The sequence below is a fragment of the Amblyomma maculatum genome, chromosome 4 (assembly GCF_055883805.1).
Source record: "Amblyomma maculatum isolate TAMU_Amacu chromosome 4, ASM5588380v1, whole genome shotgun sequence".
In the NCBI taxonomy this organism is placed as follows: Eukaryota; Metazoa; Arthropoda; class Arachnida; order Ixodida; family Ixodidae; genus Amblyomma; species Amblyomma maculatum.
Window position 1 is genome coordinate 70,757,130 of NC_139347.1, and position 72,089 is coordinate 70,829,218.

The 72,089-nt window shown below is 45.5% G+C and overlaps 2 protein-coding genes and 1 long non-coding RNA gene across 6 annotated transcripts in view; 1 reads left to right on the forward strand and 2 right to left on the reverse strand.

The window, feature by feature from the left end:
- The first annotated feature begins 10,180 nt into the window (after positions 1 to 10,180).
- LOC146191363 (uncharacterized) lies at positions 10,181 to 31,431 on the forward strand. The gene is made up of 2 exons (XR_014706643.1): positions 10,181 to 10,283; positions 30,935 to 31,431. It is a non-coding gene; the product is annotated as an uncharacterized LOC146191363 (long non-coding RNA).
- Positions 27,504 to 54,296, reverse strand: asrij (OCIA domain-containing protein asrij). Of its 4 annotated transcripts, XM_084601920.1 has the most exons (9): positions 54,172 to 54,296; positions 53,558 to 53,627; positions 52,689 to 52,742; positions 51,177 to 51,224; positions 47,198 to 47,330; positions 45,304 to 45,455; positions 33,198 to 33,452; positions 31,618 to 31,655; positions 27,504 to 31,034 (listed from the first exon to the last, which is right to left on the reverse strand). In XM_084601920.1, exons 1-8 carry the CDS (start codon positions 54,250 to 54,252, stop codon positions 31,618 to 31,620), a joined length of 831 nt encoding a protein of 276 aa, XP_084458046.1. In that variant the 5' UTR covers positions 54,253 to 54,296; the 3' UTR covers positions 27,504 to 31,034. The 4 variants fall into 4 exon arrangements, with proteins under 4 accessions (XP_084458046.1, XP_084458045.1, XP_084458048.1 ...); XM_084601919.1 differs by lacking the exon at positions 27,504 to 31,034 and having other exon boundaries at positions 31,497 to 31,655; XM_084601922.1 differs by lacking the exons at positions 27,504 to 31,034; positions 54,172 to 54,296 and adding an exon at positions 54,011 to 54,156 and having other exon boundaries at positions 31,497 to 31,655.
- Positions 54,297 to 72,006: 17,710 nt separating this feature from the next.
- The window catches only part of LOC146191365 (glutamate receptor 1-like), a 244,493-nt gene continuing 244,410 nt past the window's right edge, over positions 72,007 to 72,089 (reverse strand). Inside the window, exon 17 of the mRNA XM_084599920.1 lies at positions 72,007 to 72,087. Within this exon, the coding sequence (XP_084456046.1) occupies positions 72,007 to 72,087 (81 nt within the window). The remainder of the gene's footprint in view (positions 72,088 to 72,089) is intronic.

The window sequence follows — 72,089 nt, forward strand, 5'->3', positions numbered from 1 at the left end:
CCGCAGCAGTTGAGCCGACCCGTTTGGCTGTTACCTGCCCATAGCAACGACTGCCTCGTGGTGTTAACTTAGTCGCCGTCGAGGAGCGGAAAAGGGATCCTCTTGCACTGCCACGGCTGGGATACCTGCACCAACAAAATTGCCAGCTCGAAGTCCGTATCCATGTTCAATTAGAACTACAAGTACCTCTTCTGCGCACAGCTCCAAGAAGTCTGATCGGTCTTTCACGTGTTCTGAAGTTAATGCCGACACTTCGCTGCAGTGCATGGTCCTGACGGCCCCCTACAGCTTACAACTCTCATATGGAACCCGCCAGGGGCGTTGAAGGGGGAGGCCCCGAAGACGAGCCTAGTCGTGATTTCACATAGGCTCCGCTCGTCCGCTTCTGCTAATGGCCGCATTCCAAGGGCGCTGCAACACGAAAGAGCCGCAGCAGTTGAGCCGACCCGTTTGGCTGTTACCTGCCCATAGCAAAGACTGACCTGTGGCGCTAATATGAGCGCCGTCGGGAAAGCCCAAAGGGGGCTCTCTCGTCATAGCTGCACTGGTTCCTGCCATAAACATTTGTCCCTGCCGTGGCCTCCGGACAAGCTGACAAAATAAATTGTTATGTTTTCAGTTTAGTGTTTTTACTGCAACCGCTAGCCGAGGCGGCCGCAACGGCTCGGCGGTCTAAGCTGCTCTCAGATCCAATGCTTCTGTGCTGAGGCGCAAATGTTGCATCATGTTCGCAGGCTGAGGTATGTACGCTAGTCATTTTGCTACGGGCTTACACTAAACATCAGCGTGCTAAGACTTCGCGGCAAACTAATCTCTATATTCGAGAGGGTGAAGCTGAATATCACGCTTTCACATAATCACAACTTTCGTGCCTCAGCTCAGAAGTGTTGTATCTGAGAGCAGCTTAGGATCTGAGAGCAGCCTGCCTCTGTTGTTGTTGCGACCGTCGGCAGAAGGAAAAAAATGCACGTGCCTCTTCCTGGCTCTGTAGCTTAGCCACATTCGCTGCCTCGTGCGGACGGAGAAAACAAGAAAAAAGCGAGAAAGACGCGCGTCGGATAAAGCCGTCGTCCACCACCGAAGGTGACGGTTGCAATGACTGCCTATAAAAGGTACAGCTTCTATAAACTGGCAATCACCCGAAGAATCTCGGACAATTTCCTGTTTGGAAGTGCACGTTATGCTGAAAATTCAGAGAGGAGATTAAGTCAGTACTGGTGCCAAAGATATGTGGCCATCAAAATGGCGGACAACTAACAGCCCTGTCCAGTGTTAAGCAAAATATTATTCACTGGCGTTCGTTATATGACATTAAGGAAACACCTTATCTGCGTCATGAAGAATGCGAAATGCACTTCAAAGAAAGAAGTGTGACTTCTTTGTGAGTGGCTTTATTCCGAGAAAAAGCTGGCAGTTCTTTTCGCACATAAACACGGACGTGGTCGTTCACTCTTACGGCGAACACCCGAGTATGTGGCCACTATCTTCAGAGCTTCAGTGCGTGCGGCCCGACAATGAAACGAAGCAAAATGACAGCCCATGCGAACCACCAACTCCAGGTCCTTCCATGCGGGCTCCACATTGCTTCGATATGCGCCTGTATTGGACGTAACGGCACCTCCAAGAGCCTCCTCATCGGGTGTTCACGATAAGAGGGGACGACCCTGTACATAAAGTGTCAAAGGATTAAGGCAGATACCAAAGGCTGGTCCATTGTGTGTGCCTCTGCGGCAAATCGTTCACAATTCTTGCAAATCTGGCTCATCTTTAAAAAAAGGATGTGTTCGTACTCGCGTACACATTGTATAAATATACGTTGGCAGTATGTGTTGCGTGTAGTGAGAAATGGCTGATTAAACAAAGCCACTAATCCTTAATATCGTCACCCGGGTTTCTCTTTTGCTTCCAGTTTGCTGCCCTAGCAGGGACTGCGGAACTTACAGAGGTCGCGTTCAAGTGGAAAGCCGACGATTCTACAAAAGGCAAGATGTTTGCTGCCAAGTGAGTGCAAGAAGCGTTGCGTGTTCTCTATTACGCCGCGAGGTAACGGCCGAGGTCAGGTTACAGTCCGTGTCGTACACCGTGACCGTTAGCTACAAACAGAGCTTTAGCGCGGGGCCATTGGCTGGAACGGTGTGGTCACAGCGTCGATGTAGGTACTACAAACAAAATAGCAGGACTCGCAAGTACAGCTGTTCAAACCACCTCTAACCATCACTGGGCCCCATGAGTCATACAATTGATACTCTAGTTCGGTACATGCTTAGCTAGTAAGGCATCCGAATAATAACCACTTTAATGACGGCAGGCTCAAGGCATCGGTCCTTTAACTACGGACGGAGAGTTGCCTCCCTTTATTTTGCTCTGATTTTACTCACATACTCTCCTTCCAAACTTGATCACCGGACTCAGCTCTCCATCGCGCTGAAACCTATTTCTGTCGAGGTTCTGCCCATGCGATATTGCTCAACCTTCCCTGACGGTGTAATTGGTGCAAATAAATGGTTTCTCTGCTCTTCATGCTTATTTTCTTTCATTTTTTCCTGTTCCGGTCTTGGCTACTTCGTGTTGCTAACCAAAATATCCTAATTCCCGCAGCATAAATCTTAAGCAGTGAATGAATTTACATCCTCGGAATCCCCCACAGTGCATTCATGCTTTCGACCATTCTCCTTATTTCACCGATAACCCGAATTCCTGAACTGTAGAGTTCACATGTTTTGCTGATATGGCAAGGAATTTTTTGAGCTTACTAATCCCATCGCTCAGACACTGATAAGAGCCCCGTGTTCAGCTCTAGCTCTACATTTCGCACTGCAGCTCGCAAGGTCAACTTTGGCGCGACTTTGACCTTCAACCTCGGGAGCTGAGGACTGTCTGTATGATGTCACTTCATGTGATCCGCTCTGAAGAGGCGCCGCAGCCTCGCCGCTGTGTACTGTGAGACGCCCGACCACTGTGCCGGAGTACCCGGGTTCGATCTCGACCGCCGGCGACTGCGTTTCGATAGAGGCGAAACGGAGAGGCGTTGTGTTTGTGCGATGTCGGCGCACGTTAAAGATCCTCAGGTGGTCGAAAGAACTTGCTCGCAATGTCGGAGACCACACATGGCGTGCGTCAGCTAACTGGACCGGTCCCACGTTTTTCAACATCTGCTCAAAAGGCGACCATTCTGATTTCTGTGTGTTCGCAATCGCTTGAGGCACCATACTCCGGATGCGGTGCAGCGGTGGCTCTGACCTCATCTGCCCATTACCTCTGACGCAATTGCCAGCAGATGATAAGTGTTCACACTGTTAACTGCTTCGAAGGAGGCAATCCGCCTTTTTCACTAACATAAACTGACGTGATGGGCAGTAGAAACTAGCGGTTTGTTCTAATTATCAGCGGAGATCGAAAAAAAGAGGCACACATGTGCAGAGGGGTCGTGTGGAAAAGAAGGACCTTATCGGTAAGTAGGAAAATATGGTTCCTGCAGAGCACGGCCACAGAAAAAGCGTCCCCAAACAAAAGGACACCCGAGGAAGCTTCCACAATAAAAAAAAAATGTCCCCAGCGAAAATGACTAAAATAATGAATTCTTCGGGAGTCCACTAGAGAAAGAATTAAAATCCCTCCATCAAATTTCTTAAATTTCAGAAATGACAAAAACATGAAATATTTTATAGTGCGAGACCACCCTACGCTCATGCTGTGCACATTATGCCGCGGAAAACCACACTGCAAAGCCGTTCCGTGGGAGACTTCGTTCACTTAGAGCGGGGACTCAGGAATACTTGCTCTCGGCCACTACCTTTACGCGTAATATTTTTGGATGCACCGCATTTACTGGGTATTTAACCACACCCATGAAAACATACAGAATTGCTTAGAATACAATGTTGCAGCTCGCCACGTGACAAACGTGCTCTGCGAATTGATAGCGCAATGTAGGACCACAGCTTCCGAGCGAAAGGCGCCTATATAGACTTCCTTGGAAAAGCCGCGAAAAAGACAGCCGTGAGCTGTAGTTGTGCGCGTGCCAGCATTGTGCAGCTGCGCCTATAGTTTCGAGCCAGCATCTGCAACTAAAAGTGAAGTCGCTACCTATTTTGTATGTACAGACGCCCAAAGACTTAACACGAATGACGGAATGCGTGGTTTGGACTGCCGTCAGCGCCGCTAAGCGATAGTCATCGGGTGCGAGATAATGCTCTCGGTGCGTTTACTACGGCTGACGATAGCTGGTGCTCAGATCGCTTTGACTGCTTTTTCGCTTGTGCCTGATCACTGCGTGGGCAACTTGTGCTCGTCACGAGACGTTTATGCACTTTTTGCTCGCAGATACATCCTCCCACGCCGCGCAACGCCCTTTGAAGTTCTCTTATCGCGGGAACCAGAAATTGCGCGCTGATTTGCCACGGCTATCGCCCCTTGAGAGTTTTGTCCGAGTGCTATGAATGTATACCATTTATGTCATGAGAAGTGCGATGCACTTCCAAATTGTTTCCATATAAGGTCACAAGTATTCTGTCCTACTAAGGACGTCAAAAACAAGCAGTAGAGCAAAAACTATAGTTAGTGCAGCCAGTAAGGTTTGGCAAGAAGTAAATCCCGCCGCATGAAATTGTCAATTCTTCCTTATTTCCCCACTCTTCCGCTTTGCGCGTCGGTTTACTTTTGCGTATTGTTTGCATTTTCTATTCCGCTCTGGAGATCATACATTACGAAGAGGCGGGGCAAGCAAATTGCACGTTTCCTGAGCAGGAAAGCATATGAATGAAATTAATTTCAAATGGTAATGCGATATCGTAATAGAGAAAAGCGCTGACTTGTGGTCGAAGAAGATATAAGCATACTGTTTAAGCTAACTAGGAATACATTTGATATCAGTGTAAAGTGTTCAGTGGTAAATTCTAAAGAAGTCTACTGCCCTATGCTAGCGGCTTAGATTATTGGAATATTCTGTTTAGGTTTTTACTGCCGCCGCACCTTCATTCGCGGGCAGACTTTTGGCTGGGAAAAACAGCGCACTCTTGAGACATGGACGATGACACATCGCTCTGTTGTCGTTTCTTTCATTGTAGATGTCTCAAGAGTGCGTTGTTTTTTCCCAACATGAACTACCAAATAGCCCGTTCTTCCACCCTTCCAATCTTCTGATCATGTGATGCAGGCTATTAGTGGCGCCGTCTTGATTGATCTTGTAGCAACGCTGCATGCGTGTAGAATTCGACGCGGGAGAAAAGGAATGGTTAAGATACGGAGCATCCTATATTAAACAACCTTGACCCTGACGGCTAGGCGGCGTGAAGTGATGATAAAGCATGAAATCTTTTCCACTCTTTCAAAAAACTAACAAATGAACCAGTGTGGTAGTGTGAGCGATAATACTGTTATAGGCACGATGACAGGCAATGAAAAAAATTGGCAGTAGTGTAGTCGAAGAGTGCCCACAGACCAGTGTGCTGCCATAGTGAATATGGCTCCGATGATGATGAGCCAAAGTGAAATAGCCGCAAAAATGGGGTAGTCCGCTTATATGGCGACAGCACTTAATGGCTCATGCTCGCGGCCACCATTGTGTCCGTCCATCCGTAACGCTTTTGTTACGTGGGAGGTGGTAGCTGGTAGCTGACATGGCCGAGCACTAACGGGACGTAGGGCCTCCTGGCATTACGTTTGGCAGGAGCTGCCAACTTGGGCCTCTCCTTTCATATGGGAGGGTGACATCAGAATCAGCCTGCCAAGACAGTTGCATTCACGTTATCCATTATACCTAGGCCACTCAGGCGCGTTCACACGGCTCGGTTAAAGCTGGGCTTTATATGTTGGCTGGTAGTTTACGGTATCCCGTCATACCGATCCAGGCGTCCGTGCAGCGAGCATACAGAAGCAGACGCAGTACAGCAGGCATCAGATGCGTTTCAAATTGGTCTACAGAAAAGAAAAGGCGCAATATTCTTCGCTGATAAATTAGCCATGCCATGAGAAAAAATTAGCTGTAGCTTCGCTAAGGTCAAGCCTGGATATCTCGAAGCGAAAAGCGGCTAAAAGCCGCTTTTGAGCCTTTTGTCGTCGTTTAGCGAGACGCTCCTCTCGTTGCTCAGGTGTTTCAGCTGCCCATTTAGCTTTGGCCTTTTCATTCTTTCTACGCAACTGCTCAGCAACTCCCGAAGTACAACTTGTTTCACCGTCTTCGATCACCTGGCCACTCTCAGTTGACATAGCCGAAAGGCGCTGTTCAGCTTCCTTTTGACGCCGTTTAGCAAGGCGTTCCTCTCGTACTACTGGCGTTTCAGCTGCTCGTAGCCTTGAGCTTTTAATATTTTCGCTGCTTTTTAGCCAACTCCCAAGCGGGAGGCAGCGGAGTTGGTGAAGGGTGGCTGTTCCTGGCCCTACGGCACTGGCACGGTAGGTCAACGCCGCTTGCGGCGGGGGCTAGCCAGCCACTGAATTTTTATCTGTTGTAGGCCATCATTGCACCCGCCACCGCTTAGGTGGTGGACGACGGCTGTTGCGGCGCGCATCTTTCTCACTCCCTTCTTTTCTATCTTCTCTACTTTCTTCTGTCTGCACGAGGCAGCGGAGGTGGCTCAGCTACAGAGCCAGTAGCAGGCCCGTGCATTTTCTTTTCCTTCTTCCTACAGCCACCACAACAACAACCGTTGACCTTCAGCTTTTGCCCAGCAACTGCCGCAGCCGAGTTATTGTTGTTGTGGCTGTAGGAAGAAGGAAAAGACAATGCACGGGCCTGCTACTGGCTCTGTAGCTGAGCCACCTCGGCTGCCTCGTGCAGACAGAAGAGAAAATAGAGAAGAAAGAAAACAAGAGGGAAAGGCGTGCGCTGCAACAACAGCCATCGTCCACCACCGAAACGGTGGCGGGTTCAGTGACGGCCTACAGCAAATAAAAATTCGGTGGCAGGCTAGGCCCCGCCGCAAGCGGCGGTGACCTACCTGTCCCAGCCCATCAGGGGATTTGCCGCAGCCGAGTGACGCCACAGCGCTGATGACAAACTGCCGATCGTAATAGAAGGAGTTTAGTCAACGGGAACCAACAGAAGGGGACCTGACTATCATTGATAAATATACATGACCACAACAAGCTCAGCCAAGGAAACGTAGCAAAAATTCTCTAAACTGGGCACAAACAACGCAGTGCAAGAGCACATCGATGCCCACCTTCTTGTGCAGAAAATAAGCCTCATGCAGACGCAAACGGGAAGGAACACGCTGAATATATTAGGCATGAGGGATGCTTGCACAGAAATAAGTAGCACGGGGAACATACCGCAGGAGATAAGAGAGATCATTAAGGTCAACCCGATTCCGAAAAAAAAAAAAAAAAAACATGCATCCGAAAATACACAAGGCCAGAAGAGAGGCAAGATCGGAGGCACACAAAAGAAGCTTTGCAGGAAAAAAAAGTCATCTTGTACGTCGACACGACCACATACAAAGAACAATATGGAGCGGTAGCCAGCGTGTTTTATCACCAGCTTAGGGAAATCAACTGCGCCTCGATCAAGAGTAACTACATTCTCGAAGCTGAGGAAGCGGCAATCGCTCTCGCTATCACCCACCAGGGTGAGAAGGCTACTACACAAATAATTACGGACTGGCAAGAAGCATGCAGAAGGTATAGCAGCGGACGCTTATCCACTGTGGCCATCCGTATACTCAAGGCATGAAAAATCACCTTTTCGAGATGCTTCATAACGTGGATGCCAGGCCATGACTGTCAAAGGTAACCAACGTGCCGCCGCCAATGCCCAAGAATACGCTAACCGGGAGGCGCACGACTGGGAACTGGACGCAGTAACTAGACGCTATGGAGCCATCCTTGAACATCAAAGAGCCTTAAGGAGGATCTATCTACCTTCCCACGAAAACCTTAATAGAGAGCAGTCAGTTGCCTGGAGACAGCTACAAACTAATACAAACCCAAACCTGAGTCTACTCATTGAAATCCTTCCCACAACATATGAGAATACATTCCCACTATGCGGGGAACCCCCTACACTCTAACATTTTACATGGGAGTGTCAAAAAACACAGGTAGCGCCAATAAACACCACACAAACAGCGGAGCAGTGGGAAGCTGCGCTGTCCTGTTCGACGCCTGATGATCAGCTCAAACTGATCGACAGAACGCGCAAGACGGCAAAGGCCACTGGGGCCCTGGACTGAGGGCCCCACCTAGGACAGGAGAATTCCCTTTGGAAATAAAGTTTTTCATTCATTCATTCATTCTCGCTACGTATATCGTGGCAGAGCTGAGCTAAGCTACTGTATTTTTTTACGGTGAGGCGCCGTTTAGGGACGAAGGGAGATTGGAAGACGCTCTCGCGTGGCGCTCCGGAGTGCGAAACAACGCCCGAAGAAGATCTGATTGTTGCATCTTCGCGAGTAATGCGCGAGAAATCCGCGACGAGTTCGACCTACATATCAGTGAGGAAATCATACGCAGAAGATGCTGGAGTTTAAGGCAGGGCACGCAACGAGCTTGTTGCTTGTGAAGAGCTTGTTGCTTTCTTCTTCTTTTTTTTTGTTTTCGCCTTCACCAAGTCAGTGACAAAAGTTCGTATCCTTTTCCTTCCCATGCTGAGAAGCCGGACCATTTTCTTTTTGAGAGAGAGAGAGAGAAAGAGCGTGCTTGCGTACGTATAAACATAATAGAGAAAGGCTCAAAAAGACGATGTCAACAAACCTATTTTCCAAAATAAAATATTAATCCGAGTTTTAAAGCGTAACTCACGTTTTGTGTAGAACATCTCTCATTTTTTCTATTTTCCCAAGTTTCGGCATATAAAGGCTTCAGTTGAAGGCGCACCACAGAGCCGAAAACATTTTGTTACGTCGGCAGCATTTGAAGGGTGATAGAACATTTATTGTGGGAACCAGGGTACATTACAAGGATTGAGGTGGTTCCTAATCCCGGCTGGTGTCTGTCAGGCCGTGCCTGGCAGCGACCGCTTCAGCCCAGTCAACCAGCATCTTTCGCGCATTTGAATCAAACTCGCAAGGGGCGCGAGTGCGGCAGCTGAGTGCGCAATTTTCGTTTCCCGCGGAAAGAAAACTGCAAAGAGCGTTCCAGGGCCCATCGGCGAGCAAAACGCGTAGAAACGTCCCCGTGACGAGCGCGCTGTCCAAGCGGCGGTAAGGCACAAGGAAAAAGAGAATCAAAGCGAGCTGCACACCAGCTATCGTCAGCCACTGTAAACTTTAAATATTGTTATATTAACTTCAATCTGTTGCTCTCAAGGAGTTGTCCTTTGTATATGTGTCGAATACACGTTGTCCTTCACATCAACGTGCACCTAGAAAAACCGATGTGCAGGAAAGGAAAACGAGTAACTATCGAACATTCGCTGGTAGAACTTTAACAGAAGCTTCCGTCACTCACCAGTGAGACCTAGGAATAAGCAAGCTGGACAGGGGCTTTCCTGAGAGCTAGATCAGTGCCAAGAGATGACGTTCGTGGGGTCACTTCAGAGAGTTCAAGTAAACTGAAATGCGCACAAAAAGCTAATTTTATACGTTTTCACGTTGTCGAATGCGAAATTGCGGTGCTTAAATGATCCAAGTGACGTCACCGGCAGTCCCTCTTAATGTTGAAGTACTTTACCCCGACTGCCTAGATAAGTCGGGTCGACCGGCTTTGTCTGCTGTACCGTGACGAATTCTTTTTCACTTATGGTATGCTGCTTGTGCACCCTGTGTGCAATTCCTCGTAGCCCGCCAACTTGAGCGCTTCGTCTTGGCATGCATGCGTCTCTGACGTCGAGCTATCCTCAGCAAGCGCATTGGATGCGACACCTTTTTAATTGAATATGAAAAGTATATCTGAAGCCGATGCGGCTGGGGATGCGATGCGCTGCATCATATTCATGGAAACCAAGCTTAGCTGCGTGCTTGGCGTGACCGCTTACAGGGGAATCGTATGCATAGAAGCAGCGCCGAAGAAGGCTTGTTCGAAGACGATAACACAAGCTCCGCCCATCAAGATCGAAGAGACTGATACTGCAGGCGACCCCCCGAAACCAGGCGACAATCCTCCAGGACCTCCCGCTGACGCAGCCACAGGAATTCCCGCACCTGCCGAACCCCCAGGATCTCCCCCCGCTGAACTCCCAGGACCTCCCCCCGCCGTACCCCCTGGGCCCCCTGGGCCCCCTGGGCCTCCTGGGCCCCCTCAGCCCCCTGAGCCGCCCGCCATGCCTCCGCCCCCGCCCCCGAACTCTGAAGAACAGCCGAAACCGCCTGCAGAACCACAAGGCTCCTCGAGAGCAACGATACATTGTGAGTACAATCTGCCAAAAGGGTTGATAAGCGCGAATGGTCCGCCTTGCGCATTACTAATTGACGAAAAAGCAACGCGGAAGACCGCGGACCAAGGAGCATGCAACACAGGACGAGTGCTGACTCTCTGCTACCAACTCTTTATTTTTCGTAAAACAAGCACGATGATCGAGTACCACACACACTGGACCACGTGGTGTGTTGTAGGTCCCACGACAATGCGAAAGGCGCCCTGGAAATATTCTAACAAGACCGCTATCTTTGTATTATCATGTGGCCAACCACAGCATGTGGTTCAGGTGTGTTCGTTATTTATCGTGCTTGTTTTACGAAAAATAGAGCTGTTAGTGGACAGCGCTCGTCTTGTCGTGTGTTCCTTTTTCCACGTTATTTCGCGCTGTTTTTGCGTAAATTAACTATGAATAAAACTAGCCCTGGCAAAAGCCCTGACTGCGCCTTTTTCATGACTGCAAGAGTGCAGCACACCCGGTACGGTGCTCTGCTGTCGCATTCACGTTAGACTTTAGTCGTTCAAAACTGACTACCGGGTCGAGTAATGTGTCAATGATGTTTGTTTCGCGGAAGTTATCTTTTCCAGAAAATGTTAGGAACAAATTTGCGCGTAAATGGAATTATGTCATGAAATTAAACTATATTTATCGATATTCTTTTTCAAATGCTTCGATTTTCTAACTGCGCTGGAAAAGTGCTAGAAGTAAGGATTCTATTTAAGGAATTCCAAGTTGCGGTAAACATCGCTGCGCCGTAGATCTGAGTGAGAATAAGTGGCCGTGATGTGAGTGGACATGCGTGCGAAGGTGGAGTCCGGTATACGTGTACACTACGTCAGCGCTGTACTCAAGCTCTCTACGCGGTATTGTCATTGCATGTACAGAGCGGAGACGTTCCATAAGGACTTATAACGGATTACCGGATGCCAGGTGGATGTGCGCATGGTCTCCGCCTCACTTTCCCCTGCCACTTCGCGTGGACAGGTGGTTCCTGTTAATCCGGTATGCGTCTGCACTAATCCGGTATGCGTCTGCACAGATTTACCTCTGCCGAGGTAAATCTGCGATAACGAGCTGCTAAAACGAGTGCTGAAGCCTGTAAACAAAAATAGCATTAACCGGGTGTCCTATCATAATAATCATCAGCATAAGTGCATGAAAGTCCAGCTTCCGTTCGCATAAATTTTAATTTCAGTGCGAGTCCGGAACACTATGAGTTAGTACTAAAGGGACCATGAGAAAAAATGTTAAACAGACTGGAATACCCGCACAAACTATTGGTATTCCATCATTCGCCTCCGCAGCATAGGTAGGCGCAGTCACTGATTAGTTTAATCATATCAACTCATACACAATCGCAATTTTGTGAGCGAGCGTGAGTGGACATGAGAAAGAGCGTGAGTAAGTGGTAGTGAGTGCGAGTGAGTGGACAGAATGCGAGTTTGAGTGAGTGGTTGTGAGTGCGTGTGAGTAGACACGAGTACGAGTTTAACTGAATGGTCGTGGATGTGAGTGGACATGAGTATAGGTAGGCGCTGTCACTGATTAGCTTAATCATATCAACTCATACACAATCGCAATTTTGTGAGCGAGCGTGAGTGGACATGAGAAAGAGCGTGAGTAAGTGGTAGTGAGTGCGAGTGAGTGGACAGAATGCGAGTTTGAGTGAGTGGTTGTGAGTGCGTGTGAGTAGACACGAGTACGAGTTTAACTGAATGGTCGTGGATGTGAGTAGACATGAGTATGAATGCGAGTGAGTGGTTGTGAGTGTCACTGGATATGAATGAATACGAGTGAATGGTTGTGTGAAGGAGTGGCTGCGAGGGGTTCTGAGTGGACGTTAGTGAATGTGAGTGCACGTACTGATAGATAACAACAGTGAGATGACAGAATTGGCATCATTACATGCATTATGTTTGGTTTGGTTTATGACGTGTAACGACTCAAAGCTCTTCAGACTATGACGGACACCATAGTGGAAAGCCCCAGATAATTTCGACCACCTGTGCTTCTTTAAAGTGGGCTGAAATCACCACATAGGCGCCTTGTGATCCGCCCCTACTGAAATGTGACCGCCGTGGCCGGAATGGAACCGACAGCGGCCTGTAGCCCAGGAACGTTAAGGTGACCGAGCTTATTTTACTAGAGTGGTTTCCGGGTTTTATGGCATCTTGAGTAAGGTCAATGGCACAATATAACGACTTGTATCGCACAACTTCCTGTCTGCCACAGAGACGCTCTCCGGTGCTACTCGAGCAAAGGCAATGCCGCCGTTTGGGGCGGCCACCAGTGCCGTCGCACCTATAACTACATAGCTTAGAGCCCTGCCGCTGACGCTTCGCTGCTGCGTACGATTATTCTGCAGCAAATAGACACACAAACATTCGCTTCGTTTGCGATTTGGTTCGGATATTTTCGCTTTGTGTTTCGGGTCAGTAAAAATGCTCTTCACGCACCCTTAGGGATTCGTGCTGCGTTTTTCTTCACGACTTACAGTGCCACCTCTATCACTTCACATTTTCGCTTGCATATTCGATTTACATGAATATTCGCACAAGTAGCGAATAAGCACACCGTCTAGATTAGTATTCTATTCGATTTAAAAAGGCAGCTGTATTCGCAATCGCAACGCCACATGGGAAAGAAGCTGACAGGAGCAACGTAAAGAAACTAAAAGAGATAAGAATGGGTTATAGAAACAAGCGTTGCTTAATGATATCCCACAATAAATGAGAAAGAGAAAATAAACGTGGTATAGAGCACGTAGAGCAGACAACGGATGCTCCCTAACAGGAACGCAGAGAATCTCATTAGAAGTCAACCCTAGGTAGTATTTGCTGGTAGAATGTTATGTGAACCGTTGAGCTCAATTTCTGGAGTAATATGATTCCCCTTTCTTGTGTAAGCTAATTCGCGTAGGTTCAGCCACAAAGTGCTGTTCTGGACAGTATAAAAACACCAAACGCATTACGAAATGCTAAATCATTTTGACTAGGTTAATTGGAAGCCCAGATTTTGTCAGTCTGCTCTTGTCACCTATTTCAGCCTAATGTTACTGTGATTCTTTGTACATGGTCGAGCATCAGAGTCACCAATGAGGTGAATACCATATAACCAGGTTCCGAATCATTTGCTTTCTACATTTATTCATTACCACTCTTTCTACGCCCTGACCTGGCCCTTCCTCCCCCACTCCTCCCCATACGAGCATAGTGGGCAATGCTAGACGGGCCAAATAACGAAGCAAAATGGTTCGCTGGGGGCACCGACTCGAGCAAACTAGTGGGCAAGCTGCGTAAGCCTTCCAAGGAGATATGAGCTAAATAGCGAAAAAATACTGCGGAAAAAATAAAGCAGCGAGGGGGGGGGGGGGGGGGGGGGTCGCTTATGGGGGTTTCAGCGTCTCCCTACAGATTTTAAGAACACTCCCACCACACACACAGAAAAAAAAAAAAAAACTGACCAGACACTAGCAAGTAATATGGAGACAGCTACAGCCTCTCCTACCTAAACTGCATATAAAAATTCACAAATAAGGATATGAATCCCCGCTGCCACTTTCGTGGCGAGAAAGGTAACTTCGACCATGCGATGCGGGCGTGCGAATTCCATAAGCCTTCCTCGATAAAAACTTTTGCCTGAACCTTCTAAAGAAGCTCGGGGATACGCTAAACTCCAGCGATGACCCGAACTTCAGCCGACAGCTCCGTGCGAAAATACGGGCGTTGCGCGAAAACGACACCGAAACATGAGTACCTTTGACAAACATCAGCGGGAAAAAAACGTAAATGCGAGCCCTGCCCCGCCGGGGTGGTGCAGTGGTAAGACGCCCGACTACTGTGCCGGAGTTCCCGGGATCGAATCCCGGCCTCGGCGGCTGCGTTTCGATGGAGGCGAAACGAAGTGGCGTCCGTGTGCTGTGCGATGTCAGCGCACGTTAAAGATCCCCAGGTGGTCGAAATTACTCCGTAGCCCTCCACTACGGCCCCCCTTTCTCTCTATCCACTTTCACTCCCACTTTAACGTGCGCTGACATCGCACAGCACACGGACGCCACTTCGTTTCGCCTCCATCGAAACGATCCCGGCCTCGGCGGCTGCGTTTCGATGGAGGCGAAACGAAGTGGCGTCCGTGTGCTGTGCGATGTCAGCGCACGTTAAAGATCCCCAGGTGGTCGAAATTACTCCGTAGCCCTCCACTACGGCCCCCCTTTCTCTCTATCCACTTTCACTCCCACCTTTATCCCTTCCCTTACGGCGCGGTTCAGGTGTCCACAGAGCAAGTGTGACAGATACTGCGCCTTTCCCTTCCCATGAACCAACCAACCAACCTTCATCCCTTCCCTTACGGCGCGGTTCAGGTGTCCACAGAGCAAGTGTGACAGATACTGCGCCTTTCCCTTCCTATGAACCAACCAACCAACCAAGCCCTGCGTGAAACGAAACTGAAACCATCAGTAGTCTCGTCACAAGGTGCTAGGGAGAAACAGCGTCGCTGCTATGTTGTTGTTGTTATGAACTTTATTTTTCCACCGATGTAGGAGGCCCCCTACTCCCCGCCCCCGGCACGCAGGCCTATGGGACGGAGGCCGGGGCCTCCGCGACTAAAGACAGGCGAAGTTAATTAGTTTCGCCATGAGTTCCCTGTCCGTGCCCTCGAACGCGTGTCTGGCTTTCGTCAGTCTTATAAATTTAAATTGGTTCACAGGAAGGGAAAGGCGCAGTAACTGTCACACTTGCTCTGTGGACACCCGAACCACGCCGTAAGGGAAGGGAGGGAGGTGGGAATGAAAGTGGAAAGATAGAAAGAGGAGCCGTAGTGGAGGGCTACGGAGTAATTTCGACCACCTGGGGATTTTTAACGTGCGCTGACATCGCACAGCACACGGACGCCACTTCGTTTCGCCTCCATCGAAACGCAGCCGCCGCGGTCGGGTTCGAACCCGGGAACTCCGGCACAGTAGTCGGGCGTCTTACCACTGCACCACCCCGGCGGGGCGATCAGTCTTATGCCCGCCCGATTGAGTTTTCGAATTGGCAGGATCAAGTAGGTGTCTGAGTAGGCTCCACGTATTAGCAAGGCTCATGTTCCCTTCCATCTCGTCACACCTGGTACACCAGTTTTGTTCGCAAAGTTTTACTGCGTAATCTTCAATCTCTTTGTTATATCTTGCTATCCTTCGCCTAAGGTTCCTGTTCCATCTTTGCGACCGGAGACGCCTCTCCATGCCGCATTTTGCTTCCCACATATGAAGGAGTTTGCTGTCAACCGTCACCGGCGCATCGTCCTCCCGTAAGGTCGTGGTTGCTTTCTCTACTTGTTTCTTAAGCGTCTCTGCCCATTGCTCTATGTTTTGGATTTCATCTCCCGATTCGCAGTTTTCTCTGATTTGCCTAAACCTGTCCCAATCGGTGATTTTGGGTTTTTTGAGGCGACGCGTTTTGACGCCCTTGCTGAGGGTGAGAGCCAGAACAATGTGGTCGCTGCCAAAATTTTGAGCTGTGTTTTTCCAGACTGCGTCTCCCGTGTTTTTTCCTAGGGTAAGGTCCGGGGTGGTGTCTGCACAGACGCTGTTTCCCATCCTGGACGGACAGCTAGGGTCCGTCAGGAGGGTGAGGCCGAGCTCATGTATGTCCTCCCACAGTTGCCTACCCTTGGGGTCGTGTCTATTGTAGCCCCATTCTTGGTGGGCGGCATTGAAGTCTCCTAGAATTATGAGTATTGCTTCCTGCTGTTTTGATCGCTTTGCGAAAGAGGGCGCGGAAACGTACCTTTCTCTGCTGGGGGGGTGCTGTACACGTTTAAGATGAAGAGACTAGCCTCTTCCTTGCGACAAGTGATAATTTCTATTAATACAGCTTCGATGTCTCGCGAGTTGACCTCATGCTCGACTACCGCTATGTGTCTTTTAACTAGCGTGGAGACGCGGGATTTTTCTCCCCGGTCGCTGCTACTCGCGAAAGGGACGTTGTGTCACGTGCTTGCGCGTCAGAGCATCGTCTGCTCGAGTGCTCCTACGGGATATGGTTTGTCAATACGCATCCGGGACGTGGCGCAGTTGGTAAAGCGCTCGCCTGGGGATCCGAGGGATACTGGTTCGATTCCTGGTGGAGACCAGGTTTATTAACGCGAAAGCGTTACTTCGCTATGTTCACAGATTTCTGTCCGCAGACCATGTCTGCAGCAGTTGCGGGTAATTGAGAAGTAGATTGGTTGTTGGTTGTACAACTTTTAATTCCATCGGAAACGGGGAGTCGTGCGCCCGCGGATTAGAGGCTGGCAGGTAGCCCTTCGCTTGCTGCGGCTTCTTCCGCCAGATGGACGGTGCGGTGCTGGATTGCAGGGTCCGCGCTTCGCAGCAGGGTATCCCAGGCTTCTCTACTTGTAATATTTTGTCCTATCCCTGGAGATTGTGGGCACTCCCAAATTATGTGGTCGAGGGTCCCTCTCGCCCCACAGTGTTCGCAGAGATCATTGTCCCTAAGGTCTGGTAGCGCGTGAAACGCTCAGACCGGGTTCATGAACGTATTAGTTTGTAGCCGCCTCCACGCGACAGCTTCTCTATTATTTAGTGTAACATCTGGCGGGGGTACCAGTCTACGTCCCAATTTATAATGGTCGATGATTTCCCCGTAATTTAGCAGACACTCGTCGTATGCCCAGTGTTCGGGGGGCTCGACGGCTACCCGGAAGTAGAGAGCTCGGGCTAGCTCGTGAGCCGCCTCGTTACCAGGGACGGCAGCGTGAGCGGGTGTCCAAATTAACTGAATTTTCCTATTTATTGTTCTTTGGGTGAGGATTTTGGCCGCCTCCGGCGATATCCTCCCCTTCCCAAAATTTTGAATGGCAGTTTTGCTGTCGCTAATTATGAACTTGGCTTTTGTTCCTACGCAAGCTAGCGCTATCGCAACTTCCTCCGCAGTCTCTATGTTGCGGCCTGTGATGGCTGCCGCGGATACCGGTGCCCCTCGGCCATCGACTACCGAAGCTACCGCCGCAAATGTTCTGCCACTTGCCGCATCAACGTAGACTACTTCATTTGCTCCCATGCTCTTGAACCGTCGCTCTAGAGCTTCGGCTCGTTTGGCCCTTCTTTCAACATTAAATTCCGGATGCATATTCCTAGGGAAGGTGGGGACTACCAAGGCATTCCTGATTTCAGTATTAATCGTGACTTTTTTTTTTGAACTCCTCTGTCTGGGTTGAGGCCTACTTTTGCTAGGATTACCCTGCCCGTCTCGGTCGTGCTTAGTCTCTCTAATTGGGAGACTCGCACTGCCTCCGCCAATTCTGCCCACGTGTTATGCACCCCGAGTTCGAGCAGTCGTTCGCTCGAGGTACCCATGGGCAGTCCTAGCGCCTTCTTAACGCATCTTCGAATCAGGCAGTCTAACTTCTCTTTTTCGCCGGCTTTGATGTCCAGGTAGGGCGTGGCGTAACTGATTCTGCTTATTACGTATGCCTGGATTAGTTTTAGTAAATTCCTCTCCTTGAGGCCTCTTCCTTTAGTGGCGACCCTCCTCAAGAGCCCGAGGGTTTGCATCGCGTAACTTTCTAATTTTTTCAGGACCTCTCCGTTATGGCCGTGGGATTGAATGACCATCCCCAAAACCTTGATCTGATCTACTTTGGCACCGGTTTGCCCTCCACCTGAATATGAAACTCCCCGCTATTCTTGCAGCGGAGGTACTTTGGGTTTTAAACGAACAACTCAGATTTATGCGGGGAGCACGAAAGTCCCCTTTTAGCCGCGTAATCGACAATGATGTTGGTCGCTGCCTGCAGGCGTTCCTCCGTACTCGCATCGCTCCCATGGTTAATCCAGAGCTTAATATCGTCCGCATACATGCTAAAATTTAGCCCCTTGATTTGGTTAAGTTTACCCGGGAGGCCTCTCATTGCCACGTTGAATAGGAAAGGCGATAGCACTGAGTCCTGCGGTGTGCCTTTGCTTCCTAACTCTATCGTAGGAGATTCTAAATTTGAAATATCATGCAGGCTTTTCTGCCCGATAAGAAGTCTTTTATGTAGTTGTACGTTCTCTCCCCTACTCCGAGCACTTCGAGCCCTTCGAGGATAGCCTCGTGCCTGACATTGTCGAAGGCCTTGGTGAGGTCTAGGCCCAGGATCACTTTGGCGTCTCTCGATCGCGAGTCTATGATATCATGCTTTAGTCGGAGCATTACGTCCTGCGTGCACAAGTGTGGTCGGAAACCGACCATTTCATGCGGCCACAGGTTGTTTTGCTCCATGAAGCACGTTAATCTCGTCTGTATCACGTGCTCCAGCAACTTCCCTACGCATGAGGTTAGGGAAATCGGTCTCAAATTTTCCATTTGCGGGGGTTTCCCCGGTTTGGGTATCAGTATTATGTTTGCAGTTTTCCACTGATCTGGCAACTGGCTCGTTTCCCAAACTTTTCCAATTAATTCCGTTAGAAGACTAATAGAGTCATCGTCCAGATTACTGGCTGAGCAGGTGGCAGCTGCTTCGCGGGAGTGAGAGGCCCTTGCTTTTCCGTATGCTGTTTCGAATTTTGATTTTGCGTGAGCTTTTTAATCACCCCCTTAAGCTCCTCAATTTCTTTTTTAAGAATTTCGACTTCCTCGTCTTTCTTATCTTTCCTAGGTTTAGCCTGGGAGGCCCCGCTGTTGAAGCTTACATTTTTCCGGTCTCCGCTGGCGTTCCGTTTGGTCCATGGGTTGGCCGTGTCCCTCGAACTCGAGCGTCTCCTGGACCCAGACCTGGAGCGTCCCATGGAGCGAGAACTGGAACGTCCTCGCTGTTGCGGTGGCGTCTCGTTGGCGGTAGATTCCAACCTTGGGAAGGAGTCTTCTCTAAAGCGGAAGTCTCCTCCTTCTTGCTTGACTTTCGGTCGCCCTCTGTTGTCGTCGTGCACTGGCTTATCCTTGACTTTTCGCCCCCATTGCTTCTTCTTCACCTCGTACGGAGTCCTGTATATTTTCTTACATTTTCGGTCACCAAGCAGGTGGCCCTTGCCGCATAGCTGGCACTTTGCCTCGCACTGGTGACCTTGCGGTGGCCTCTCCATTCCGCAGCTTCTGCACTTGAGGTTGCTCGGGTCCGGACAGACGTCCTTCCTGTGACCGAGTCTTCCGCAGGCATTGCATACTTCATATTTTTTTGCGGTAAAGTTGACGCCGCTGCGCCATCGGAGTCAGGCGAACCCATCGTGGTACTTCTCTCTCTTCAAAGAGAATTAGTACAGTTCTGGAATTTTTGCCGAGTCTCCGCATACCCAAAACTGGCGGGTTACCGTGGATTCTCAACCTCTCCATGATGATCTCGTCGGTATAGTAAGTGGCACGTCATGTACCACGCCCTTGCCGCAATCTTCCGGCGTCGCCACGTAGGCAGTCAATTCGATCTTCTCCCCCTGCACGGTTGCCGGTGGGTTAGGCTCGCGTAGCGTCTCTTCCTTTCGGCGTTTGTAGTTGCCACGAGGATCGAGTGCTGCTTAATATTCGTCGAGATGACGTCCTCCCCGGCCTCGCCCGGGTGTATACCAGCTTCCACGATTATTGCGTCAGCCAAGATTGCGTTGTTAAACTTGAGCAGACGCACGAGACCGCCACGTGGCCTCAAAATGATCTTCTTGGCGCCATCGGGTAGGCGAGCCTGCTGCTTTTCCACCGACTTCGCAGCCATTTTTCTTCCAGCATGCTTCTCAGCAGCTCGCTGCTTCTCAACTTGTTGCACGGTCTTCTCGAGTGGCACATATCTTTTCTTCTTGGTGGTATACCATTGGCAAGGCACTTGAAATTCCTCCGGATCTACCGGCGTTCCTTCGACAATTTCAATTTTTTTTAGCTTTAGTCAGCTTCACGCGAGGCTAGGGGTGGGTCCCCGACGGGGCCGCCGCGATCCCAGGGTGCCGCGAGACGCTAGGCCACGTTAGGCCTAGCATCAGCACGTAGTCCACCGAACAAAGCCCGAAAATATCGGAAACAAAGTCCCACCTCAGAAAAACTGGTATTCCTGTGGTCCTCTTGATGCGTTCCGTCGATTCGACACAAAATTCAAAAACGCCGAGCCGATGAATTGCCCAATGTAACCGAAATTGGCGGAGCCCATGAAAAGCACTTCCGCTCGATTCAGAGGATTGGGCTTTATGGTCTTGAGAAGTAGAGGCAAATGAGTGATGTCAATCGATAGAGGCTGATGTAATGTTGCTGCAGAAAAAATAATTAGGCCAATGAGCTAATTAGGTAATTTGAATAACTAGTTCACAGGAAAGGAAAGGCGCAGTATCTGACACATTAACTGATTTATTTATAGGAAGGGAAAGGCATGGTAACTGTCTCGCTTGTTTTCTGTGGACACCGCAACCGCGCCGTAAGGGAAGGGAGGAAGGTGGGAGTGAAAGTGGAAAGAGAGAAAGAGGAGCCATAGTGGAGGGCTACGGAGATATTTCGACCACATGGGGATCTTAACGTGCACTGACATCGCACAGCACACGGACGCCTCCTCGCTTCGCCTCCATCGAAACGCAGCCGCTGAAGTCGGGTTCGAACCCGGGTACTCCGGCACAGTAGTCGGGCGTCTTACCACTGCACCACCCCGGCGGGGCACTTATTCTGTGGACCCCTGAACCACGCGTAAGGGAAGAGAGGAAGGTGGGAGTGAAAGCGGAAAGGGAGAACCAGGTGCCATAGTGGACGCGCAGTGGTAAGACGCCCGACTACTGTGCCGGAGTTCCCGGGATCGAATCCCGGCCTCGGCGGCTGCGTTTCGATGGAGGCGAAACGAAGAGGCGTCGTGTGCTGTGCGATGTCAGCGCACGTTAAAGATCCCCAGGTGGTCGAAATTACTCCGTAGCCCTCCACTATGGCTCCTCTTTCTCTCTGTCCACTTTCATTCCCACCTTCCTCCCTTCCCTTACGGCGCGGTTCGGGTGTCCACAGAGCAAGTGTGACAGTTACTGCGCCTTTCCCTTCCTGTGAACCAATTTAATTTTTAACACCGCCTAGACTGTGTTGCATAAGAAGGGATTGGCTCCCAATTTGAAATCACCAAAGACGGAAAGGGTAAATAAAAAGTGAATTAATGTGAGGTAGAGGATGTGACGTCACACGAACCGGAAGTAAAGCCGAAAAAGCTCGCGCAATTTGAAAATACTAAACACTAAAATGGGCAAACATGAAGTGAATTAAGCTACTAGAAGCAACCAACAGCAGCATCGTACTTTCGCATTAATAATAATGATAATAATTGGTTCAGAGGAAAGGAAAGGCGCCTGAACCGCGCCGTAAGTTAAAGGAGGAAGGTGGGAGTGAAAGTGGAAAGAGGAGCTGTAGTGGAGGGCTACGGAGTAATTTCGACCACCTGGGGATCTTTAGCAACACAGGTGGGTCCCCACCGCTTGCGGTGGGGGCTAGCTTGGCACTGAATTTTTATCTGTTGTAGGTCGTCATTGCACACGCCACCGCTGGTGGTGGACGACGGCTGTTGTTGCGGCGCGCGTTTGTTTCTCCCTCTTCCTTTTCTTTCTTCTCTATTTTCTCTTCTGTCTGCACGAGGCACCCACCTTCCTCCCTTCCCTTACGGCGCGGTTGCGTTGTCCACAGAAAACAAGTGAGACAGTTACCGCGCCTTTCCCTTCCTATAAATAAATAAATCAGGCAGCGGAGGCGGCTCAGCTACAGAGCCAGTAGCAGGCCCGTGCATTTTCGTTTCCTTCTTCCTACAGCCACAACAACAACAGCGCTGACATCGCACAGCACACGGACGCCTCTTCGTTTTCGCCTCCATCGAAACGTAGCCGCCGAAGTCGGCTTCGAATCCGGGTACTCCGGCACCGTAGTCGGGCGTCTTACCAGGGCAACTTTCGCATTATACAATGTAGATTCTGCAGTGCTATTTAATTATTTCCAACTATCTCCCTCGAAAGCGTGACATCCTCTGCCGACAACTCTTGCTGACAATGATGACGCAGGGATAAGGCAATAATGGGTTTCGCCGTAGTATGCTTTCTCAGTAGAATCAGCATACTATGATCCGTCACACTTGATCTGTGGACACCCGGCCCGCGCAGTAAGGGAAGGGAGGAAGGTGGGAGTGAAAGCGGAAATAGAGGAAAGGATGCCGTAATGGAGGGCTCCTGAGTAATTTCGACCGCCTGGTGATCTTTACCCTTAGGTATATAAATGTGAAATGGGACAAGTGGCATCCGACTAACAGTTCACACCTATGCAGTGTGTGTAAAATATCGCTTGTTTCGATCCTTTGCTTTTCCCCCTTGTTACGTGTACAGCTGAAAATAGTGCACTAACATCGCACAGCCCGCGGACGCCACATCGTTTCACCTCCGTCGAAAAGCAGCCGCCGGGGCTCGGGATCGAAATCGGGTACTCCGGCACAGTAGTCGGGCGTCTTACCACTGCACCACCGCGGCGGACGGGGCAGTGCAGTAGAGCTCTACATTAGAATTAGGATTCATCACATAATAGGTTAGAATGTAAGTACAAATTAAAACTGCGGTTCTTTCACGGCTTACCTTATTTAAGAACCAATGAAAGTTCAGTATGCTGCATCATGTTCATGGCATTAACATTGACTAGTGTCACTGCTTGTAGTTAGAAAAAGAATGTAACGATCATGTCGCATCGCGTTTTTATCTAAACCATGGGAATATTGGCGAATAATTTATTCCGAAGAGGAAACTATGCCTTAATGCTTACACTTCAGCAGAGTAGCACTTCCAGAATTTTTAAACTAATTTCTTTATTTGTAAGTGTTGCATCAACTTGCTATTTCAATCCCAAGTATCTTTCAGCCAGCCTATTCATGTTTGCCAAAATATACAGAGTTTGACGTTCGTGTTCACGTTGTCAGCAATTTTCTGCAACTGTGTAATTCACCGGAATCAATGTTCTTCCTTGATGTTTTGCTGTTTATCTGTTAGCTGGTCACAAATGCTACAAACTTATAGCATCTGCTGCTTAATATGGCTTAATGAATTTGCATATAGCAGTGTGATGGTCAGATTTATTTCCAACAGTATGTGTTTCATTTTGTGAAGCATTGGAACCATATTTCCTTTCTTGCTTTAAAAAAAAATATGAAATTCAGTAATTACTCAGGTTTGTTGCATGCATTATTTCTCATGCTTTGAATTAATTTGACAACTTACGTGACTGTTCGCATCTACATCCCAAGTATTGCCACCTGGTGTTCTCAGGTGGCGCCTGAAAGAAAATGACGTTGAAGTGGGTTCGCGCGCTGTCGGCGGAACGCTGCTTGTTGATAAAGCCCCGCATGCCTTTTTCGTATAGTGTAGACCTGCTTTCCGAGACATATTTTGGTGGAGGTGCTGGCTATCGATCCCAGTATATGTCCCGCACACCTCCGCACGCCCAGGACCCAACTCCTGTGCCAGTCGACACTCCTGTGTAGTGTGCTAGCCGGAGGAATCAAGGCCTTCCCCCTGATAACGGGCCGATAGAGTTCAGCATCGCAGCCGCCCCTCGACCTGCCATGTAAGCTCCAGGTTACTACACCTTGCAGAACCCGCGACTGCCTCAGCTCTTCCACGGCAGTCAGACCGAAGACGTCTAAGACTGGCTCGTCCAGTTTGAACGGGTCGGCTCATTTAATAAGTGGAACGACGCCGCCAAGCTTAGAAACTTCTTCAGCCTGTAAAATGGCGCTTGTACTTGTACGAGAACCGAGACTTCCTAACAAGATGGCACGGGTTCTGCCTACGCATCCTTGAGATTTATACCAGCGCGGATCGGCGAGAACGCGCAGAAAGGGCTTTAGTCTCGTATGCAGATGCCGAATGAGACTGTAAGCACGTATGTGGAGGACATGACCCGGCCATGCCCGAAGACAAAAAGGTGCGCCACTTCATGCGCGGCGTTGAAGAACAGCTGTTCGCTGGTCTCGTGCGTAATCCACTGAGCACGGTTGCCGTTTTTTTTTGCGGAAGCTGTCACAATGGAGCGGATGCTCCAGCAGCGGTCTACCACCTACCTGGTTGCCAACGCGAGGGCTGCACAGCGCTTGCTGGAACGACTTCGTATGTCACTTCCGTGACAATATGAAGAAATATGAAGTGCTGAGCATATTGTTTTCTACTTTACACCAGAACTACGTATATTTTAAGATTTAAGGCCCCAATATAGTCCGACGTTTTCGACGCAACTGGCTGAGTCGGCGACGTCGGCCGCGGCACGTCGGCCACGACGGGCGCGTCAAAAAACTGCCGCTTCTACAGTCTGGCGCGTCTGGCGTATAGTCTGGCGTGCCCGGTGCCGTGGAGCGCATGCGTACAAGACGACCACGAGGGCTGGTACGTTTTTGGTGTGCATTTTCGAGCAGACGACAGGGCACCTACAGGGACGAACTGGCTGCCTATCGAGGCACTAATTACTGTTGTGATCAAGGCAATGATGCGATGTGTTTACTGCGAATGTTCAAATGGCACAAATCATTTACAGCCAGCCGTGGAGACGTCCAGCCCAGCAACGGCCTGAGCCCGCGTCGACAACGGCTACAGACGGAACGATGATTGTGTACGTGCGTGTTTTACTGAAAACTAATCATAATTTAAGTATCCGTACGATTACAGAAGAGTTAGAGATTACACAGTAATGAGGATCACTTTCTCGGCCAGCCGCAGTTCCTGTAGAATTCCTTAAATTTTGCGAATTCCCTGATTGTTGAGCCGCTGACGTTCCCTGTGGCCAAATCGAGTATGGCCTTCGATTCCGGCGTGTACAGGTCACAACTCTATGCAAAGCCGCTTCCGCAGTTTTTGGTATTCTTCCACTGAAACAACACCATCGTTACACGCACAGCCGCACTACTGACAGTTTGCATCCCAGTAATTTTTCTTTCCTCTGAACGTCTCTGTAGTCAATCCGCTTGGTATCATAGACGCAGGGCCGCCCTCGAATGCCTTCTAGCAGCTTTTCCGCAACAGTGTCTGAAATGCGCTCGCGGCGCGGTTATAGTGCCTAGTATATACTAGGCACTATAGCGCGGTCGCTGTCTACATGCAAGCCGCCATCTTCACTGCGCGTGAGGAATGCTGGGATGCGTGGCCGACGCGGTCGGCGAGAAATAGGCGAGATTCTATCTGCGCGTCGGCGACGTTGGGCCGCGTCGGCTCGCGCTCGCTACGTTCATCACGCCGTGACGTTGGACTATAGGCCTCGTTTTTTCGGCGACGTAACGTCGCGGAGGCCGACGTGCTCGCGCGTGTGCGTTACGTCGGACTATATTGGGGCCTTTAGAGCGAGCTTTACTTGAAGCTACAGTGAGCCTTGGCAAAGGCATTCATCTGCTAATCCACGGGTCATAGGCCCAATCCAGATCAAAGAAGCTACTTTCTGGTGCTGCTAAAATACTATTTGCTATCTAATTTGGTTTGCTGTCTTTTGGGTATGCTTTGTGTGGCTTTTGTGCTGTTTATCATTTGATTTTGGATTCTATTCGTCGAGACCATTTTAACGAGATATGACTTGACATAGCGTAAAGTTCAACTTTATGTTGGTTGGTTTGCTAGGTTTAACGTCCAAAGCGACTCAGGCTATGAGAGACACCGTAGTGGACTCGAGAAATTTCGACCACCTGGGGTTCTTTAACGTGCACTGACATCACACAGCACATGGGCACATGACCTTGCTTTTCACCTCCATCGAAAAGCAGCCGCCGAGGCCCGGATTCGATCCCGCGTCCTTGGGCACAGTAGCCGAGCGCCGTGACCACTGCACCACCTCGGCGGGGCAAAGTTGAACTTTAATCATAATTACTAATCATCAGAATTTAGGACCTTAGCGTAGTGCAATGACATTTGTTTAGTACAATCGCAGTCAATTCAAGCTAGTCAACAATATATGACATAATACATTTCAATTTTTTTTCACAATTAACTGTAATTACTATGGGCAGTTAGTCCAGTGCAATTATACTCGGCATATGTAATCCAACAGCATACGACTTGTATATACAATTTTTATAGCTTATTCGAAATTTGCTAATTAGCACTAATTACTCAGTACATATAATTAACCAGTGTAATTCTACTCAACATAAGCTATCTAACAACATATGACTCTGTGTTGCATAAATTCCAGAGATTAATAGCAGTTAATAAATTCAGTTGAATTAAAAAAGATTTGCAACAAATTTAGTGCTATTATATTCGGCATAAGCTCTATGCAATACTAGTGTTGTTATGCCTTGATTCAAAGGTTTGACATTGAGTAGCGTCCTTCAGTGCATATGAAATCGCAACCTTGAGGATAACTTCCCAAACATATGTAGCCTTAACATCAATTCCACTTGGATACTCCTTACACTGCCATTTCTATGGCAACAGTGGAGAACAGTTTTTCTGTATTAAGACATATAAACACTTATTCAAGATTGACTATGAAACATGAGAAGCTGTTGTCATTGGTAATTTTGTGTATTAAAAACTATGCTGCATCCACCATCAAGATCAAAGCCGTAGCTCAATTTGCACTGTTAAAGGCCAGCAAGGTTCCCTTACAATGTCTGAGTTAGGTGTCCTTCCTTACGCTTGCTTTTTCAATAGTCACATGACAGAGCAGTGTAGAAACCACGCCGTCATTTCAGACTTTAAAAGCTTTAGGACCATCCACATTTATATGTCGTGAGATTGTATTTTGGTATGATTTTTGAGTTGTCCTTTTATGTAACATTTATATTTGTGGTTATGTTCGATTGCTTACTGCAATTTTTATTTTCGACAGATTTTATTTTTCTACTGTATAGAGCAAAGTCACTATCTTATCCTGCACTTTCTGTAAAAATGGCCTCCACAATTTTTCACTGGTCAGCACATCATATTTCTTGTGTTTATTGTATCTTGTACATTAAAAAATAAAGACGTGGACTGATAAGTTCATCAAATGACCTATGTTGATTATATTTTGCCTCTCATTGTCCCATGTACTGAAAGGCAAATGTGCAGTACACCGGCAAAAAAGTCTTGGGAACAAAATTCATTATGCTGGGGTATCCAATACTGCGTACATGTGGGCATGCGTGCGTGTTTTGCCAGCATGCGAATTCAAGGGCTTGGGGGCTATGCGTTCAATAAGTAGAGAGTCTGCTCTATGTGACAGTTCATGACTAAATGGACACTTAATTGGTCATTTTATTACAAAGACCTTATTGATTCTATTTACCTCAGAATAGGTATAGAGTGTGTTGCTTTGGTGTTCATTTATTCATGCCTCTGTCTAGCATATTGTATTATAATGGTTTAAATCAGACTGTCAATATTTGTGCTCTTTTCGTGCATGCAAGCTTATTGAGGAAATATTGAAGTTGTCTGGAAAAGCAACTAAACTTAATTTTCGTTGCTGATCACCTTGCGTATGTGATTTGTAATGAAGTGGTGCCTGGCCTGCTGGGACTTGGGGCGGAAACATGGTCATGACTTCTGGCTGGTACTATTGGTTGGCGGTCTCCCTTCGAGCTTTAGCTTTGAAATACACAGTTGGCATTAATGAGTGTCAAAAACAATTATTTTTAATATCATGTAGGCACTCCCCAGGAATAACTTTGCCCGAAAAGAAGTAAATATAAAGAAGAGTTTGATGGATTGATAAAGGGGGAGGGGGGGGGACTGGGTGCCTTGGCAGACGTTTATCTTTGGATAAGTAAAAAATGGCAGCAGTGTGGTGGCGTTGTAAATAGGAAAATAGCCACTGCCCTCTCTGCACATTAAAGTAAAAGATACAACTGTATTATAGAACTAAGTGGTCATTAAGTGGTGGTACATGATTATATGGCATCATAGGTTAACAAACTTATATTCACACACTCATGCTTGTGAGTGAACGAATTTAAATAGTGAATATAGTGCATGCAGTGAATATGTAAGTGAGTGGTTGTGAGTGTGAGTGAACTTACTTATGAGTAATGAGTACACTTATACTCACACCTGTGAGTGATAATAGTGAATATATGTAATGAAAATGTAAGTGAGTGGACGTGAGTTTCAGTGCACATGTGTGAGTGAGTGTAAGTGCGAGCGAGTGGGTGTGAGTGCAAACGAGTGCAAGTGCGAGTGAGCTACCCCTCATGGTGTCAACCTATGCTCCGTAGCAGAAAAATTAGGCTACGGTCAAATACAATTCAGGAAAAAAGTAGCAGATGCTCCTCAAAGGAGGCCCTCCAGGCAATGGCAATGTCGGATCCTCATGACGTCGTCTTCGATTCAGGCATCGTGAACCTTCTTTCATCTGTCACCCCCTGTACTGTCACACTAGCAGGTCTAAGAAAAGGGATTCACTAGAATCGGTCGATGCCATCGGCTACAAGAATCCTTTAAGAGGCCAAAGCCGCTTTTTTCTTGAGTTGTATCCAATACGATAGCCTTGTTAACACTGAAAGTGCTAGCGATAAAAAATATCGCTGCTCCTCTCCTCCTCAGCTTAACACACATCAAAAAAAAAAAAAAAAATTATAAATGAAACAGCAGGTCGCTACTGCGCCACACTGTACCAGTCCACCCAATGAGAGGGCGCATCCACAAAGCCTATTTGACGTCAACGGGGATGGGGTGCCTAATTATGTGTAGTGAAGTGCCACCTTAAATGTGTACAGGCAGATAACAGAAGCAATTCTTAAAAAAAGAAATTTGAAAATTTAAGAAATGACACAGAGCTTTTAGATTTGACTCAGAACGCTCACGAAGACCACTTCTATACATACATCGCATTAGATTATGGCTGCAAATAGCTTTCTAGGATGCTTTTAACACTGTATTTATGAGCATGTTTAAGTCTTGTGATGCGTGACAAAATCTTGCTTTTAAAGCTAGTTGCGCGCTCGCAACGACTACATAAAGGAGTAGAGATACAAATCTTGGTCGCATTTTTCTTCTTGGTACTTGTGGGTGGTTAAGAGCAAGTATACTCGCTAGAGAAGAATACAATTTGAACCATTGCGGCACGTCTGATGATGCGAGAAAGCATGCTTTCACCTCCTCACGCCTAGTGGCCCATGCTGACGGCATGTCTCAGTCTGGTCCAACGGTACTCAAAACTGTTCTAGTACATTATAGCTATAGTCCAATATAATTTAGGTAAGCAGTAACCGCCACACAAACTTCATCCATGACAGGAAGCGGTTTGTTGTTAAGGTTTATCTGGTCGCCTAAATAAAAAGCCAATCATCAGACCAGATTACAAGCTCAAGAATCTTGATGCCTCTGGTCGTTTAATATAGCTAAGCATGCAAAACTGATTGTTTACTGTTCAGCAGAGTAACACACATGCCGCTTACCCCTGCCCATGGTTAGCGACTGCTGTTAAGTTCTATCCTACTACTATATACACTTTATTTGTGCGCACATACACTGCAATTTTGCGGGTAATGAATACGCATGCACAGAACATTGCATATCACTGCTCATCTTGGAGGCCTATGAATGCTGCGGGATGTGTTGACATGGCAGCACACATCTTTTGCATTTCAGAAAACACACTTGTCGCCAACGCCTTCATTGGCTTCTAGTTGGTCTAGCAAAACTTATTGCCAGAAATCGCGGGTGTCACATCCTCTAATCGATATTCCAGGACGTGATGTGTACGCACGTGCCAGAGCATGTGCGCGGTCCTTTTGCTGATATTTGTCGACTTGTGTAACGAATTCAAGCCAGGGCCTCCCTTTCTTGTAGCGCTACAAACGTTAATGTATGTGACGCAAATTACATCAGAGAAAGGAATCACTTCAGAAGAGGAAGATGACTATACACCTTAATATAGCCACTTGGTGGAACTAGCATTCCTTTGAGCTTGCACAAAGCGAGATGAGCTCATGCTGCAGGCTCTGCTAGAGATCAGACAGTTATGCTGAACCAACACTGCCACGGTGAGATGCATCATCTAGTATAGCAAGTTCACACCTTTTGGTGGCAGTGCCGCACAGACTATCACCTTAGGAAGCCATGGAAATAACCAGCTCCAGGATGTAGTCTTATTAGTTAACCAACATGACATTAATCTACTCAAGAGTGTTACCTTGCTGCACTCTCCCGCTTTACGTCCCGAGCCGCTAACATCCCCACCCGCGGCTGCTCAGTGCAGCTTTCCATCACTTGCCACCATCACAGTTCTAATTTTGTAGGAGGAGGCAGCAGCTAAGGTACAAACTCCACAATGTGTACCTAAAAGAGCAACTGCAATCTGGTAAATCTATGCAACTCTTCCAGAGTATTCCTTCGGCCAGAAGATGGGTTCAGAGGGGGATTGGTTGAGAAGCAACTGAGATGCCACAGGTAGAGTTGTGCCAATTGATCTGTTGGAAGACCAACGTAAGTGGGATGGGAGGTGGTGGCAAGAAAGCAGCCACAACTGGTTCTTCTCTCATCAGCCACCTTTACAACTATAAGGGCAAAACTGGCATTCGCATTGTCCTTTAACTCTATTAGAACCTACATCCCCTTCCTACTTTCTCAACTTTCTCATAATAGCCTATGGCACACTTCCAAAAAGAAAAAGTCCTTTTACCACCTATGGGATTTTTTTTTGTGTGTGATGGGTGGGCATCAGGTGGACATGTACTTTTGGTCATTAGTTTGCCAAAGTCCAAGCCTGGTTCACTTTGCGTGCATTCTTGTCTCTCTGTATGCAGGGAAAGCATTCAAGTTGGTGTCCCTGGTTCCAGCCGTAACAACACTTCTCGTCTTCTTCACATTGTTCCGTGTCTTCCCTTATGCCTATATCTTCATGTGCTGAGAATAAATGAGTACAACCAATTACAGTTAGTGCTCCGCACAAATGCCACCAACCATGCAGCCAACATTGTGTCACTGGGTGCCTTGTCTCTTTGTCAGGTTTTTAATGCATTTTAACCTTTGCAATATTACACACAGTGAATGCAGTGCACAATCTGTTAACATGTAATAGAGTTGGCTTTGCAACTGTACAGTGTGTTTTTTGGTCAACCCCTTGATTCTAGTCGTGCAACTGCTAGTAGCAAAGTGACATTTATGTGACAGGGATGTTCATTTGGACTTCATGAAAGGTGTCCACGCTGGTCTACTTGGTTGAACTATTCCTCCATGGGCTGAACCGCTACCTCATGCCAGAAGTAGGGCTGTGAATTATTTTGTAAATAAAGTAAATTTAAAACCATTGATTGCAAGTCCGTTATTTAGTATCCCTTCCCTCCCCTGCCAATGATGTGCATGAAACAAGGTACAAACAATCCATGTTTACTTAGTTCATGGTTAAACCATGCTATATATGCCAGATGCTTTCCAAGTATCTCTCTTTGTTCCTACGAAGAAGTAAAGTCAGGCAGATGAAACATACTTATTCCTCCCATGAGTCACCATACTTGTTCTTCCTGCCTGTTGACAAAAAGAAACACATATTGCTACGGGTAAATGATTTGTGAGCTTTACTTCCCTAGACAGCTGTTAATTCATTTATTGTGCCATTAGTCTGAAAGTTACCCCCAAAAAATCTACAGCAATCTCTTGTTTAAGGACTATAGACACCAAAGTTTTATTGCCATTTAGTTCAAATTATGCACTACACATTAGAATACATGAATTACTGTATGGTATTCACCTACACCCACTAAAAAATTTGTCATATGTGGTTGCGTGATGTCACACAATCTGCTAACCAGTCAGTGCCTCACCATGTCATCTGTCAACTATCAGCACTTGTCAGAGGCGTGCTTGCAATTTTTCGCCCACTAAGCCAAAGCCGCCGCCGCCAACAAGCGAGCGTTCCACGACGCATTCACAAAACAGTTGAAGACATATATCCACCGTACACCAGCTTTGCACGGCTTATTCTACCAAATGATACTTCTAGGCTTTGGCAAAATAAAAAAAAAAAAAAGAAAGCCCAGGAAAGCAAGTAGAAAGGGTTTTTTAAAGTGAGCGATATGAAGGCAAAGAATAAGCCCCAGGTGTGTTTTTAAGTGTCATCAAAAATGACAATTCTAATACAATTTGTAGAAAATGCTGTTTTGGTGCCATTAGGCACATTTTCTCATCAACCATTACAGGTAATAAAATGTAACACTCAGGAAACTTAAATGTATGCCTGCTGCATCTACTAAACAAGGGAAATCAAGATGCGCCGAAATTTATTTTTTTAATATATATTTATATCGTTGAAAAAGGAGTGGTAAACCAAATTTCAAGCTTAAAAATGTTTTTTTACAAAAAGAAGCGGGATTGCAAAATTATTCTCGTTCGGTGAATACTACGTATAATAAAGAAGGTTATTGTGAATTTTTGGTTCGGGTGGCAATGATTATCTTGTAAATGTACCTTTCTCATGTGTTACTTTTTAATATCTGCTCATTAGTTCTCAATAAATCTTGTGTACTTGAAGCCAGCTCAGTCATGAAACACAGAGCCAAGTTTCAAGATGATCCTTGTCTTAGCACCAACTGAGAAATATTGCATAATCCTCAAGCACACTTCGCGGGGTACCATCCACCCCTAAAGTCACTTTCTTTCATAACTTGGGAGTTTAGTTCGAAATTCTTACTACTCTTTTGTGTCTGCCATTACTAAAATAGTGTAGTTAATTAGAAATTAATATGCACAGTTCACGCTGTCGCAGACATATATCATCAGCAGTGAAATGCTGATTTCTTAAATGAAGTGAAATAAACAATGGCACCAGGCATTAGAATGGCAAAATGACCCGGACTACGTAAGTGGCACTGTGAAGTGATAGTTCACTGCGTTTCCCCACTGCAATATTCCTTAGATATATATCCTCGAAGAAGGAAGAACAAAACTACATTGGTTTTCGAAGCATGCTTCTTGAAGTCAGATCCACAGGTTAGTGAAAAGACGAGACTAGAAAAAATGCTGAGAGTATGAAGGCTCCACAAGGACAAGTGACAGGCAGGCAATTCTCACCTGCCCTACCAGTTGATGGCCCACTCTCGGGAGTGGATGGCCTCAAAGGGTAGCCTCTTTGTGGCCTTTCATCAAGCTCCTGAGAAGGCGCAGGTTGCAAGGGCGGCTGGGAAGCCATAGGTGGCTGTGACAGTGCAGGCGGTGGTGCAGACAGGCGTCTCTCGTACTCTTCCCTGTTCCTACGGCGCAGCTCCTCATATGACGTCGAGTACTTGGCTGGCGGTAGATTTTCTGGCACCTCGGCAACCACTGGGTCTGACGAAAGTGAGAGGGGAAGAGAAGAAAAAGCAAGGAGGTCAACCGAAATGAGCTAGTGGTTTCTACCCTCCAGTGGAGTAAAGAAAAGAGATCACCTGAAGTCAAAGGAAGAGCAAGATCTGGTGCAAAAAAAAAAGTGAAAGAGAGGGTGGGCAGAAGTCACAGGATGGTAATGCGGAGGAGCAAAACACATTACGAACTTAAGGCCTGAAGACGCTATTAGGGGCCGCATCCAGCGGAGGTTTCTTTCAGGAACCGTTCTCTTTCATGATGACAAAGACAGCGGGCGCAACCTCGCGGGGAGGACAGGAAAGACAGTGGCCAATCAGCGATGGCGCCAGATCGTAGGCGTGTCCACCACGAGCATGTGGCTTTTTCTGGTGTCAAATTCTTGTACCGAAGTGGCGTTAAGCATGGAATAAATCCAATAATTATATAGTAATGCAAACTAGTGAATTATAGACTGAAATATTCTTGGAAACTCCCCGTTAACAACTGCCGAGCAATTTTCTTGGCTCGTGAGTACTTGTTTCGCCGCTAGATGGTGTCGCACACGCGGCGGCGTCGTCTGCTTCCTCGCTCGCTGTGAATGGCAAATATCCTAAGAAAGAGGTCTACAACGCCCATAGTATGCAGTCCGAATCACGTTAGTTCTATGACTGAGGAGTTGCTGCCGCCGTTGCGAGTACAAATGAGCTGCTTGATACCGGCACAGTGCCGGCGCGTCCGCGCCTGCCTATGTAGCGAAGCAGCGTCCGTAGCCTTATCGGCCGCTCAAGCGTCGTGAGTGCGCGCGAACTTTCCATGAATAGATGTCAATGTAAGACGCAGCCGATGACACAGGGAATCCGACCGCACTCAATCCAGTCAGCCACCGTTTGCTCCCCTTCTGCTGATGTAGAAGGGGACAAAAACCCAGCCCGCACACTTATGGATGCGAATTATTTGTCTCTATGACTGCCGGATTCAAATGGTCGCACTGCTGTTGACCGAGAGCTCTCTATCACAAAGTAGCAATCGAAGCATGTAGAGCACCTTCGCTTCTGAAGGCAGCCCGGCCTACCCCTTCATCCCCACTTCCCTTCGCGATCGGCACACAGTGTTAGGCAGTGTTGCCGCAAAACCTCCTCAGACACGTAGAAAGCATAGTCTCTTTTTTCTTCTTTTACTGCGTCAGTTTACTAAAACCGCAAAGCGCTGCCAAAAAAAAAAAAACTACCACGGCAGTACTCAAGCAGCTGCAGCGTGCGCCATCGCTCGACTACGGACATGAGGCGCCACAGCTAGCGCAGAGCGGTTCCCTCTCAAAGCGAACGAACTCGTCGCGATTCCTGTGCCGGCCGGCAAAACGGTTCCTTTTGGAGAGGTGGCCCCGCCCTGTGATGCAAGCGAAAAACGCGGAGCCGCCTCCGGAAGTTTTGGGGGTCACACTGGACGTGACGCAGCAACCAATCAGTAGCGGCGAAAGGAACCAGTTCCTGAACAGAACCGTCGCAGGATCTGGCCCCAGGCTACTTCCCACGAACAACACTTAACTTATTTACTTCTAGCTTTGCTAAACACAGACTGCGATTAGTTACTAGTCAATCACTTGACTACTAATCAGTTACTTGACTAATTTTCGTTGGTAAGACCACCTGTTTTACTAGGAAGTTCAAGTTGTTTTTATGCTTGAACGGTACAAAGCTTCAGGATATGCGATTAAAAAGTGGACCAGAACAAAGTACTGTAGTGGGACCTCTGATAAGAGAAGCAATTATATTTAGTATACCAGTAAACTACAATAGTATATCTTGAGTACCATAACAGTAGTTAGATTCCAACATATTAATGAATACAGTTAAACCTCTATGTAACGAACCTCCATGTAGTGAACTCCTCAATTCCCAGCGCCGCCCCCATTGAAGAGTGTGTATTTGGAAACTTCAAGTAACAAACATATCATGGCGATTGACCTTGATATAACGAACTCACAACGCCGATTACCTCTTCGCTAGTTCTGAATTACTTGAAATTTGACAGAACTCTGCAAGTTTTAGGACGGTAAAACACGAACTGAAGTGAGAGGAACGTCTACTATAGCAACAAGTGACCGCATTTGCTACAACGCGTTGTGTTTCAATGCTGACGTCACGTCTGCGTGGCAGCGAACATGTGTGCCTCTTCCCCAGTCTGATTCCTCCTCCATCTACCTTTCCCCAACTCCCTCGTAGACGCGTCGAGTGAGCCGCAGCGGAGGTGAAGGGCTGGAGGCGGCCGCTGTAGTTGCGTCGCGCTATCATCGCAAAACGTTTCGCCACTTCTATAACTTCTAAGAATTCAGATTTACTGAACACTTTCAAGCTGGTTTCCCTTACACTGAATTTTTAATGTGGATTCACACAAGAGCATAAGGGCCTCGTGTCACAGAAGCCGATGTCGGCATTGCTGTTCATTGTAATGCGAAAATCCACAATGAATGAAAGAAATAAAAGTGAAAAATGTCCGCCGTGTGTGTGAAACGCAATTGCATGATTAAAGGTGGAGTCCCCCCTGACATTGCATTGAACGCAAACAGTGTGTTCCGCTGGACGTGCGCTGGGACGCATCAAGTTTTAGGAAGCAGTGTTTAATCTTACCACTGACATCATCGCTCGGCAGGCCATAAAAGAAAATATATAAAAATAAAAACAAAGACTGAGGCGGAGCTTAAGGGTCCTCCTAATTTTTGTCCTACATTGTCCTATTGGATCTTGACGCGAAAACTGCATATAACGAAAACATGGATGTAACGAAAAATGGCAGATTTTTTACAATTTCGTTATATTTCACTGTACAGTAGAATCTCGTTGATATGTTCCCGGTATATATATTTTCCGTTTCATGTGCCTAAAATTGCAAGCAGTAAAACATCTCCCATAGGGTCACACTATTTTTCTCCTAGTTAATACACTCCCGGATAACACAATTTCCTGGTTACTACATTCGAAATTTCGACAAACTGTAGCTGTTTTGCGATCAATCGGACATGTGCTAATGAACACTAGCGACATGAAAAGCTGACTGGCAACACTCATTCACCGCAGTTGCTTTCCCTGTGCCTAGTTAAAATGGGCGAAGCATCGAAGAAAGCCAACAACCTAACACACGAGGCGTCCAATCCCGCGGAACATGACTTCTTGAGGAGAAACGTGGTGGGTTTCTTGCGGTGCCTTAGGAGCATTAGGGTGAAGCATTTGATAACTATTCGCTTGCATACAAGTGGGCCGGATGAATGTGGCGACTAAGTTATCGTGATGGCTTCTCCACATGTCAATGGTGTAAGGGGGCGAAGCATATGCAAAACGACCAAGGAAGCGATCCTGGCTCGTTATTGCCTTCTACGCAACCGGATTTGTTACTAGATCTCTTCCCTGCTGATGAAAATGCAAATATGAACTGAATTCTGCGAGAGCTAAAAAGGGTCAGTACATACTTGACATCTATAAATGCTAATTTATACTTTTATGCAGTGAAAGTCTGAATTCTAAATACTATTGTACGTCATTCAACACTTAAAATTTTTTAACATTAGGCAGTTCGGATAATGCTTCCTCGTATAATACATTTTTCGCCGCATTTTTTTTGAAGAATGTATCAATCAGGTTTGACTGTATATGACTATCCTAAAAATAAAAGGCCAAGAATAGAAATATGAGCAAGTTAGTTTTGATCCATAACGCAAAAGTGCAGAAGACCAACACTGGTGCCGCTTGTTTTTTCTTTTTTTTTTTTTGTTAATCCTTGTCTTCAGCGTTTCTCTATTTTAGAGCGCAGCCAAGAGTAGATGCTAGCATTATATTGTCACGTGCTGGTGACAAGGTCGTAGGCAACAATCGAAGAGACCGGGGATTCCATTGAAATACTATATCGGGCTGACTTGCACCTTCAAAAGGTATTAAACAACACACAGGAAGCGTGCTTGTTGGTAGTCGAACTATGAATGCCCGTTGCACTCTCCAGCGCTCAATTTAAAAGTCTGCGAAGACACATCGAGATAAAGACGCAAAGGCGACTAGCATAATCTAGAACATGGTGGAAACAGACGCGAATGGCTACATTCACTCGAAATACATCTAGGCACATCTTGCGCGACAAAGAAAATGATATCGCCACATTTCGATGACGCTGAGCTTAAACAAACAAAGAATCGCAAGATCTATCTATGTGGTAAACGCAAAGTGATAAGGCCGCAGGCCAGCGGCTGCCAGCAGCAACAAATAAAGGTTACTAGAGTTCGTGGCAATATCCACTAAAGCAAATGCACTGAACATTCTAGAGATGATAGTTGGCTCCTTAGTTAGCCGTTTTTCTTTGATGAACAGAGTGTCCTTCGCTGCTTCTGGTGTCTAGCTAATCGTGTGACCAGATTCGTCAGTGCACCGAAGAAGAAGAGTTGAAACCAGCATGTGCTCCACAGAGTGCTGGTTTTTTGCCCTGACTGAACCCCACCTCCCTGTGTTGAGTGCGCCATCAATGCAACTGCAATTAAATGTGATCGTGGTCATCCAGTTAACTGCAAGTATTGGCCCCAAGATCGAGCAGAGATGTCACCTAGCAGCATAGCGGTGAACCCTACCCAGTGTGGATGTGTGTTTGTGTCACGTGCCAGCCTGCAGCGATTTACATGCACGCGTGCGATGTGTACAAGAGTACTTTTTGTTTGTTTCATGTGTGCGCTTTTGCTTACTTATATGCCATTTGCAAAAGAAATATTAACAGACACTCCATTCAACAAAAAATACTTGTCCATATCGAGTATGTCACGCTGCAAAGGATATCATCAGTCGCGGTCTTCGGCGCTTGAGACTTTTTGACAAGCGGTGTCTCAAACAAAACGCTGCTGTTGTTAGGCGCCGTGTCAAAGCAAAACAGGTTGCTGTCATCAATACAACTTAATACAAACGCTCAAAAATCGTATATTCCCATTTCTGTTTGGAATACCGCAACTACAGAAACATGCGATCATAGACTACTGCATAGCAAAATCCAGTTTGAACAAGCCACTCTGTGCCTTCTGTACCCACGATAGAGTTGTCTGAGTACGTTTTTTTTTTTTTTTTTTTTTTTTAAACCACTGTCGCAGTGTCTCAGTGGCAGGGCGCTCGACTGCTGATTTCGAGAACGGGGGCTTCGATCCTGGCCGTTTCGAAAGGCGCTCCTTGGCTATGGGATTTGACTGCTCGTTAAACAATCCCACGTGGACAACGCCACCAAGGCCCGCCCCTACATCATCCGTCATATAGCCGATGTCGCATGGCGCGTTAAACCCATATATGCATTTCTTTTTTTTTTTTTTTTTTTTGTTGAAGGATTCTCCGCATCTGTAACAGTGGTAATGAGCACATTTCGCTTTAGGGAAATGCTCGAACGTTTGAGAAACAAATCTTCGCAGCACCTGTTACACTAAATATTACATACTACACATAGATTAATGTACACTGGTAGTTCGGCCATTAGAATCATTAGGACCCATTTTCTTCTGTGCTGTCTTTCGAGAAAACTGGTTGTTTCTGACAAGGCGAGTAAAATAACTTCACACAGGCTTAACCATCGGTGTTTAGTTCAGGAATAAATACATATTTATAGCTTTATAGTCACATGATAAGGTCAACTCCATTTCTTTCAGAATAATTTTATATCCGGCACCTGTTTTGGAAGTAAACGACAGAACCGTCCCAAGCCCCTGCTCAAAAATAATTACAATGATAAAGAAGTCTTCAGCCTTCAAAATTCTTTGCCAGAACATGACAGCGAACAAGCGCAGTTTTTACGATGTCTTCACAGCTACTGATTTGTAGTTTGCACTTTAACGCTACTGAAAATTAATCACTAATAGTCCTAAATTTTGTCAAGTGAGTAAAAGTTCTTTTACATGGTGACATTCATTGTCATTGAAAAAAAATATAGTTACACTACTAATTTACCATTTATAAACATCACACACATCAGAAATTCCTTATACCTCCCTCGGTTTCAGAAAATCATTTAGAGTCATTTCACAGCTCAACACCAAGTTATCTGCCGCAAGAAGCATTCGCCTTGTTGTGAGCTCGGCAAACTCAATCCACTCACTGCTCTACACGTAAGCAGTCAGCTTTTCCTGTACAGTGTCGGCATAATCTCATTTTTGGGGAATACTTGTGCCTGGTTGTCTAGCCAGAGTTGATGTCCACTCAGTCTACGGCAACCTGCCAGTCAGTACGCTGTCAGTGCTACATTTAATCTGCTTAATCCTAAAGGCAAGTACGATATAATGAACCAGGCTACCTCGATTCATTCTAAAGTACAGCAGGTCAGAGCACGAACATAGTATCTCCATGGGCTTGATACTAAATTTGCCTGTCTCACGCGTATAAGACATGCACGCACTGTTAAAACGGCGATAAGATATGTCATGTTCAGGTCCAAGTATCAGGCCTGTGAGCACCATACAATGCAAAAAGAGTGCAAAGCAATGCCAGTAAATGTAAAAAACGGGTGGTTGCGTGCCTCGTTTTCTTAAATTTCGCACATCTTTTTTTTTTTTGCTGCATTGGAGAAATCCACGGGTTTTTATCTGCAATATCGGAACACTCTAAACAGTAAATTGCTAATGCATTGCATAAGGCACATTTCCATCGCCAACAAACCCGCCGTTAACTCTGAAGCAGACATACTCCATGCGCGTTTCTGCGAGTGCCACCAGCCGCCAATCCCCACTATCAGAGCGACGGTGGCGCCACTTCTAAGTTAATCTCGATGCAAATAGTGAAATCCGATGTCAATAAGAGTTGCAACGAGAGCTCTTGAAAGGGAAGCTGAAATGCTTTTTTGACAATTTTCAGAGTGCGCGCATTAGAACATATGAAAGTTGTAGATTAAGCTCATGAAATGGTTTTGCGCTACTATAAAAGTTATGACGTAATCTACTATTAAATTTGTGACAATTCTTAGGCTTCTACTCACAGCATTGCAGCAGTGCGGTGAAACTAGACCATACCGTCATTATGGGTGACATTTAGAGTTTCAACATCTTTCTCCCAATTCTTTCTGCGAGTCACTCGATGCCGCCAGACGATGCCCCGCGACCTTTACCTTCGTTGGTGTTGGTATTCTTCCTCAGAACAAACGTTTCTGCCTTAGAAATGCATCATCTCTATAGATGACATCATAACTGGTGTCCCCACTTGTCAACGTGTACTGCGGAGAAGCCTGAATGCCGAAATAGTTTTATTTATCGATTACCTCGTGAATTTAAAGGCTAGCGCAAAACGGCTTGGCATGAATTGACCTTAGCCTTCACACATTCGAATCCTTTAATTTAGTTGAATTCTATAGTTTCTTCAGTTTCCCTTTAATATTACCAGTTGCAAATCTTCCCATAGGGCCCACGTATAAACAAACAGTGGTTTTGAGTTCTCAAAATATGGGTGATTATGAATAGTGGTGGCGCCTTCTAACTTTAAAGGGAACAGCATCTAAGCTGCCAACTTTAAGGTTGTTGATACATGCACAACCGCTTGAAAATAATAAAGTCGAAGAGTTGCAGTAGCAAATATTCTGAGACATAAAGGCCACAGAGTTATCATATAAACCATATTACAGGTCGAGCCCCTTACCTTGAAGTGAAAAAAATAAGAAAAAATAAAACAAGAAGAAATAAAAGCGGAGAAGCGCATATATTTACATTGGCTGTGTTCCTGCATCACCGGAGCTACAATCTCACTCCAAACTTTCACCAGTGTTGCCGGAAGACGACTCTTGGCAGTTCGCCACCTCCCAGAGTATGTCATCTCGTTCAAGCGTGTTGCTTACGAAGCATTTCTTGAAAGGCTGTATGCGAACATCTGATCTTGTCCGTGGCACCACACATTGAATCACCGAACTGTCGCTGAGAGAGTGGCCATGTTGCCGTTCGCTTCGGCGAACATAACCTTTTCTGGAAAGCCACTGTAAACTGCCTCCACATGCCGTTATTCATTCCTAAAGAGGCATTTGATACTGTCATAGGTCGAACGAAAGAGCGGATGAGGAGATAAATGCTCTTGGGGAGGAAAAAAAAATTCCAGCAATTGCAGGATGTCGATATGGTTTTGGCTGTGTGCTCATGAGCAGACACGCTCCTTGTTGCCAGAATGCACCTCCAATTTTGCTAAAGACCACTATATAAGATCAAGGGCGACTTTAGCTTGCTTTTTGAGAAAAAAATCTCAACCTATTCTGATTTATACGGTAAGATGTGAAAGAAGAAAGAAAAAAGTGATGCCCAGAGGCTATAACTGCAATAGCAGAAAGCTTCTATTGACCGCTTATAGATGGTGACAATCCGTAGGCACCCGAAAAGTGCAGAATAAAACTAGTCACTTTTTGAAGCCGTGTTCCCCAACTGCTATTATCTAAAAGCTCTAGTTGCAACGGGTGCTTTAATCGTGTCTCTTGCAGTGGACAATGCATTCAATATGTTTCTTGCTGCATTCGTAAAGTCAGTCTCGCTGCTTGAAGGCCCCTAGCAGTTTCCCACTCTTCAAAGGGCTTCACAAACATTTGCGGCACAGAATGGATGACGACATCCAACCCACCACAAGAGATTGTGGCGATATCTCAGTGATACATGGCATCGGGAAACAAACTTCCTTCATTAGTGCCCTGGTTAGAATCCCGCTAGGGACTGAGTTCTTCTAATGGAATAGCATATTTACTCGCATAATGCTCGCACTCGCGTAATGCTCGCACCCCTAACATTGAGCGTGAAAAATTAAATTTTTTTTTCCTTGCATAATCATCGCACTACCAATATTATCACTGCGAGAGTCTGCTAGTAGTAACAAGCGCCATCTTTGGAGTACTACTGAACCTAGCTGGCCTCGTTGTGCGTACGCGCTACCAGGCGGCGATAGCATGCTCAGGTAAATCATCATCATCATAGGTTACACTGGTCTTTTTCTTATTTTTTATCTCCATGATGCTCGTAGTCATTGCCATTTTGCGAGGTGTCTTCGCGTATCGTTGTCATTGTTCCTTCGTTCCGTCCATGTTACTTGCTTTATTCCACCGTCTACCGTGTTCTTGGTGCCACATCACGATGGGGTGGTACGCAATTTATACAGCTGCTTTTAAGCTGAAAGCTTTCGAGTATGCGCTACAGCAAAGCAACCGCACTGCCAGCAGGCACTTCGGCGTCAACGAGTTCTGCGTAATACACTCTGGAGACAGCGATGACGGCGATAGAAGCGTCGACACGGACTCGGGCCAAATCTCTGGTCAAGAGTAGAACTGTACGGACTGCTGTGAGCATTATACCACAAAACGCAGGGAGTGATGAGGCTGCGTGCGAAAAAAAAGTGCTTTAGCAATTTGTGCTTTTGGCTACTCTGTACTTTTATAACAAGGGCAAGTTCTACTTGAATGTAATGTTTTGGTTATACTATTTACAATAGCTGGCACAAGGATGCTGATTCACACCAATTTAAATTTGCTTTTAGCTCCAAAACATTTGCTCGAAAATTTTCCCCACATAATTATCTCACCCCCCCAACTTAGCATCAATTTTCCGCGAAAAAAAAGTGCGAGCACTATGCGAGTAAATACGTTACACCTCAGAAGGAGAGTTACAAAATATTTTGAGTAAATTTGTTTTCCCATTTAGCGCCAAGTTTGTCGCAGTTTCTAAATATGCTTGTCACAATTTGTGAGAAAGGGAGCTTAAGGAATTTCACGCTTGAAGGCCAAACTTCAAGCTTCTTCAATATTTTTGATTCCTTAAAAGAAGAAAGACAGTGCTTGCAACCTCAGTGTTTAAGGAGTCGGTAAAAAGAGACACCAGCAGTTTCCTCACCTGACAGCGATATGATGACCATGACCTCCGTCTCTCATCTCTACCGATTTCTCCTGACTGATTTTCAAACATACGGACATCATGTCACCACTCTGCATCACATGTCACCACTCTGCATCACTATTTCATCTATCTTCACAACCTCTTTGCCCGCCTCCTTTGACCCGCACCGCATGAAAACCTAACCTATGCAGCTTCTCAAGGTAAAACTGTTCCACCTGCCATTCTATAATTCCGCATTTGCCCTCGTTGAATATTTTGACTGTGTTAAGTTGCGGTATTGCTACCACGCAGTTTGATTTATTTTTCATCTCAAAAAAGTCTGCATGGCATGTATGTACATTCTCGTCAACATGATGCCAATGAAGAGCACATTGGAGCATGCCATTCCATGTACCACACCAGTCACACCCCATGGCATCCTGCACTACAGTGAGTTTGCCATGCTTCCCTCCTGCACCCATCAGCTTATCACTGACTAAAACTTCCTCCATTACGCTCTTCCCACCCTTCAAGTTGCTTACTGAATGTGATCTATCTGCCAAATCAGAATACCCTTGCTCCTGTTTGGTTGCAACAAATGACTACGTCCTCTATCCAGGCTGCAAAGATATCATTTTCGTTGCCTCTGACCCCGTAATTGATGAGGATCACTTGATCACACCAGTATGAAAAAGCACTGAACAAGAAGGGGGGGGGGGGGGGGGGAGCCTCAGTTGGCAAGTCGAACCAACGTTTCGACAGGTGTACTTGTCCAGACGAAGACAAGTCCACCTGTCGAAACGTTAACTTGACTTGTGAAATAAGGCTCTCCCCTTCCTGTACCTTTGTTTAGTGCCTTTTTTATACCGTGCAGCCATCTTCTTTCTCTCGTTCTACCCTTGATCACACCAAGCGCCTGCCTTCTGTCTAGGGGATATTTTCAACGTTGTGTTGCTTCTTTGGTTGTCCAGCAGTCTTTTCTCTTCTCACAGCCTTTAATTCTATATTGGAGCAAATTCTTCTACAGGGAGCCTCCATTTTGTTTCTATGGCCACTGCCAAGCCTGTCACCCTTCTTTCCCTCTCTATGTAAAGCTTTATGCGTTGCTTTTTTTTCTCCTGCTCCTCTTAGTGGGCCATTCCTAGCCAAGATCAGCTCTGTCCACACACCAGACCAGCCGTCCTTGCTTGCCGTCCTAATGAACATGCAGCTTTGTTCAACATCTCAACTTTTAGAGCCAAGCCTGTACTGCAACACATCCTATCCATGCCGATGGCTCAAGAATTCTTTGCCACAACTTGTATCGTGTGTTGCCTTCTGAATGCAAGATTCAAAGATAGTGTTGCTGTCATTCTCAACTGCGGAAATATCATATATCTACAGTCCACATCTTCCAGTCCCTGGCCATCGCCGTTGTTTTAGTGCAAAAAAAAAAGGATGGCCCGGTTTGTTGCTTATTTGGATGTAATTAATTAGTTCTTCAACACAATCACTTGCAAGAATGTCCATTCAATCCTTCAAACAGATGAACGCCCAATTTTTCTCTCCCTCTGAAACATAAACATACAGTGCAATTACTGGCGAGCAGTGCTTCGGCATAATGCCGATGTCTGAGCTGAGAATGATGCCAATGCCAACAACATGAAGCAGGAATGAGCCAGGACAAGAAGGGACAATGCTCCAAAATGACCATGAGCCTGCACTGGTGACTCTGTATCACTACTGAAATGGGATGTTGTAACACGACAAACTTTTGAAGCCTTTTCAATGCTGCAGAAGAAAAATATAAGTCTTACTCCAGAAGTGGCCGGATTTAAAACTGCTCAATCAAATCAATGGTAAAGCCATTTTCTCTCCCTTTTTTAGTTACCATGCATGCCCTAAACTTAACTCAATTCCACTTAAATGAACTACTTAATTAAACTAACTTCAGTTAGGCATACACTAGCTTTTACCAAGTCATGACAAAAAGTGTTAGTGGTTAAAAACAGCAAGCCTCAACACCAGTGAAATGTTTGCGTGCATACTTACTGTCCAGAGATGGCCTTTGACTGTCATCTAGGCCTTGGGGTGCGTTGTAGCTACGTAGGTCTAAACTTTGTGAACCCAGGTCTCCCAAGTACTTGTCCTGTCCAGAAACTGCAGAAAAGTCGCCAAGCCGGTCTCCAGGACTACCACGAAAACTGCAAAATGTGATCAAGAGACCCACAATGTAAACTAATACTACCACAATGCTGCGTGACTGCATAATTATATGACCAAGCTGCTCCAAAAAAAGCCCTAGCACAGATCAAGAGTTCTGTTATGCTCCAATCAAAGATGCCAATAGGAGCACATCTTCATATTTCAATTCTGTGATCTCTTTATATCCTAATTCTGAAGGCTATTGGGATGAAGACAACACTCCGACATTGTTTACTGCTATTTTGGTGATCCTCTAGATGCGAAATCTCAGGTACTGCTACAAAGCTGCTTCAGCTTTGCCATGAGCATTTTTTTTTTCAGAACTTGCCTGCAACCTGCATCTTTTAGACACAAAAAACAATACTATTTACATCATGCACATACTGTTCGGCAAATTTTATAGAAAACAGCCAATTCTGTGCTAAGGCGTTTTAATGTAGTTCTGGCTTATATGTAGGGCCCACCAGATTATCAACAGGTATAAGTGTTAAGTGTCCCCTCGCCATTTGCAGATCCAAGGGGGGGGGGGGGGGGTCTGTTCAGCGCCACCTTCAAAGTCACTAACTAACCCCCACACACTTCAACACCGAACTTACATAATAATAATTGGTACACAGGAAAGGAACAGGGCAGCAGTATCTGTCGTACTTGTTCTGTAGACACTGAACCACACCGTAAGGGAAGGGAGGAAGGGGGGAGTGAAAGCGGAAAGAGAGAAAGGGGTGCCGTAGTGGAGGGCTCTGGAATAATTTTGACCACCTGGGGATCTTTGATCAAATGAGGGAGTGGGACATGTCAGTGTGACTGTCAAGAGGACATAGGACCTACCACCTGCCCAAAGTGTTCTGCACAGGCTGCAGAGGTGGATGTTCGCCACTTGCTGAAGACTTGTGTATGTGTACAATTGTGCCAAGGGCAGGATTCTACAAGAAGTGGGGCTGACCCTAACAAGGGAGCAGGATTTCTCCAAATGGCTGACTGACAACAAGAGCAGGAGTCTTCTCTGGTTAATGCAAGAAAGTGATGCTTTACACAGTTTCCTACAGTGAACCCAAATTACACCTTCTGGAAAGTGTGCGAAAAAAGAGAGAGAGAGGATGGGGGCGAAAAGCAAGGCACCCATGTGTTGTGCGATGTGAGTGCACGTTAAAGAACCCCAGGTGGTCAAAATTTCCAGAGTCCTCCACTGCGGCGTCTCTCATAGCCTGAGTCGCTTTGGGACGTTAAACACCACAAACGAAACCAAACCAGACCCACAGATCCCACATCGACATCCTACACCTAGGCCACGCGAGGAGCCCTCATAACGCTTAGCGGGGCATTATATCTATGCTGGGTGGCCTTTCACATAATGTGGTAGCTTAAGACTGAATGCTAATGAGTATGTGGAAGGTAACAGAGGCAGAAATTGAAGAATTAGTGATTAAGCAAGTGGCAATGTGCATGTATGTGAACAAGTATTCTCAGAACAACCAAAGAGTGAAGTCATTAATGCTGTCACATCATAAACATAAAGGCACAGCTTAATGTCTCCCAAAAGTTTTTTAGTTTTACTGCTGCTTCAATGTGTCTAAACTGTCACAGACATTCATGAAAGTCGTATTACGGGCTTTTAAGATGGAAATACCTGTTGTGTTAACTGACTGCTAAAAAGAACAGTTTTTGCACATATGGCAGAGGGAAGGAAACTAGGATGACCTGCTAACCCGATGCATTACTGAAAATCACGAAAATGACTTACGCATCAGATGTGGCCACGCCATACTTTCGTCGAAGGGCTTCCCCAATGACACTGTTGGGAAGCTTCATAAGCTTTTCTTCACACTGGCGACGATAGGAAAATTTTCCAACCACCCATCCTACAAATCCAGCTCCTGTAAAAACAGAATCATAGGGCATGAATATGAAATGAAATGACAACATGAAGTGCATATATTTTGACTCTCCGCTGGAGAGCGTAGCATGCAAGCCTGGAATATGAACAAATTTTGTGTAAGGTGACTTGGCAGATGAGTTATAATTAAGGGTTGTAATTGGAAAATTAGGTGGACTTTTGTCTGAATTTATTTCAAAATGCAGTGCTCAATTTTTTTGGCAACATTATTTCCTATGAATGAGTCACAGTCAAGCCAACCAATGTTGACCACTGTTATAATGAATGCTTGTTTAATATTAGTGAGGGTAGTGCTAGTGTCAAAGTATGTACGAACAGCTGTGGTCCCAGCATTCTGATAAAGTGATCCAAAAAGATGCCGTTAACTTGACTCTGCCATCTTGAAACTTGAGGTGCCTGTCGTCATCATGGACAGTGCAGAGCATTTTGACTTTGTCATACCCCCCTTCCCACTAAAGGCATTTGGGTGCCAAAAAAGGCAGTAGAAATGTGGCGTTAAATGTGCAGTTAAATATTCACCAAACTCTTTGATGGGCAGCAATGTGGACGGTGAAAAAAAAGTGTCAGTGTTTAAAGAGAAACTACAAAACACGGTCGCTGATCAACTTATGTTGAGAAACATCAACATCGGACACATATCTTGCTAGCCTAGCTGATCATGTGGCATGCACTTCCTTCCCAATCAGCTGTCCACTCTGTGCACTGCTCTAGCATGCAGGTAGCATGTAAACAGTGCATTAGGCACACATGCGTTGCTAGATTCATGGCTGCATCGTTGGAACTTTTGGGGGGATCAAAGACAAGGAAGCAGACCTATCACCAGTGTACACAAATTCTCAAACTGTGACCAGCAGCTTGCTGGCATCGAGGGTCTTGGCGAGCAGTACAGTACATTACAGTACATGGTCTTGGCGATGCATTACAGTACATGGCCGCCTTGTGTTTCGCCAAAAGCAACCTGAATTTTCATCTTGGCATTTCTGCCAGCCTGAGCATTGCACTATACATAATTTATTGAAACTCAATGGCGTGTTAGTTACTGTCAAAACAATGATAGCTGTACTTTCTCAAGGAAGTATTATTGACAACAAAAAGTTACAAAATTTAACTGGAGGCACTGCTAGGCAAAAAACATAGTTAATTTAATCCTAAAATGTGGATTGCCAAGTTATGGCCTGTGTTCTTGTGCCAAGTTGACATGCAGAAGGGGGCACATGGTGGTCTTCGTATTGATCATAGTGATGGAACTGCTAATTAAGCAATGGCTATAACGAGAGCATGATGCTTTTTGCAAAGATTATGCCTGGCTTCAAGTGTTCTAACATACAGTGTAGAAATCTGCTTAACCAAGTAACTGCCCTAAGTGGGCAATAATAGTGTAGAATGCAATGCTAGAAGACAGCGCTTGACAAAGATACGGAGCCTCTCAGTCATGAGAGGAACGTAAGACAGTGCAGAAATACATAAAAATGCAGAACTGTGTTTAATTCAACAGTACACCATCTCGCTGTTTCCCAGGCTTCCACACTTTAACTTTCTCCTTTCACAGAGTGCAACTTAATTATTAACTATTAGTGCAATTATTTATAAATTGCTCTCATTACATTTTTGGCGTTAGGGCATAAGGTTACAAGGTGCGATTGGAGGCATTGAATACTCCAGAAAAACTCATTTAAAAAATGTTTAACAATGACTTTTCGGCTCAAGATATCAAATGAGAAATTATGCATGCTAAATGAGCCCATACTGAAATTATTGTGCAAGAAGTGGCGGAAGAAGTAAAACCACAGTTCCCATAAGGGAAGGCCAAAAGATGAAGCAGTATTCATAGGGCTTCCGGCCTAACTTGTTCTTTTGCTCTCTGTGCTTCAGAGAAAAATTGTGAAACAAGTGTTGGAGATTTGGTAGAGGATGCAGATTTGTCCCGATATTAAAATTTTAAACTGTATTGAAATAAATTAGGTAAGAGCATTTTCATGCTTTGAGTGAAACTTTCTCTGGACCCGTCAGAGAGGCAAAATGGTCGGAGCATTGGACTGCTGAACCCAAGGACATAGGTGCAGTCCTGGCCACGGTGGCTGCTGTTTTATTGGGGTCAAAAAGTAAAGCATCTGTGCACTGCGCGATGTCATTGCATATTAAACAACCTCGGGAGGTAGAAATTTTTGGAGTCAATTTAGTAATTAAAGAAACTGGATTCCTCTAAGACATTGAAAGCCTGCAATTCTGCAATATAACACTGTGTTCCAAAATCAAAAATTTGAAAGTGAAATAATTAACACTAGTAAGCTAGCTAGTATGGACCTACTAGCATAAATACAGTTTTTTCGTGGTTTTAGCTCCCCATTTTCAACTTCAGTCAGCTGTTCCGAAATAAAAAATGTGCCTAGGAAGCTCAAACTTAGGAAACAAAATCATAAGGCCAAATATTATCTGCCAGACTGCAAAACTGTAATATACTGGATGACCATGGCATGACCCCTTTAACAAAAGATATGAATAGGAAAAAACAAAACCCGGTATACTATATGTGATCTACACAATATACATTATGACTTTAAGGGCACTAGGGACCCCTGAAATTATTGTTTTCAGTAAGAACTGACTGCGTGCCTTTTAGCGCGAAAGCACTTCATCTTTCTCCTCAAGTTTGTGTGTGTGTGATGCCTCCATGCCTGGTTGCCATAGCAACAGCGATGCTGCCTGCTGAAGCACTGAAAAGGCAAGTGGGACAATGGCATGCACAACAGATACTTCTGTGGCAGGTCCCCTCCTCCTCTAATGCATGCATTTTTCTCGTGTGGCATCACTAACGGACCTTCGTATGGTGCCAGATTGCCCCTATTTTTTAACAAAATTGTGGTGCAATGATGTATGTACCTCCAATTGTATGCAGTGAAATAAAGGTGTTTATGCCAAACTCTGTGCCAGTCTCTCAACGCTAAGTTGCCAAGCAAAACAGTCAAGCAAAGTCTATGAACCCTGAAGATGTGGCTGAGCGACAAGAAGGACTGCAGAGAAAACGTGAAAGGCAGAAGATGGTACGAGCTGCTGAAACACCAGAACAGGCTGCTAGGTTGGAGGCCGACTGAAATCGAAAGTGTTTTAAAACTGTTCAACCGGAACGCTGTACTGCTTTAGTACGACACCAGGTTAACCATGCTTAACTTTTTCTGGCTACGTTGATGCTTGCCTTGCAGCAAAAATATGATTATCAGTAAAAATTTATTTCAAACCTTTCCCAAGTGATTTCAATTCATAATGTCCTTACCAAAAAGGTCAAGATGCCACCGTTAAGAAGAGCGGACTGCAGTGCAGCATAGCCACCGAGATCCGCGCAGAAATATGGCATGAGTGCGAGCATGTCACTAGCGAAATTGGCCAGCAATGGCAACAGCCATATTTTTTGCCCTTTTTACATTATAAGAATTTATTTTCAGTAAGCCCCCCCCCCCCCCCCTTTCCCCCCCTTCCCCTTCTATTTTCTTTTGTCACTATAGCGTGGTAGGCTATCTGGTTTGGTTTAGTTTGTGGGGTTTAACATGCCGAAGCGAGTCAGGCTATGAGAGGCGCCGTAGCGAAGGGCTCCGGAAATTTTGACCACCTGGGGTCCTTAAATGTGCACTGATATTGCATGCTTTTCACCTCTATAAAAAAGCAGCCACTGTGGCTGGGGATAAGTAATCTATACTGAGAATCTTTAAGCAAAAAGCATATATTTCTGGTTATCTTGTTGGACTGATTCCCACCAACTGAAAACGTAGACATTAAAGCCTCATCTGGTGCACATGTCACTTTGTGATTAAGAAATTAAAAAAAATCATACCTAACATCTTCAGGTAGGCGCCATACTTGGGATGCGGTGCCAAGTAACCTGTAATGAAGGTGAAAAGGCAAGCATTAGACCTTTCGTGGGTGGCAGGAACTATTCTTCCAATCCGTTACATATTGGTAGCAAGTTAGTGGGAAGCATTTTTAAAGCACAGAAGTGGGTCATCATTTCTGTAAGGCTTAAAAAAAGAGCAGATTTTGCAATTATAAAAAAAAATTATTAGTAGACGCACATTTTTTTCATGCTCTGACCAACTATTATTAAAACTAAGTGAGGTAAGTAATTCAACAGGCAATCAAGAATAAAATTTTCAGTTAAAGGGTTAAGCAAGAAAGCCTACAAAAATACTCTTGCGATCTCTTTTTGCAGGAATCAAACATTGTCCTAAACTTTAAACCATAACTGCACAGTTTAAGTCATTTGGTTTTTACAAAGAAGCTCTTATTTCCTTTGCTGAGCTTAAGGGTTGGTAGTGCACTAAATGTTAGATGTAGCATTTTCCACTGTGTTGACTATGGCAATGTGCAATGCTGCTAGTCATGTGGAATAAACAAATTACCCTATGAGGTTGTCCAAAAGGTTGTGCACCAAGCACACAGTCAAAAGACCTCAGAGAGAGTATATGTTTTACATTCTGACTAAGGCTCTGTGAATTCTGTTCAAGTCTAGAGTCTAATGCTCTGTTAAAAACTTACTGGTACTAAAGCGATGTAATGAAGGTAAAAGAAGCAGGTACATGAATGTTGCAAGGAGATTATTCCGTATGATCTAATCCTAGAACAATACGCTATTGAGGCCCAGCAATAATAAAATTCTAAACATTATTTTTCTCCTTAATAAATGCCTTTCAATGAAAACTGAGCAAACTGCAAACCTAGGCAATGTTAGTGTCTACCCCAACACGAAAGGCAAAGGTCAAGATTAAGAAAAGAACTGCATTCTTAATGTCATCACTTGAACCACAGCGCAACAGGCCAATGGGGAAATAATAATTTTGCAGTCCTAGCCCCTGTGCATCAGACAACAACTCTTGCTTGAGATTAGGATAGCAAGGATAAGTGTTTTTCAAAATTAGAGAACATGCATTTCAACAAAATGTGCAACACTTGAAACAAACATAAAAAGACAACTCTGAGACTGAAATGTAGGACTAAAGCTTGTTCATTTTTTCAGTCTTTCCACCCACAAATTCCAACTGAAACAGGCTGCCACTTAACATTAGCACCACGCTATCACAAGGACCTCTTTTGTCTGCTATTTCTCAGCATGTCTGGTTAGTGTGCAGTGCTTCTTTTGCGCTTGTTACCTTTGACTGTCACTAAACGATTTACATTGTTTCTCTCTGGTCTAATACTGATTGTAAAGAGCTTTAACATCTTGTCTTTACCCCTCTTTCTTGCTGTTCTATGCTGTTTCACATCCTGTACCACTTCTGTCTTGACTACTAAGAGGCAGCCGACCATACCAGTGCAATATAAATAAGTTAATAAATAAACATCATCGTACCGACTTTGACCGCATACTGGACTCCGATAGAAGCAGCAAGTCCTAGAGGTAGAGCTGGGGTCGTAAAATGTAAAAAGGTGATGTCAGTGGCCACCCGCAAAACAGCGTATGTGGACACAATCAACATCATCAGCCTAAGAACATTTGCTGTAGGACAAAGGTCTCTCCCATATCCCTGCAATTAACAGTGACATTGCTAAATGCACATGTGGCAAAGTCAAAATTTAATAATAAATTTTTTCACCTGCAAAAGCTAAGGCAGTGGCTGCCTATAGCTCAGCGCATCAAATTAGTTTTGACTATTTGTTCTGTAGCTCCTAAACGAGAGCAAAACCTTGCTTGCACTGAAATGCGGTTGCCTAGTCAAGTTTCAAGTCATCTGCGCAGAAGTGAAATGAAATGGTATAAATCAGTGAAATAAACCTAAAAGAAGCTATTAAAAAGGTCTCTGAAAAAATAAAATTGAATACATGCAGATAACTGAATACTCTCTAATGCACGCGTACAAACTTTTGCTTTTATTTAAATAGAAGTTCAAGTTCAAATTAAAGCCGGTTCACAGCATTGCTCATGAATGAACTTGCATCACAAGTGTTCAAGCTGCAAAATGCTGGTTACATATGAGCGTTCATCAGCTTGCTGAATTTGAGGCGCCACCCTAGGCATTAAGGCACGCACTTATTATTTATTGCTGAAATTTCCTTAATTCCATCGTTTTGGCCTCAATGGCTTTAGCGAGAATGCTAATCAATCCTTTCTGGCATGTAAGCAACTGGCATGCAAGCAACATGTCACCCTACTGCCGTTTGTGTATGACTACGAACTGTTCTGTTCTCAAAACAGCTTTGAAATACTAACAGAATACTCACCACGGTACATAAAGCTTTCCCGGTTGCATTCTTGCAAGACTCGGAGCTCCTCCGGTGTTAAAACATGACCCTTAAATAGAGACGTGGGTGCTGTGGTAGATGTAATTGAACAGGATCTCGCAATTTGACTCCCAATGTGTCAACAAGATGACGAAATGCACATACCAATGAATAGGGCAGGTAAGCTTGTCATGTGAGCAAGGGGCCCATGTGGCCAAAGAATAACAAAGAGCATGAACTGCGCGTTCTCGTGAAGTTTGCTGAAGCACAAGGCACATGAAAACGGTTCCAACGAAAGTTAAATTCGGGTACGCGGGAATGAATGTTCTCTCTGTTACCAAAGATTTTGACGGACTACTCAGAGATTGCGATTTTTCTTTCTTGCTAAGGTACATGAATGAACAGCCACAACCTCGGTGGTGTTACTACACCAGAAAGCGACAGCCAACATACGATTTTGGATGTGCCGACCTTGTACAGACCACAGACATAAACAAATCGAAGTGTCTTTCCAGGCTTGTCAGAACTGCGCAGTATGCACGGGCTAAGCACAATAGACGGCTAAACATAGGAAGTTTTCATTTTAATCTTTGTAATGCCACACAAAGCCTCACTTGCAACCGAGGTCTCCGATCTTGATCGTATCCACCGGCTGCAACTTCGGACGGAGGTAGCATATCACTGGAAGTCGCCATTTTCCCTTAGCAGAAAGCACGGACCGAAGCGCCCCCCTCAAGCAAGTGTTGGCAGCATGTACTCTGGCAAAAACAAGACCGACTGAACCATAGCCTCCTACTGAACAAAGCATGCGCAATGTCTCGTGAAAAATTAGTTAACGTAGTTATTAAGTTTACTCATAAGTTTTATTTTTGTCAAGCCAGTCTAAAGGCTGCTGGACGCTTGAACCATGGCTTGAACTTCTTAAAGAGGCGGGCAATTTGAAATTGTAGTTTGCAGTGACGATCACCACCCTCATCGATTGCTGCTGTTTCTGTTTCCCTTGAAAGCTGAAACGCTGTGCTATAAATCTGGCTCCATTGGAGTGGGAGTCTCTAGCGACTGGAGCACACGTTGAAAATGAAATAGAGAGGAAGAGGGAAATAGTGACTGGTGGCCTGCTTCACACATAACTTTTTAGAAAGGAGAGAAATTATTGTTCTCTATATTTGGTTTTAGCAAATACGGCAATGACTGTTATTAAAACGCACAGCGAAAGTACGGAAACAATAGAGAAGAAATGATTTGAAAACCACTGACAAAAATAAAAAATGGCAGCCTGCTTCATACTCATGCAGTCCTTACACATGCAAGCGCAGGGGGTCTCAGATACCTCTTAAATACTGATGGGGGGTCTCAGACCCCTTACTCTAACCTAAGCCTTGCTGAAACGTAATGATGCATTTCAACTAGGTAGATTGACCGCGCCTGCTACAACAAATGCATTGAATTTTAGAGCTGGCGGCCTTGGCCCATGAAGACTGCAGGGCTTAAAGTCAGGGGGGTCTCGGGGGGTCTGCCCCCCCCCCCCCCCATATTTAAGGAGGGACTGAGACCCCATGAGCTTGAAAGTATAAGGTTTTTACTAATACGAAGCATACAACCATTTTGCGTTCTTGTCAGTGGTGAATCGGAAGATTACTTCTCTATCGTTTCGACAGTTTCGCAGTGAGTCTTAAAAATTATTAACACATTTTCTAAAACCGGAGATGGATAAAAATAATCATTTTTCCTCTTTGTATGAAACAATTTGCAAAACAGGTCACCAACCGCTTTCTATCTCTCTCTCCTTCTATATTTTCCTTTCCACCAATGCTTGAATCACAAGACCCTAATCCGATGGAGCTAGACTTGCACTGGTGAAGAGCATGGCTCAATCGGTAACCGTAAGGTCGAAAACATCTGGCTTAGAACCGGGAATTTGGAAGGTGATAACATTTAGAAGGTGACAGCATTTAGAGCGTGTCATCTCTCAGAGATCAGCATTGGGCCGTTTCTAAGGTGTAGTTGAGTGTACTAACTCTTTGTTGTTACATACGACGGCAGCCGCCACTGACACAACCTTTGACTGGAAACAGCATAACATGCAGTCTTGGAGAGGAAGCTATAGCCTTTGTAGAATGTTACGTTGGTCGAATTTGCTAGGGAATTCGTTCACGGATGAAGTACAGGGCAGCGAGTTTTCTCTGGTCCGCGCAGTGCGGCCTGTTCTGTATCACGTTGGCTTCAGACCTTTCGAAGATGAAGGAAACTGCCGCCCTCCTTAATACATAAGTAGGGCAGAACTTAGAAAAGAAAAACAGTTGTTGCTAACTATGAGCAAGGGTACGCGGCGTATGTATTACTCCAGTGATCAACAAACGCAGTCAGTCTTAGCGTTTAACTATACTGTCCTCCGTAACTATACTAAACAATCCAAATGAATCATAACTCTCAAGTCTTGGATTAGGTCTGATGGTTATGTTTTTATTCAGTTTATCAGAAATCCTTAAAAGCCAACTACTTTCTGTCACGGAGGAAATGTGTGTGGCAGTTACTGCAGACCATAGAGTTTATTATTCTTACCGCGTAGCTTGATGCACAGTGACAAGATGAGTCGTATACCTGTGAGTGCAAGATGTACATGTATACTACGTTGCAGGCAAAAATTGCGACCGCACTAAAAGCCGAAGCGAGCCTCAAACTCCCATGCTGCAATTTATGACATGAATGGATATTTCTGGACATTGTTATTTTGCGCACTTCTCTGTGATTCCCATATCTTCCCCCCCCCCCCCCCCCAAAAAAAAAAAAAAAAAAAATCCATTCTCTACGTTTAATCCTAAAACTAAAGGGAAAGATGCGGAAATTGTAGATCTGATCTTATATACTGCCACAAAGAGACGACTACACGGGAAGTCACAAAACGCAAATGAGCGTTAAACAATTTACTCTGGGAATGTGCGTTCCTGGAAAGTATTTACTCATTGATTGTATATACTTAGTATTAACGCTTGCGTACATTTAATTATTATCCGAGTCGACATCTGCTATATTCACGTTTCATTATGCTATTCGACGCAATGACTGCTCATGGCTGGCTTGTGACTGTTTACTTTTCTGAAAATGCTATAAAGATGGACACAAAATGGCTCCCGAAAGCAAGGCATGCAAATAACAAAAAAAGATAATAATGGTTGAGAGGACTATCTGACCGGTGGCTATTAAAATTAAAGAAATAATGTGCATTTATCGAATGCAATTTGATAACGAAGCTATTCTTTTCGCCTCAAAGCTTGTATCTCAACTTCAATGCTTGCACCATCTGCCCCCTTTTTTATTTATCATACGTTTTCGAAATAGTGCTTTCACCCGGTACCCTCCGAATAAAAATTAGAGTTTGTTGAACATGAATGGCGGGAGATAGTTCAGGAAACTTTATTTCACAAATTATGTATTGCCTATTTCGGCGTAAAAATTGGGATGGTCTGGTAAATAAAAACAAAAATAACAACTTTTCCATAGGAAATATCAATAAAATAATTCTCGCTCACTAAAAAGCGGCTGGATAGAATAATGCAATAATGCCAGTGTACGTGACTGCTGTAACTACTGTAGATGATGAGAAGAGGCTTTCTCGGGCATTAAATAAAATACATTAGGAAGAGGAGGGGGGCCTAGAGCCTGCACGCAGCTTATTATCCTGAAAATTGTTACAAAAATCCACTCTCTGTACTGACGCCACATTGTCAACGGGTACTGCATTATTTCGTGCGTAGTCAGGAAGTTGTAAATTGCGGAATTTAAAGTACGGAAGAAGCGACGGGTCTAGACCAGTGCACAAAAACGGGCGTCTCCACCGCTTTCATCACAATGCGTCCCACGCAACAGGGAGTGAATCTGGTCATTTATTTCATTTTTGTTTTTAACTTTTAGCGTATGGTATGCTGTTGTATCAATTTATTTTAACTGCTAATAGACTTCAGGCATTAGTACGCCCAATATTACTCCTGCAGAATAGATTCCTTTGGAGAAAAGTGTCTTAGAGCGTTATAAGATATCGAAAATACACAGAACACAATGGTCGGCACAAACCAATGGGATATTGAAGTGACGACATCACTCACACTTCTTCATTGTATAAAGTTCCTTTTCCACTTCCTTCAAATTTAATCACTGGAAGCCAAGGAACCTATCGTAAAGTACGTACCCCGGTTGTGTTTGAGTTACTTGCGGCTTGGTTGTTTGCGTAAAAAGCCTTTTTTTTTGCACTTTTTCTTGGACGAGGAACGTTTCATCCTCGATATACATTCAACACACGCAACGTTTTGGGGTCTGGGAAGAGACTTAAGGTTCAAATGTCTCACACGCCATGCAGCGAAGTGCCGTACATTGGTATCGATCTATTTGACTCTAAAGAAGTAGTCGTCGCACGAGCGCGCGGAAAGAAAGTGGGATGCGAAAGTTGTGGAACTGTTTGCTACCTCGACCTTCGACATCGAGATCGAGAACTGCGTAGACGAGGAACTTCCAGGGGCCGTGGAAATTTGAAAGCCATCCTAAAATGTATTGTTGTCCAACAAACACTTGTATGGGTGCAGATCGACTCGTTCGTTTTGTTCTTTAAATGTAACAGTTAGCTTCCAAGAAACACTGAAAAGTCATGAAAGAGCCGGACGAAGAATTCTTCGAGTGAATGGTTATAACTCTCGAATATTTTCCTTTGTCATGAGGTGCTATTGTTGTCAATATTTTTCATGGATGGGAAACATGACAACGAAAAAAAAAAAAAACAAGCAACGGAAGACAGAACGATCACTTAGCGGTAGTAAATGTTTCAGAGGAGAAAGCTTATAGTGCTGAGAATTAAGGACAAGGTCTGGAATGTTTGATGAAGCACTTCCACGACGCGTTGGCCGTGAAATGACTTACGCCACTCCGAAGTTGAAGCGGTTTTTCACAACTTTCCTTTCAATACTATTGTTTGATAGCGTTTATGCGAAATTGGATCAGTCTATTAGGGGAAAGTTGAATTCGCCGAATGGAAGCATACGTGGTGATTACGGAAGAAGCACCTCCAGGAATTAGGCAACAAAAGAGGCGCTAGGGTCTGGAGGGCGATTGCATAAATCGATAAGTGAGCCGTAAACTTAATTTAAAAGATTTAGAAGTTTTAAATTTAGCCCTTTGCAGACTACACTACTACGTCGAATTATAGTTCGGTAACGATGAAAAACGTAAGTCATGAAAACGCAATAATTTCACACTTGTTGATTGGTGAACGTAGTCAAGTATTGGCTCATGTTATATTATTCAGTCCTTTGGTGCATATTATGATGAACATCATGTTTAGGCAAAATAGTTATGATATTATTGTATAATAATTACAAGTTTTACTGATTCGTTGCGGAGAGAAAAAGCTTTTGTAATACCTTTTTCTACCATAACTCGATCAAAAATGTTTGGCAGTATGTAGGACTAAAAGAAAACCTTGAGTAATTTGAAGAAACGTTCAACAGATAGAGCGCCTTTTGGATTATGCCGGCTTCGAGACAGACGTTTATCAAGTATGGATCGCCTTCGAAATAACGTAGCGTACTTTGGAACACTTTCTTCTCAAAAATACTCACCAACTGTTAAAGAGCATGCAGCCGCCTCCGTGGGAGCCCCGGGAAAAGTAAAGAATATTTCTGAATTTACATGTTTGTTCTCGTCGATCTCCCGCCTCGTACCCAAGATGTAGGTGACGCCTATGCACATGTGTCATATTGTAGTAAAAATACATCTCCTTTGAAACGATGTTTTGTACTTTCACAATCAGCTTTAAAATATGCTTAGTTTACACCGCAGTCGGCTTTGTAATCCATGAGCACCCCTATGTCTGTAATTACGGCGTTGATCGATTAGCAAAGAAGATATCCTTATTGCGGACAAAAGTCCGGCCACCAACCAACCTGTGGCTATTCATTTTGCAACAAGTCACGAGGGCGAGTCGCAAGAACGATGGCTTCTGAGGTTGCACTCATTCGTGAGGTCATTCACCGTCGGGATTAAATGGATCACTTCTCACATTTCGAAAAATGCTGCCTGCTGACGCAAGCGCTTGAATATATATGCACGGCACTATGGTGCCACTTGCGGTCCAAAGAGTCAAGGAGGTTACCGCGCTGACCCGCAAGGAGATTTATCTTCCTCACAAGCCTCTTCAGACACTGCCACATGAGCTCTGCGTTGCTGAAGGATGAACCGTAGGATTAAGTTCGGTCTAAGCTGATGTACGCTGCGATGAGGGTGTTAACAACGAACTTTTTCTTCATTTTTATTTGTTGTGTAATCTCAGGCAAGGTATACGTGTAATCGCTGGATTTCGTAACACCGCTATTGTCGCTTAAAGAGAAAAAAAGCGGTTTAATACATGCTAAGCCATGGTTACCGCACAGAAGGAATACTATGCTTGCCATAATTGCCTCAGTTTATGTATAAACATATTAAAGAATCTTTTATGCACTCGTTTCTTAAGTCACTCGGGACGTTCGGTTTGTGGTGCTTAACTTCCGAAATGGGCTCAGGCTATGAGTGACGTCATAATGAAGGGCTCGGGTAATTTCGCCTACTTGAGCTTCTTTAACGTGTACTCGCATCTCACATTGCACGGGCGCTTTGCTTTACACCTCTGTCGAAACGTGACCGGCGTTGTCAGAGCCGAACACTGTGCCCCGGCGCAATATGCGAACGCCTTAAGAACTGGTCCACCATGACGGGCCGTGTAGGAGCCAGCGACAATGACGCATGCACGGCATGTCTGCTATCAGTGCTTCATCATCACCATCATCATCATCATCACCACCACCACCACCACCACCACCACCACCACCACCACCACCACCACCACAATAATCATCATCATCATCATCATCATCATCATCATCATCATCATCAGCCTGACTATATCCACTGCAGGGCAAAGGCCTCTCCCATACTCCTCCAATGAACCCGGTCCTGTGCTAGCTGCATCCACTTGACCCCTGCGAACTTCTTGACCTCATCCACCCACCTAACTTTCTTCCGCCCCCTGCTACGCTTTCCTTCCCTTGGAATCCAGTTTGTTACCCTAAGCGACCATCGGCTATCCTCTCTTCGCACTACATGTCGTGCCCAGCGCTTAGTCGTAAGAAATTCAGGGACTGTAGGTGTTGCCGTCTTTTTGTACACAGCGTCTGAGAGAGATGAAAGAGAACGGACCACACTTAAGGCCTCGAGCGGTATCCGAATGCGCCGCGGAACAAACAGATTACCTTCGCTTGCTAATGTTTTCGACCATTCTTGCATCGCCACATCATTTTATGAATCGTGAGTGAAAGCTTGGTCGGGCGCTAGCTGCAAAAAAAAAAAAAAAAAAAAAAAAAAAAAAAAAAAAAAAGAAGCGTTGCACGTCTAACAACAAATGAAACACGTATAGCAACGTACCGTGAACGCTTCGTCATTCGTAATGATTGGCGAAGTGTCCATTTTGTGCCGAAATTCGTCGGTAAAATAGCGGATGAGATCTTGCCGTAGCAAGGAATCTGGAAGCGTTATTCGATGAGGCCTTGAGAAAAAAGTATACAGCGTTCTCAGCGATACTATCCCAGCCTCACTGAAGTCTATGCAAGGGCTACCTGCCCTATGATGCTTGTAGCGAGCGCGTTTTTGTGCTAGGCTGTTTGCACCAACTTTGCGAAATATCTGGGAAAGCTAACGAGAAATCTGCTCAATCAGCTTTTTCATCCCTACTTTTCAAACTTAAGCGCTGAGTTCAGCCTTTCCACGAGGAACGTAAGAGAGGATGCTATGAATAATTTATTGTTTACTGCGCAGCTCACCTTTTTTGGAAGTCGTCCCTTCTCCTGACCCATGTTCCACGTTTTTGAAGTACTACTGGGCTGATCCCATCACATCTACTGGCTGACCTAGCAGGAAACGGCGAAGCCCACAGTGCAGCATGGGCACTTCGCTTTCTCACCAGCGCGAGCCTTCATCCATACATCCCCATTTCCCCCTTGTCTCCCTCTCCACCAATGTCTGTCGCATTGTGCTCCGAGACAATGCAAGGGGCGCCCGGCTCGAAAGAACAATGACGCCAGTGGCACGCAGCAGTCGAGCGTGTGTGCGTGCCGAAGCGGGCCTGTCGCGTTAGGGCAAGCGCTTCACCCGCTTTCGCTTCGACAGCACCACCGGGTCCGGCTCAGCCGAGCGCGGTGCACTGACGAGATCGAAAGCAGCGCCGACCTCCTACCGCCTCTACTCGTCTCCCCTTTTATCTGCACGGCTGGCGACCGTGCGCAAGCGGAGGTGTTCACTGACAGCTGCTCGCCGTGTTGTGCAACTCTGCGTATACAGCGACGCACTACCGGATTCCCGAGCGCGGCAGGGGAAAAGAGGGAGTTCGAGCCACGTGCTAAGCTCCCCTTTCCCGCTGCCTGCATTATCCTCCCGTTCGCGCACACGGACGAACTTGTACCTAGTAAGACTGGCCTGTTCATTATTGCGCGGCTCACCCGTCCCTGACGTAGGTCAAATAGGGCGACGGAGGCAGAAAGTCATAGAAATCTCACAAGGAGGGAATTCTCGGGAAGGAGAAGGAGGGGGCGAGGGGGCTCTGTTACACTTTATCCACCATAGAGAGGAGCGTGAATGTCAGGAAAATTAGTTTTCGGGTTTGCCTTCACTAATAGAGAGATTTAGCTTGCCGGAGACGTACTAGTGTAGACGTATATCGGTTCGCCGGCCCCTCCTACGCATGCGCATTTACAAGGGTTGGTGCAATCGCGGTCACTGCACCTGCTGTGTGGTAAACTTTTATACGTCAGCTATCTCCGGCAAGCTAAATCGTTCTATGGTTGGACATGAACCGCGGACTTTGACGTAAAAATACGCGCTATTCTCGAGGCGAACTTTAGAGAATTTACATAAAAGTACCCAGTCCAGCGTAACACTTGCATTTATTCGATCGATGAAGTGAAAGGCGCACTATGAAATTATTTTACCCACACATGAAGGAGATCATCACGGCGTGTATACCTACTGATTACGAGGCGGAATCTATGATTTCTGCGCAGCCATACCCAAGTAAATACTAAACCTTGACATTCTCGCAGTGGATGAAGCATTCTTTATTAAACACGCATTGGTAGTGGCACCGGATTTCTCTCTACGTAATCAAGAAACCTTTTGCAGAAAGGTGCGGCAACATTCACGCCTAGAGCTTATCAATATGTTTCGCGTTCGCCGTCGCTGACATCTTTGACATCGAACGTTTTCAAACGCACTTTTATAGAGTTCCACTAATGTCCATCGGCGGCAAGAGGTTGCAACATGCGTTAGCTTAATGGAAGTCAACCTTTTACGCAAGAAGGACTTTCCATCAACTCGTTTATAACGCTTCAAACTTTGAGCTAAAACATGATTGTGTTCCGAATGCATCTCGAAATATTCGTTGCAACACGAAACAGTCTAACTGCATTGTCAAATATTGTTTCAGAATTTATTTTCGTTTTGTTCGGGTGTTCTATTCAACATGTAGACAAAGCAACGCACGGAGCAAGTCAAACAGCTTTTAGCAGCTGCTTCCCTCCGCCCGTCATAAGCGACTTTGACATAAGCTTGCCAGCACGACTTCGCGCGGTCGCATGCAATTATGGCGGCCATATTTTGACGGTCGTGAAAGGGGAAACGTTGATGCGTTGAAATTTTCGGATGTATTTGTTGTAGTGCTCACAATTAATCCGGAGGATAATACGTACACAGCATGCCTCATATGAGTCATATCTCACAGTATTGATTTGGGACGTAAGGAATAAACTGCTCTTAAATTTGCCACACAGTCATGCTATGACCATGGCGATGACACAAGTGTAGAGATCCAGTGCATGTCATGAAACAATTTGGAATGAACTATGTCTTCAGAAGTTCCTGGAGCAATCTGCGTACCCGCCTCACAGTGAAGTCTCCCGATCTTTTGAGGGACCCTGTCCATTGATATTTCGTGTCATATGTCACATATATGGCACCTTCGAAGCTCATTATCCCACACTCGCTCCCAACGTTGACGAACTCGGTGACGTAAGAGTCGAAAGGAAAAAAAAATCTAATCACGGTGCAGTGTCAGTGGAGCTCGTGTCGCCTCGAATACAGGCCAGAGATTCACTGACACTGATCGCCGATTAGTACATTTTGCAATCATGCTAACGATGACTGTACTCCGCTCCAAAAGCTGTTGGCAGCACTCCAAAGGTGAGGTCGACCTGCACATCATGGTTGTGTTGCTACCCTATTTCTTGCACAGCGGTCGACAGGTACGTAGGAACACGGGCCCACCCTGACTGGCTACAAATAGCTTGCAAAACGGAGTGTGGGCAAATGGTACCAAAGGAAGGACTTCGCATATCGTAAATTCAACAAAAAATGAATGTTGCGAAGCTGAGGAGAGAGTTCGAAGCGAAAACAAAAAAAAAAATTACAAGGGTTCAACGCTGCTGAACCAAATATTGAGCGAAAGCATTAGCTTCGGGTGACCGAGCGTTCTTCTTCCTCAGCCCACATATAAAGCCCCGCTTTAACCAAGCCGTATTAAACGTGTCTTAGTGGCCTATAGAGGTAGCGTGAATGCCAGGGTCCTAGCAGGCTGATTCTGACAAAACCGTCCCATGTGAAACGAGACCCAAGTTGGCAGCTCCTGCCAGCCCGTGTGTCACGTGGGTAAGACGTGGCTACCGCCGCGCTACGCCGACTGTTTGAGTTCGTAGTCCAGCTCGCACCCTAGTGTCACGTGGGGTGTGACGACACAACGTCACGTGGGTAAGGCGTGGCTACCGCCGCGCTACGCCGAAGGCTAGGAACCTATAGTATTGCTCTCGCCATGTTTTTAACAATTTCCAACTGTGGTATTTAATTCTAACCAGATTATTCTATTTGACATTTTTTCTGGACCCATAATTTTTCTTGTTTTCCAAGAAGCTGTTTCCTGCCATCTGTGCTTATCAAAACGTTAACGGTTTCTTGGCTTTACTTTCTTCACTTTCTGCTTGCAGATATTTGTGCGCGTGCATATACAATAGTTTTTCTTTGATGAATTCCCCCCCCCCCCCCCCCCCACACACACACACACCTCATTATGTAATGCTCTGAAGGACCCTTATGGTATCCAAAATAGCGACAGTGTTAATGGTTCCATTTTGTCGGCTCCCCTTGCGGACCATCGTTCGCACACACGCATTTTGCTATTCGCTTAATCACTAATTTTCACCTCCATTTTCTTTCGCACATACTCATTGGCATACAGTCGCAAAAGCTACCCACAATGTGTGAACGATCACCGGGCATTGGTATGAAGCCATGCATTAGCCGAAGCCGTAATGCCCAGAATTGAAACGAAAAGCCTAGATCTGAGCGTGGGATCACGTTGCGCGACGAATTAAGGAAAGTATATTCTTTTGTTTTTGTTTTGGAGCTTTTTTTTTCCCATTATACCATTTTTGTCCGTACTTACCTGTGCGCACTTCACTACGTGTGTCCGTAGATGCTCGTTGCACATTATTTCCTGGAGGCACACGAAGCTTTCTTCGCCCGCATTTCGGGACGCGTGCATGCCTTGGAATAAGCAGAACGCATGGAGGCAAAAAAAGAAAAGACTGGCACAACGCTACAGCGTTGCTTTCTTTTCGCTTTATCTCCCGCCGCCAAAAAGCCTGGGCGGTTACGACGCGAACGGGGAATCGGCGTGGCACTGCCATGCACCTCGACATCTGTGTCCGTTCGGTCCCATTTTGCGCGTGTCGCGGGCTTGTCTCCGACAGGACTGCAGCCATTATCGCGTTGTCCGACGGTTCACCCTGGAGTAAGGCCGCTCGCCGGCCGAGTAGGCAAGATGGGGCGGAGGAACGGGCAGAAAATCGGGTTAGCCCGCGCCCCGCGTGTTAGCCGCCGGCTGCGGGACCAATAGCTCGCAGCTGTGGCCTCCGGTGATCCGAGAGCGTATCGCAGCTGGTTCGCTGCCCACTGTCGCTTCGGTCTCCCTATGTGTGTGTGAGCTAACGTGCCCTTTTGCTGTTCTTGTTCGAGATGTCAGATGATATAATGTGCACTGTAGGAAGATCCTGCGCAACCAAGGGTCGAAGAAGAGACGGGGTTGGGGCGTGATATGGAACAGGAATACGTGCAAAAAAAAAAAAAAAGTGATAGAAACAACTCTGACAACGCGAAGATAAACCTGCACAGAAACCTGAACCTGGCAGGAAGGGAGAGAAAAGAACGAAACGTGGGAGAAAAGGAAGAAGTGGTAAGAAAGAGCAGATAATACTGGATGGTACGAAAGAAGACGAGGACGAACAGAATGGGTCCGGTAGATTGGAACCGAATCGTAGATGGGGGTGGAAGGAACGACATGCGGCGGAATGAATGCGAATGGGAAAGTGATTGTGACACAAGAAAACCTGCGCACGAGAGCTGGTGGAAGGAAAGCTGTGACAATAGGGAGACAGCGGAGAATATAGCGGTGATGGGAAGCAGAGTTTTCGGTTTTGTAGATGTGGAGCACACAGACACAGACACACACACAAAAATAAAAATAATGGAGGCTGGGGGGATGGCATAAACAGATAAACAGATAAATATTAGCGCGTGCATTCTGAACGGGAATGAGCGACGTTCCGCAGCGATATTGAAGTGTATGTTTTGACGTGAGGCCGATAAAAAGTTGGTCTGCATTTATTTTTTTTTATTCTGGTTTGACACTGAGTAACTGCGTTTAATGTTGAGTTTAAATAATTGAATATCATACTAGCATACAAGTGGGAAGGTTCTCGTTCACTTTAGACATTAAGTGAAATGGTGCACAAGTGACAACCGGTGTGATAGAGTTTGTCATGCCTTCTTCCGACGTTTCTACGCGCACTGAATAAAGCTAAAAAGGGTAGAAACAAACAAATAAAAGTGAAATCTAAATTTTTCTTGTCGTTTTGGTGAAATATTGTAGGAGAGACCACAACTGCTGACTTGACAACATTATGAACTGGACAATAAACGAGTTGATATGCTTGGTTCTCCTTAATAAATAACATAATATTCTTTGGTTAGCTTAGTATCGTATGTTCGTAGAACACCATTCGTGCTAATATGTCGACGCTTTAAAAACGCTTTAAAAACGCAGGGAACTACTGAATGTGTACCGTTGAACGACGTGTTGTAATCGTGTAGGACACAATGATATACAGATGGTATGTACGGTATTTATTGTTACATGGAATTAAATTTAAGCTTGCGGTTGTGCACGGGGGGTTTCTGCGTAACATGCTATACTATTCGATATTTTAGTGCGCACTGTCCTTCTGTTAGGCAGTGGTTATTTTCTTGGAGTGATATCTAATTGGAGATCTTGGAGTGAGATTCTAGAACTCAAGGTAGAATCAGTTACGTTCACAGAAAACAGATTCTTTATCGTCCTTTGCTAGTATTTGCTACTTAAAAAAAAAAAAGGACTGCTGGAGCTAACCGCTGTTTACAGGCGTCCATCTGTGTAGAGAACACCTACTTGCTCAGCTGTCATCTCAGCGTCTGTGTTCGACGAGAATTGGACAGCAGACCTACGGTCAGGTTTTTAATGTGAAAGAGAACATCTACAACTCGGTTTGGAAATAACAGTTTATTGACCACTGCCCTTCCAGTGATGTGAACTAAAAGGAACTAGAGCTCACATGGGGTCGACAAAGCTGCTTCAGACATGTGTAACTGGGCAGCTTCATGTCATCACAATACCTCGAAGAGATTGGTCCGCAGACGCCCCGCTCTGGATTACATTTCTACTTCGCTTGTAATGGCAACAACTGAATCGAAGCAAATTTGATATCGACTTCACAGGATGTCTCACGTGGATTGTGCTGCGAAAATTTGCCTGATAGTAGGAGGAATAAACTTGTTAAATGTTTTTCTTTCTTTGGCAATCCCGCTACGTGCGTAGCGAAAAATTTTTGGTATAGTGTTCGTCGTTATAACGAATAACTTTCTTCAATTTGTACTTTGTCAGCTAAAGAATATTTGTGATTCCGCTAGAATTGTTGGTAGTGAGCAATATTTGTTCTTTCTTCTCGACATCTGATGCAAAGTCAAAATGGCGTGACCACTTCGCAAGTGACACCGATGACACGAAGTTATGTGCACGCTGAGTGCTATGGTGTCGTAAAATTAATTTTCCCATTCCCCAAAGCAGGAGTAAGCGCAGTAGCAAGCAAATATCACACGTATATTATCCCGATATTCGTTTGAAACTGCTGCTGTCTGCATTATCTGCACTCCACCTCACAGGTAGTTCACAGCACAGTAGATCCCTACGGCGATCCGTCCTAATCAAGAAGGGGGTGCGTTGCACAAATGTGTCTTTCCATGCACGTCATATGAAGACTAGTAGCTCCATCACTGGGAAGGAAAGAGAACTAGGGGACTCAGTCGACACGGTGGGCACCATGTTCACCAATGCCGGCGCACTACTTTGGAACCAGACTCCGTAGGGGATGTTCGTGCGGACATACTCTGCTAATTAAACGAATAATATAAACACACTCGGTATTTTTCAGTGAAACAAACAGAACCACTTTTCTAATTGCTGCCACAATGGTTTGCAAAATAATTGCTCACAAAAAAAAAAAAAAGAACAGACTGCTCAAGTGCATGAAGGAGTATTTTTCTGTGCTTCTGCTGCCCTGATTGAACGATAGAGCTGCAGGTTTCACAGCCCTACAAATTACTTTTGGGATGGAGTGCAGGTAATGACTGACATAATGCTTTCGCCTTGACTGAATACGTGCCTTTTACTATATTGAAACGTTCAACGCATTGCGTTACAACGTTAACACCTCTCAGAATGCGAATCATAGCATTTCACTTGTCTTACTGTAGCGCAGGACTTGACATTCAATTGGCTGTGCGTAACTTGCTGCTTCTCGAAGGTTCCATTGCTTTTTGCCTAGGTAGTTCCTTTGAAAATTTCCTTTCTCCGTAGTCATTCGTTTGTCAAACTTACATTTTCTAAAGTGAGACAGGTCTGAAAATTGCAAGAAAAATTTTCTTGCTGTATCCGGTCTCTCGTGCTCACAGACATAGAATCGTAGCCCTCTGATGATGGAATTGTATCAATCTAGCTGCCAAATATATATATTCGCCTTACAGTTTTTCTTAGGACGTAGTTTACAAAAACGGCAGCCTTTACGAAGAGAAATCGCCCACACATACAAAAAAGAAGCAAGGAAAAAGTATTTTTCAAGAGATAACTCAACTAAGTAATACGAAGCAACGTTTTCAAAAACTTTAAACTTAGTAGGCAATCCGCCTTCACATAGGTCATGAGCTGGTATGCACCAATATGATCAACTGTCTCTTTTTTCTTTCACCGCACACATTTATCTTCTATTAACTATCGGTCTAATTGCTATGAAAGTGTTGCTTCAAAATTCATGCAGTTAGCTTTCGATAAGCATTTGAGCTCCACATCGGGGTACACAACGCACGGAAGGGGCACATAAGAAGCAATACTAATCCAGCCTACGGATAGCAATTCGCATGTAGGTTAAATGAATGAAAATTCGAAAGACAGACACCGTACAAAATCATTTATAAATAAAACATGAAGGTCAGAAAGAAAAACCACCCGCGTTTCAAAGTGCCTTTCCTTTTCATGCGCATAAAATAAAAAGAAGCCAAAGCAGCCGGTGTCATATACCTACATCAGAAAAGCGTTTTTAGAAAGGGGTTTAGGTACAAGAACTTCGGCACCAGCGCACCTAACGAAATGCAACAAGTAGAGTGTCGAGAGACTTTGTGAAAACAGCACGCAGCCTCCCGGGGGTAGAGCATGAGGCCGAACATTGAAGGACAGCAACAAACAACAATCGGTGGAAAACAATTGCGCTTATGTACACGGTGGCCTTGCCTGCACTACGAGCTCCGCCGGGAACGCACTGAGCGCCCCGACGGCAGCCAGATAAGGGTGAAGAGAGAGTTCACAAACTCACTGTACATTCTTTTGTTGACTGTGCATTGGAGGATATGTTGGTGTCATGTCGAAGCACCGCGGCGATATTTTTTTTTTTCATTTCACTGAACAACGTTGAAAACAGACGCTTACAACTCTTCTAATGTATAAGGACATACACACGCAAGCACACAGCCACATGTACGCACGCATACATGTACACACACACACACGTACGCGCACACGCTTCACATAAACGCACCCACGCGGACACATTCACAACGAAAGTCGTCACAGAAGCTCTGCAATACTTAAGGTGACTCGCTTAGGGAGCCACGCACGCTTTCCGCTATTCTACAAATGTAAACTGCTAGACTAACCTCCGCTAGGAGTGGGGAGACTACACGGGCTAAGCAGAGATAGAATACAACTTGGTACAGTATATAGGTAACAAAATTTGTTCCGGTTGGCTCGCTGTGTTGAAAAAAACATGAGCATATTTAGAAGAGGTTTTCTGCACTGGGTGAGGGCCCTGGGCCACCACGAGCAGCTGTATAAAAGCACGGGTACATATTTAGCTTCATAAGGTGTGCACAATGCTTTCAGCACGAAAAGCAACAAGATACAGAATGGAGAGAAATATAAACAAATAAATAAGCGCGCACTATTTACAAAGCTGGGCCGGAGCGCATGCACAGGAGCTGAAAAGAAAAAAAAAAGCACTATTCTCGCAGAGATGTTTTCGTTTAGTAAAAAACAAAAAAGCAATAAAAGCAGAGCATTATCATAATATAAGATGACACAACAAACGCAACTCTTCTATTTACAAAATTGAGAGATTTACTGTTGGAGTATTTCTAGGAAAATAAAGTTTTCTGCATCTCATTGTCGCAGCGTGTTCTGCCTCTTCAGCGCCGGTCAATCGGTCAGGCCTGGAGGGCAGTATTCGCCAATAGTTTTCTGGACCTGGGTTAGCCACTCGTGTAATTACTTCATGTTAATCAAGTTTATTGTCACTCTCTGTAGTCAGGAAACACTGAGAGAGCATTTTTTGATATAGCTAAGCTTTTTAGATTCATCCTTTGGTTGTTGGCTCTGTAAACAGCACGACTCGCCCAAGTGACGTAAAATCTGCTGCTGTAAGCACCGACTAAGCTCCAGAATGCAGAGCTAGAGACATATGTTGCTTCCGAGGAATTTACAAATGAAGATTAGGTCAACAGTCTCACAAAGTTCGAATATTTGTCGCTTCATTGCTTCAAGGCTATTTTGGGAAAACAATTTTTCCATGTAGCGCGTGCAACGATGCCCAATCTGAAGGAGAATTCAGAGTAGTATACGAAGAGATTTTAACCTTTGGCTTGAAAAGGATAAGAAACTAACAAAAAGTATAAGCCTGCTTTTGTTTTGATGTGAAGTGGAACAGCGTCATGAATTGCCAGCCTATTAATTTCACGTCAGGCACGGAACGGCCTAATATTTAGTCAACCTTTCAGCTTTTCCTTCTTGTCAGAGGGTGGTATTTCGGCCGCTGCACTCCGCTGACTCGCTACGACGACGGTGGTTGTTCTGTCGCTGCATGATGACGTAATGATAAGTATTAATTTAATTTATTGACTGGCGCCAAACGGTGCGCATATGCTCATTAGAAATCACATAATCGTTTGCCCTTTGTTCTTGTGTGTCCTGGTATCTTTTTTTCTTCAAGCGCCGGAAATCTGCGCTACCGTCAAAGATTCGCTGACTTGAGGTGTACAAAATCTCTTTTACATCAGATTGTTCGATATGAGTTTGCGCGTGTACAAGTCAAACGTAAATACCGTTTGGCAAAAACAAAAAGAAAAAAGATGTTGCGAAATTACAATTTTCTTATAAACAATACAGCTCAAGATCTTAACAGTACTTAAACCTCGACAAAGGGACGAAAAAGAAAAGCTAGCAGAAATGTTGAATTTGAACGCGAAAGTTTATAAAAATGAAAAAGCTGGTGCACTAGGAGATTTGCACGCTCGACACATGAATAGATAGGCACATATATTAAGCCTATCCGGATAGGTATCAGAGAAAAAAGCAGCAACATAAAGTCTAATCCTCACCCCCCTTACCCCAGCCATGAAATCGGGAAAAAGCGGTAAATAACAAATAAATGTCCAATGCAGTGATAGAGAAAAAAAAAAAAAGCAGCAAGGTTTTACGACGCTCCAAGAAATTGACGTGGTCCCAGCGGCCACAGCGAAAAACCATTCACATTCACACATGCGCGAAGAGTCCTGAGGGCCCGCACACAAGCGAAGAGGATCCCGGTGGAGAAAGCGACGACTCCGCTGACGACACGTGCCCCTCCGCCCGCAGGCCGCGGCAACCGGTGGATCGATTTCTAGGCCGTGTTGTCCAACTTCGTGCGGACACGGCCTTCTTTCTTGTGTACTCGCACAGTCTAGTTTCGCGCGTGACATCGACTAGGAAAAGTAATTCAGACTTGAGTGTGCGTGTTGACGCCCGGGAACTCCCCGAAGCCGTCCGCTTGACCTAGGTGAGCCGGCGGATTATAGAGCT

Excerpts from the sequence above, each read along its gene's own strand:
- asrij (XM_084601920.1), bottom strand. The coding sequence starts at position 54,252 with ATGGCGACTTCCAGTGATATGCTACCTCCGTCCGAAGTTGCAGCCGGT. Across the intron at positions 47,331-51,176 it reads CGCCTACCTGAAGATGTTAG|GAGCTGGATTTGTAGGATGG; the intron begins GTATGATTTTTT and ends CTGTTTTTACAG. Across the intron at positions 33,453-45,303 it reads TCAAAGGCCATCTCTGGACA|ACCCAGTGGTTGCCGAGGTG; the intron begins GTAAGTATGCAC and ends CACTTTCGTCAG.